At 40.5% G+C, this 72,089-nt stretch overlaps 1 protein-coding gene across 2 annotated transcripts; it reads right to left on the bottom strand.

The window, feature by feature from the left end:
* Positions 1-26,327: 26,327 nt before the first annotated feature.
* On the bottom strand, positions 26,328-60,750 carry RAB11FIP2 (RAB11 family interacting protein 2). Of its 2 annotated transcripts, XR_005122713.2 has the most exons (6): positions 60,299-60,750; positions 54,681-55,123; positions 53,507-53,975; positions 35,647-35,692; positions 32,928-33,040; positions 29,557-29,593 (listed from the first exon to the last, which is right to left on the bottom strand). XR_005122713.2 is itself a non-coding variant. In XM_037498014.2 (5 exons), exons 1-5 carry the CDS (start codon positions 60,646-60,648, stop codon positions 29,366-29,368), a joined length of 1,536 nt encoding a protein of 511 aa, XP_037353911.1. In that variant the 5' UTR covers positions 60,649-60,748; the 3' UTR covers positions 26,328-29,365. The 2 variants fall into 2 exon arrangements, 1 of the variants encoding a protein (XP_037353911.1); XM_037498014.2 differs by lacking the exon at positions 32,928-33,040 and having other exon boundaries at positions 26,328-29,593; positions 60,299-60,748.
* Positions 60,751-72,089: the final 11,339 nt, after the last annotated feature.

Raw genomic sequence — 72,089 nt, 5'->3', positions numbered from 1 at the left:
AGAGTAAAGAGAAGCATGAAGAACACAAGGCAAACCCAAAGTGCCTTGTGGGGAATTATGTACGTAAAATCCAATATTATAGGTGGCAGTTTCCCTCCACGTTTGTCAAAGATAGGAATCAAGTTTCCAGCTACAATCTGTGTGTCTTCTCCAGCTGCACACTTCCGAAGCTGAGCCAGACTCAGCAGCAAAGTCCACTGAAGTTTTTGTTCATGGAATTTGATTGTTCTCCACCATGTTTTTCTGCCTCATGACTTCCAGGAAGGGCCAACTTCATGAAGGGTGGCTGCATCTGCTTAAAGAAAACCTCTTGAGTAAGAGAAGATCATTAAACCCCATCTCAGGAACTCCAGTGGAAGGAATATATTCTGGCATTTTCTTTGGGTTACTGAGCTCAGCTGTTCCGTTGGCTTTAAAAGAAGTGCAAACTTGGATATCCAGACGTGTTACATCACAACAGAGTGGTTAAATCACACAAGTACAAAGCATACTTCTGATGACAGGATCAAGGGGGAGCTTAGGAAAGAGTTCTGGGCTTAATGTGCTTGGAGCACAATGTGGCTGACCTGGAAGGATAAACAGCAACAGAAAGGGGTATATGATCATTATCAAATGATTATGCTGCCTGTCTACCATTGTGCAATAGTGGATCTAGGATCCTGGGGGAAGACATAAGAAATTACTAGCTCATTCGCTGAAATAGACAAGAACTAGCTTAGTCTTATTAACATATTCATCCACAGAGAGAACATAGAATCCATGTGTTAAGTGTACATACATATTTTATAAATAAAAAGGGACAAATTGTTAGGGGTGGGTGCTCCCTTAAGGTGATGGAGTAAACGCAGCTGTTTATAATCTCTCCCTCCCAACTCCAATCATTAAAGAGGAGGCAAACTGGCTTCTGGAAATTAAGACGGATGCCAATCCCCTATCAAGCATTTCACATGTCTCTTTCACTTAGAGAGCACTGAAGGAGAAAGACAGGCCTAATCCTAATTCCACTTCTTGTGAGAAAGCAGCATGACCGGGAAGGAATAAGATGAACCTTAACACGTATCCATTGATATCTCCCAGTTTGAAGGTCAAGGGCTCATCCGGGGGCCAAATCCTGAGAACATGGCCCAGCTGGGTTCTTTCCAGGACAGCAGGCCCAGAGAGAAGCTGAAGTCTGAGGGCAGTGCCCCAGAGGCTGGTCCGGGAGACATCAACCCCAGGGAAGCGGAGGAAATTCCTTCCTCTAATACACATTTACTGCAAGGAAACGAGAAAATTTCATATTCGTGATGATGCAAGAAGACCCTGAATCAATAAAACTAATACACTAATCTCTAGTAATGAGCCCCAACCAGAAGAGTATTGGAATGTTTACAACATATTTCCAACATTATAAAAGTTTGACAGAAGCTGTGAATAGAAAACTCAATACTATAAAAATTCAAATCAGCATAATTAATAATTTTATAATGATTTAATCATTGTATAATAATATTTGCATGGGAACATTCCTCAAAAAATAATTTTTGTATGTAGACATTCCTCAAAAAAATATGATCCAACTATCTTATTTCTTATTGGTGTGTTAGATGAATCTTTCTTATTGGTGTGTTAGATGAATCTTTCAATTCATATGTCTGAATTGTTCAAAAGAAAATAAAAGATTAATAGAAGAGAGATTATGGAATAGAAAAATACACCTAGATGATCTGAAAGAAACTAGGAAGGGAGGAACAAAGAATAGACAGGTCATATAGGAACACAAAGTTCGGCTGTATCTGTGACTGCATGTGATATAAATGAACTAAACTGTCCAATTAAAGATTAAAAAAAAAACCTCTGGATTAAAAACACCACCACAATGGAATACTACTAGCTATTAAAAAAAAATAAAAGAGGAAACTTTGCCACTTGAGACTTGGATGGAACTGGGGTTTATGCTAAGTGAAATGAATCAGGAGAAAGACAAATAATGGGTGATTTCACTCATGTGGAATATAAAGGAACAAAACAAAGGAACAGACAAAACTAAACTAAAACAAACCCCAGAAACTTCAGAATTGAGAATACCAAAGGTTGGGGGGCAGGCAAAAAAGCAAAGTGGGGAGAGGGCCCAGTGAACTATGGTGGAGGAATGTGGTTGCTTTGGCGGTGGGTGTGGTATGGAGACAGACATCTGAAGAGGTGTGACTCTACACCCCTAAATCACACACAGTGTTGTAAACCGATGTTGTCTCAATAAAAATAGCATAGTTTTCAAAATTACATGCATTCTTATAAGGTGGCTAGATAAAATGCTTTCATCTGCAATTCAGACAGGATGAATAAAGGTGTTAAGTGACTTGTCAAAAAAAGTAAATAACAACTGTGTGATGTTTACTAGAGATACATTTTAAATATAAGGACACGCATGGACTGGAAGAAAAAGGATGAAGAATAAAACTTGACTATATGAAATTAGTTGACAATAAAATTGGAATCAACACATGCTTTAAGGTTGTCTTAGATCAGGCTAGCAAAACAAGATATTATAGATCAGAAATTAGACAGCAGAAATTATTTTCTCCCAGTTCTGGAGGCCAAGGAAAGTCAGGGTGACTTTTTCCAGTGAGGATTCACTTCCCGGGTGGTGGATGGTCCCCTTCTGTGTCCTTGCAAGGCCTTTCCACCTCGCCTGTTCACACCAGTGATCTCTCTGGTGTGTTACTAGCACCCAGTCCCATCACGGGGCCCCACCTTTATGACTTCATCTAACCCAAATAACCCCCCTCTCAGAGCCCCAACATCTGCTGCCTTTACATTGGGGGTTAGGGCTTCAACACAGGACTTCTGAGGAAACACAAACTTCAGCCCATAGCAAAGGTAAAACACAGACATACAGTGGTTGTCTTTCCGTCCCCTCAAGGGTGACATCTAACAAACCTACGTTATAATTGATATAAAACCAGAATTTTGACACACACACATAGTTGGACTTTGTTTTCCTATATGACCTGTCTATGCTTTGTTCCATTGTTCCTTCTTTCCTGGTTTCTTTTAGCTCATCAAAGGTATTTTACTATTTTATAATCTCTCTTCTATTAATCTTTTATTTTCTTATTAAAAATTTCAGTCATAAAAAGAAATTGAAAGAATATTATAAATTGAACACACCAATGGCCAGGACCTAGATTCTACATTAACAAACTGTATTTGTTTTCTCATAACTATCCACCTACTCAGCCCTCTATCCATCATCAATTCACCTTATTTCTAAGTGGAGTTAGAGTAAGTTGCAAACATCAATATACCACTTAACCATTTAACAATATGCAAAATTACTAGAATGCATTCAAAAATTATCGTTTTTAGAGAAAATGAATATTTTATCTTAATCTTTATCTTACTTTTATCAATGAGTTTTGACAAATGCATGTACCTGTGTAACCCAAATCCCTAACAAGAAGGAAAACATTATTCTCAACTAGAATGTTCGCTCCCTCATGTCAATCACCACTCTAACCTTCCTGGAGACAAACACTTGCAATTTTTGTCTACCATAGGTAAGTTCTGTGTATTCTAGGATTTCATGTAAGTGGAATTACACAATTTATACTCCTTTATACCAGTCTTCTTTTGCTCACACTCCATATAGCAGTTTTAAGATTCAACTATGTCACTGCTTCTCTCAGTAATTTGTTGTTTTTCATTGCTTAGCAATATTTCATTGTATGAGTAGACCCTCTAACAGCTTCCTAACTGTAAATATAAGTACCAATTAAAAAATACCCAGGTTCTTGCTGCCTGATCCCTTAAACTTGACCTCTGGCAGGTTGCAGTTTGGTCCCTGGTTCAGGCTTAAGTCAAGGGCAAATAGTCTCTCCCTCTAAAAATCTTTAACGACCCACAACTCCAGGAGTTGATGACCCCAGGGCAGGCACACTGGGGGCTCCACATTTCCCCAAACTGACATAACCAATGGCTGGTTTCCTTGAATTTCAGGGTGTAGGTGGCACTACCAACAGGATAACTGACTCTATTTTTTTAAAGATTTATTTATTTATACAAGCACTGGGCACAGTCAGAAGCGCGGGAGGGTGAGAGAATTCACCAGAGCCCAGCTGATTCTATTTTGATCTATGCACTAGAAGGCCAAAATAAACTGGCTTTATGGAAGGAAGATAACGTCTATGCTACAAAATTTGGCTATAAAACCACGATGTCACTCATCTCCCAGGACAAACATCTATAGGCCCAAGCAAAACACCAACGAGGACTGTTTTAGACTCGGGATCAACACGGCCATCTTCGGACTGTAGGAATTAAATAACACTGATGTTAAGGAAGTGCTGTGTGAAATGAGATGATGTAGGTGTGAGCCATTGTGAAGCTGGACATTCACACCTCCTTGTTTCAGGGGTGCTGCTTATTTCAAGGGTGGCCGTCGGGGGAGGGCTCAGAGGTGTTAATGCCTCTGACTATAAATTACTGTTCCTTCCAAGACTCACCCATCCCAGGAGCAAATGGCCCTGCTGTCCACCCAGGTTCTTTATTTTAGAAGTACTCACCCTGGAGGCTTTCACTCCTCCCTGGCTGCTTTCTGTATCCAGCACCGGAGCAAACCCAGTCAATTCTCCATGCACAATACCTATCAGATCGGCTGACTTCACCTCTACCTCCATCCCAACAGCTACCGCTTCTCGCAGGATGAGAGCAATGGCTACCTCTCTTCCCCATCTCTTCCCCTCCAATCTCCTCTCTATACTGACCCAGAACCATAATTTAATACCTAATTTGACCGCTTTCCATGCTTAAAATATTTCAAAGTCTTTGCAGCATATAATTCTGTGGGGACTATACTACACCCGAGGGGAATAGGAGGGCAGCAAACATTGCTTAAAATGAACAATGATGTAAAATATATATAAATAAAAAACTACTGAATTGCTCCAAAAAAGAAAATGGAACACATCTTGATCTAAGTTCTCTGTATAAATTATTTTTCTGATTTCTATTGACTATCAGAGTGTCATGTTTGATGGAATTACAAGATGCAATTTGTATAGGATAAGGGTAAACAGCTAGGAGCAGTTTTCTGTAGTCATCTAGTGGCTCTTAACTAGAATAAAGTGAGATTTTCATAACAAAAAATGCAGTATATTTCAAATAAAATTACCCCTTCTTCCCAGACCTGAAAAGCTCTGAGTGGGCTTGTGTTTGCCCACATCTCCAGCTAGGAACCCCATGATTGCTATTGGCCTTTTGGCTGGCTCAAGAGTAGAATCTAATCAAGTACCCCCAATGTGCTTCTCAGATGTGCCCAGCTCCCACTTATGGGGCTTTCAACTCCATGCTCTCTGCTTGGTTTTCTCCTCCTTTGGTTCCAAGTTCAATGTCACCTCTTCAGAGATGCCTTCCGGGATCACCTGGCCTGCCAGGTAAAATACAAGACACCTAGTTAAATTTGAACTTCAAATAATTCAGAAAATGCTTTTTTAGTATGTCAGTTCCAAATATCACATGGGACATACTTATTCCAAGAATACAGTTATTGTATATCTGTAATTTAAAATTATACTGGGATTCCTGTATATTTCTTTATTAAATCAGAAGCTCTATCAACCAAGATATTATCAACCACAGACACTACTGATTTCCTGCATTCACTCACCACAGGTTTTTTTTTTTTAAAGATTTTATTTTATTTATTTATACAAGCACTGGGTACAGTCAGAAGCGCGGGAGGGTGAAAGAATTCACCAGAGGCAGAGCGGGGAGCAGAACAGGCAGGCTGACGAAGTACACTGCTGAGGGGAGCAGCGGGCAGCAGGAGAGGTCTGCGCGCCATGTGGGACCCTCGCCCAGTGGCCGGGGATTGAACCGGTGTTGCAGCGCTCAACCACTGAGCCACCAGGGAGGCCCCCACTCACCACAATTTTAAAGCACATATTTTAAAATATATGTTGATATGTTTCCCTGTTAATGTCAGTGTCCCTACCTAGATCCTAAGCTCAAGTGCAGGACCCATGCTTATCTCACTCATCAACTTATACTCAGTCGTCAGCACAGTGCCTGGCATATAATAGAAACCCCATAAATACTCAACAAATGAATAAATGAATATGATTATTGCTGAAGAGTTAATATCTTCCTCCTTTTTAAAAACTTCTTGGGCCTCCATGGTGGTGCAAGGGGTTAAGTCTCAGCACTATGGAGCTGTTGGCAGCCACTGCAGCATGAGTTCGATCGCTGGCCAATCCTGTCTCCTGTCTCACTCACTGCTCCCCTCAGCAGTGTTCGTCAGTCAGTCCTCCTGTTCTGCTCCCCACTCTGTCTCTGGTGAACCTTCTCAGCAGCTCCCCCCCAACCCCCGGGCACCTTTGGCCTGCACCCTAGCTCTTATATGCATAAATAAATAATATAAATCTTTAAAAAAAAACTTCTTCCTAGGTAATATGGCAGGTTTTCGCTATACTGATAATACACTTCGCAGACCAAAGCAGTCCAGTATGTGATCATAATCCATTTAGCTCAGTAATTAGTCCTTAATGCGACTAAATTCAACTGATGGTACATTGAAAAGACTAGGTGTTGAGGGACGCTGACACTACTTTGACACCTTTCCATATGATGAAACCACTGAGAAAAATAAAATAGGAGGAAAGCAAAGATAAAGGGATGAATGAAGGAGAACACAGGAGCCGATGTTTCAAAAAGAAAGAAAAGTCGAGACCGACGCCAATGACACACAACCACAGAGTAGGCCAGGGCAGGGCGGGTATCACCAGGGAGAAGCTTCAAACACTGGAGCCCAAGCAAAGTGTAGAGAGAAACTCAGGGAAAGCAAAAGGTCCTAAGAAAAGCAAAGTCCTGCAGGGGTTCCCCATAAACGCCAATTGTCACAGCCACAGGCAAGGTCAGCGAATGAGGAAGCCAACAGAGAGGAAAGATCATCTAAGCGAGGAGTTCTGCTCTCAGAGTTGGATTTGCTTGCTTATTTTTAAATGGAAGGTGAGCACAGATGTTCGATGACATCAATTTCCCAGGCGTGGCTGGCGCCTGTTTGCATGCACACACATGAAAGTAAAGAAAACGTGCGAAATTCCTGGCCTATTTTACTGTCGCTTTTAAGACAGGGCAAAAGCTACGCTGTCCGCGAGGGAATGGCATAGAATGTGCCGTCAAGCACTGGGAGGTTGTTTCTGAAGTGTTCTTATCATTCTCTGATGGATGTGGGGTTCTTGGGGTTGTTTTTAGGCTCTAGAGATGTGTTCCCTGAACCCCTGCAGGCATCTAGCTCATGTGCACTTACATAAAGTTATTTCTAGGAAGTAATTTGCCGGGAAGGAAGGGTTCAAGATGAAAGTGGTGAAATTTGCCCCTACACCCCATGAAATGAGGTGGGCATGAGCAAACCTCATGTCTTCATGGCCTCTAATGAGGTTCTGGGGTTACTTTGTCCCATTGAAAAGCAGCCTACATCCAGGAAACAAGCCTGTTATAGGAGTGATTTTTCCACATAGGGTATTTTTTAGGAAGGGATAGAAAAAGTCACACCCCTCTGTCAGCTCTCCCCGCCAGGGTTACCAGGGGAGACACAGCTACCATCAATCAAGAATGACTATTTACGATAGGTAAAAAATTGGAAACAACCCAAATGTCCAGAAGTAGATGACTGGATCAAGAAGATGTGGTATATACACGCAATGGAATACTATTCAGCAATCAAAAAAGATAAACCCATGCCATTCGCAGCAACATGGATGGAGCCAGAAGGAATCATGCTCAGTGAAATAAGCCAGAAGGAAAATGAAAAATATCGAATGGTTTCACTTATAGGAGGAATATAGGGGAACCAAATAAGACATCAGGGGAAAAAAAAACAGTACAAAACACAGCAAAACAAAACAAAAACAAATAGACAATTATAAGCCAGAGACATCCTGCAGGGGAGGGGGCGGGAGGGAGGGGTGAGCAGGGGAGACTGTGGTGATGGTGCATGAGTGATTTGGTGGAGGAAATTCTATGGGGACTATACCTGAGGGGGGAAAAAAAAGCAAACATTTCTAAAAAATGAACAATGTTGTAAAATATATATAAATTAAGAAAATTTTAAAAAGAATGACTAACAAATGCAGCTACCAAGGCAGTCTAGGAGAGCAAGAGGGGAGTAATCTCCTTGCCAAACGGCTGCCTTTGAGTCTCCACCAATCATGAATCTCCCTTAACTAAAAGCATTGGGTGAAAAATTGGCCAAGGTCGTCTCTGCACATGCTGTTTCATGTGCCCTTCCCTGTTGCTGGGTAGTGTCTTCCCATCTTTGGATTCTGCCTGGAGGTCACCACTTTAGGGCACTCGTCGATGCCTGCCCTCAACTGGATTCCCAGATTTTACTGACCCGCAGATGTCCACATTGACAACTCATAATCAAGAGCCAAGTGGTCTGTGTGCTCCATGGCTCTTGGACTGGAAGCCACTTGAAGAACAAAGACTTTGTCCTCATCTTCATCACTGGAACTTCAGCACATCTGATGTGCTTAGTAGGTATGGTGCACATAATGGGACTAAAGACATTTGCTTCACAGATAATGGAAAAATTCCAGAAATGACTCCACTCACCAATGCATGGGCGACTCCATGAAGCATTCGCCGGGTTGACAAAGAAACTTTTAGTGAAGAACACCTTAAGGTTAAAAATAGAGTTAATTCATTCTGAAGAACATCCATTAAAGACTACGTGGGGTTCCCTGACAAGGTCTTATGGACCATGTGGGGTTCGTCATGTGCTGGCAGAAATGCTGCAGAAAGTGAGTACGATGGAAATGATACTGAGAGAAAGTCAGATCTTCAAGAAGCAGTAAAAAAGGTATAGATTTTCTCTTAATTTCCTTAAAATACGTATGACTTTAAAATGTAAGTTATAACATTGTAGAGGTATATAAGGTATATAAATGTAAAACATGAACGTTATCACATAAATGATGGCTATGGGATAGAACATGGATCAGCTTAGATGGATGCCATTTTAAGACGTAGGGATTTTTTTTTAATGTCAAAAAAAAAACAAAACATGGCGTTATCGGTGTTCTAACTAAAGAGCCAATAGATAAATTAAAGGGGAATTCCCAGACATTTAAATAACTCAAATGAAGATAGAAGAGAAACAGAAGTTTGTTTTTTTAATGGAGAGATGAGAATTAGAAAATAAAATAAAATAACAGACTATTCTCAAATCATACTGATAGTCACATGAAACTAACACGGTCAGCATTCCACTTAAAGGAGACATCATAAAAATGAATTTAAAAAATCAAAAGGAATCAAGTGTGTTGTTCTATGTGCTTCACATAGTTTTACTCCTTTAATTCTCATCACGACTTGATTGGATACTAAGAGATTCAGAAAGCTGAAATGACTTGCCCAGCTCACATGGCTACTAGCAGCAGATCCGACTTTAAACCCAGATAGTGTGACTCCAGAACCTGCAATTCTAGCACCAGTTAGAACACAAAGTCTGGACTTAACTTGAAATTATGGTATGCCTCTCTTTTGAGGATGAAGGAGGGAGCAGCAGGGAGGGAAGTCTAAGGTGAAATTGACCTCACTCTGTACAGCAGGAGACTGATAGAAAATGCCTAGCCTCATGGAGTGCACTGTAAATTTAACTGAGATAAATGACGATAAATATTAAAAGAAATAGAGTGGCCTCTTGAGAGCTAATGCAGCATTGGACACTGGACAAGGTGAGCACAGGATTATTATTTTTAATTTTTGCCTTTTAGCGAACTTTGACATTTTTTATTCTATGAAAGTACATGTTTAATGAAAATGCATTTGAGAGAAAGAAAAAACCTACACCCATGATAAAAGTCAGTAAGAAGGACCCAACTTTGAATGAGCTGTGCATAAAACAAAAGGATAATATTGCTATTGTGTGCTGTTTTAGTCAAAAATCTCCAGAGAAATAGAACCAATGGGATACTTCTATATTTATTTTGGAATTAGCTCTTGATGGAGGTGGTTATGGAGGCTGAGAAGTCCCACCATCAGCCATCTGTGAGCAGGATGCCCAGGACACAGGTACTATAGTTCCAGTGCAGCTGGAGATGAGAATCAGGAGAGCTGGGGTACAAGCCAGAGATGCGGGGCATGAGAGGATTCACCAGAGAGAGAGTGGGGAGCAGAACAGGCCAATCCACTGAAATACACTGCTGAGGGGAGCAGCAGGTGAGTCAGGAGAGGTCTGTTACGCCATGTGGGTAGCTCCCTGGCCGGCCAGGGATCAAACTCATGCTGCAGAGGTTGCGGACTGCTTCATAGTGCGGTGCTTACCCCTTGTGCCACCAGAGAGGCCCAGGAGAAATGACTTTTGACATCACTTCCAGTCTGAGCACAGACTGCAGCAGCCAGGCAGGTGAGGTTCTCTCACCTCCACCATTTTCTTCTATTCAAGTCTTTGATGGATTGGAGGAGGCCACACACTTTGGGAAAGACCATCTGGTTTAGTCCATCTGTCGACCCGGATGTTAATCTCACCCAGAAATACCCTCACCGACACTCCCAGAGTAACAGTTCATCAAACACCTCTCCCCAGAACCCCGCTCTCCTATCACCCTTTATTTAATGTCACCACCAGGCTGAAGCATCACATGGGGAAGAGGGAAGATGCTTGGTTTGCCAGCCCTGGCTTTCCCCATTGCAAGAAGGGCCAAACCTGCCCACATGCTTAATCGATGTAAAATATGTATAAATAAAGATAAAATAAAAATAGGATGTGGTAGGGGAGAGGCGGAAAGAGCAGACCTTGGGCAGTGTCAAGACCCAAGTAGCAAAGAGAACAGGAGAGTGTCAAGTACAGGTCAGTGGGTGGACCGGCCCCAGCTGGCGGACTAGGACTGTGGCCCCCAGAGCCCACACGCTGGTTTTGCATGTGGCAGCTCTAGGCCCAACGGGATGGATGCCTCAGCCTGAGCTTGGCGGGTCTTCTAAGAGTAGCTGAAGTCCTGGATTTGAAACATTGGCAACAATTTCAAGTCATTTTTATGTCTCATATGGACCAAAAAAACATAACTGAGGGCCTGATTTGGCCCATATGTCACCATCTTGCAATCCCCCATGAGTGTGTGTGTGTGTGTGTGTGTGTGTGTGTGCGCTGGTGCTGCAGCATGCACATTATATTTGGAGAAGGTCAGTAGTTGAAATGCACAGATCTGAGCTCATCATACTCAGTTCATAGAGCACGATTATCCCACACACTATTACTCCAGGCAGGCTCGCCTTTTGGTATTTTTAATGACATTGTTTATATATTCGTCATTCTCTATGCCACCACCCACCCCACCACATGCAACCACTCTCATTGACTGGTGCCTTTTGTTTGTGTGTGTTCTTGTAAAATACATACAGTTGTTTTGCGTGCAAGTGTTGTTAATTTGCACAAATGGCTGTCATAGGCAGGAAGTCCTCACTTAATGTTGTCGAAAGTTTCTTGGAAACTGTGACTTTGAATGAAACGACCTATAGCAAAACCAAATTGACCAGGCTAATTGAAACAAACAAGAGTTTCTAGTCCCATAAACATCATCAAACTTCTAAATAAAGACCCCAAATCTCCTAATAATAAACAATGATTTGTATCCAGTCACTCATTCATAGTCCAACCTCCTATTCCAGCCGAGGGCCTTGGGTGGCTGGAGCCCTCCCAGCTGGACAAGGTGCAAGGCGGGACCCAGCCCTTGGCAGGACATCCTCCCATCACAGAGACCGTCACCCCCACACCCACAGTCACTCCTACCAGCGATACACACCAATGAGCCTCACAGGCACATCTTTGGGATATGGGGGGAAAGTGGAGAGAGACCCCAGAGGCCCCACATAGACACTTGGAGGACATCCCAGCTCTGCAGACAGTGGCCCCCCCTAGGGAATTAGTTATTCTTTACCATCAATGTTAGAATGAAACAATGTTGAATGCAAGGGTGTTATTCAAGGATCCACCATGGTTCTTGTTCTGTTTTTCACTTTCCTTGTCAAGACTGTTACTTGCAAGTCAACCCACTTTGCTGTGTCCATAGCTATTGGGCTAGTTCCAACCCCTGCATGGCTTTAGGGGCACACCCCAGTCTCCCCAGTGCCTCCAAGTTCCCCACTATGAAAAACAACACAGCAGTGCACACTCTTGCACCAATGCTGTAGGATCCTGGGCAGGTACCTGCTGGAGGTATACCTGGAGAAGCAGGTGCACCTGGAGAAGCAGAGGTGCTGAGTCCTGCGGATGTGTGTGAGGGCATGTGCTGTATTTGCACATCGTGCATATGCTCATTAAACATGACACTACCTTCCAGGCTCACCAGTCACTGGGGAGAGGCCACATTCCCACTCCCAACACCCCCACTTCCTTCCTCCCAGCCTAGTGGAGAGTGGTATTTCATCACCCTGTGAAGGCCATGAATACTGCTAGACCTAACACAGTCCCTCATGGAAACCTCAGAAGACTTCAAAAAACTCTTTGCATTCACTCCCAGACCTGAAGGTGGGTGAGTCTCCCCATCTTATAACTTTCTCATTGCAATCTAAAGACAAGTACAAAGTCCTGGAGAATTACACCTCCTCCATCCTGACTTCCACCTGCTGGCAAGGAGGGAGGGACCAGGACAAACTTTCTAGCCTTTGCCTTCCTCCAAGCATCCACCTCGGTCTTCTACTGTGTGTTCTAATCATTAGGATACATTTCCTGGATGAGAATAAAATAAGAAGACTTTCTACCATGAAGGTGGCCAACCTCACCCCCTAAAAAAAAAAAAGAAAGAAAAAAAAAAAGAAAGTAGATATCCAACGCATGGCCTGTAAAATAAACCTTTACAAATGGCTTTCAAAAAATAAATAAATAAACTACAGTCCCTATTGGAGATGAAATACACTCTGGACTGTCAAGGAACAAAACGATTATCAGGTCAGAGTCTTGACTAATGTTGCCTTGTCATGACAAAAGTTATTTTCTTCCCTTTTAGGAAGGCATCATGTGTTCTCACAGTACTTAGCTACTTAAAAAAAAAAAAAAAGCTTCCCTAGAGCGGCAGGGGGTGATCACCATGAATAATAAGTACATTTGTCAGCGTTGGGGCGCCCACCCCAGCAACTTCCATCACCCGCAAGGACCCGCCCAGTCTGAGGGCCGCGCTGGTGCACCCGCTTCCAGCCAGGAGGGGCGGGTGGGCAGCGCTGGGCGTGTTTTGTTTTCTATTCTGACATTGCAAGAATATTATGGATAATTTAATATTTGCTAAAATATTGGAAATCCTCTTAATTGAATAAATTTACTGAAAAGCTTCCTAGATTTAAATAGTCTTACGAGTCATTTACTAGAAAAGATTGATTTCTTTAAGAGGATCCAGCTGTAACTTGCCTTGAGCATTGTACAAATTCTTTAGGGGGACTGGTGACTTTTTTTCTTGTCAGTCTAGTTGAAAATGATACTCAATAGTTCTATTTATCAGTGGGGAAAACTTGTTTAAACACATTCAGAATGCTGCTCCTGTTTTTATTGAATCTAATCCTTCTGTTTCCCTTGTTAAGATGGTTTAAATATAAACACAATCAAATTTGTTCTATGTGAGCTGCTAAAGCTCAACAGTAATACAACAAGGACCAAAATAGCTGTGCCATAATTCATATTAGAAATGCAAAGCTATTTATTTATAGGACAGAATAACACCCAAAGAGATCAAAGGGGGGTGATCCTGTCCACAATTAAAATGAATACAATTGAATGTCATAATCCTGGAGGGTTTGTAGCTCAGGCCAGGGACCAAGTCTAACCTCTCACAAGCTCCGTGTCTGGGAATGAGCCGGCTCCCGTGGGCAAGTGCTGATGGATTTATTGGAATTTTGGTGGCCACATTAAAACACAGTCTTTCTTCCCAACCTGACACATATGAAGTCAGACAGTTGGAGATAAAATATGTGCTTCATTAAAGATAAACTAAATTAAAAGGCATAAGGCAGAGAGTGTTTCTTACATCTTCATCCTAAATTACATGGAATTGGTCCTTCCATCCTGGGTAGCTCTGGCCAAGCAGACACAGATGCCTCAGAGTATAAGCATCCTGTGGGCAGGTTGTCTGGGATAGGGGTGCTTAGCTCCCTCCCAAATGTGCCAATCAGGTATGCCACGCTCCCTCCTGGCAGGGAAGTGCAGCGGAGAGAAGCTGGAAGAGCTCCAAAGGCAGGAATTCCAGAAGCATATGGGAATTGTTGCCTCTCTGGGAACATACAACCATGGAAGCGAATGTTTGTAAAATAAAGGGGAATGTGGTTTTGTTCGTCTATATGAGCTTCACGAGGACTAGAATTTTCTATTCTATTCTCAGTGTGGTAAGCAGAGTAAAACTGTTGGCAAATACATCCCTCCAACTAGCTTTAAAATTCATGTCATTGTTTAGATCCATCTTTGAAATCTGCCTTCTGTTTAGATTAAATTGCTATTATCAAAGGCATGACTTGATCATGCTCCTATTTATATGTTTGCGTTTTTCTTCTCTTCTCCATCATGATTCGGTGCACTCTTTTTGTAACCTGTTGCTGGGGAAACTCAGTAATTCTAAGCTTAGGCAACTATTTAAATTGGGAAACTGTTCTTTAATGACCTTAATTGGCTGGAGAAAAAAAATCCTTGTTATAGAGCTTTCCATTCTGTTTTGGGTTTTAGAATTTCCGGGTGTGTGACAAAAATTCAACAAACGATCACTTTGATTTGGGATTTCAGGCTCAGATCAAAGTTAGCCTCATCAAACACTTGGGGAGAGGTGCAGACACCAGGCCTGGCATCCAAGGGCGTCTGCTGAGAGGCTCCTCTGAGACTCAGATCAATGAGGAGGACACCTCGGTGTTGATGCGCCACAGGTGTCTCCCCCATGCGCTGCTCTTTGATTTTCACACAGTTTGTTTTCCATTATCCCAGCCTTGGGTTCAGATCAGGTTGGATTGCTCAAAACGGAGCTATAAGAATTATGAAAAAACACAAAGGTTTGTCTCAAAGTTTAAATGGAATTTTTTAAAATACTTAGAGGAAGGCTGTGAAAGGTTGAGCACCGTATTTTCTAGTCATGGAATTGTGCGGTTGAAGAGGCTTTAGAGAGCATCAAATCTACCAGCTTCCCCTCTCCCCCACCCCACACACAAGTCCTCATCACAAAACGGGGAAATGGATGCAAATAAGTTCAGGGATTTGAACAAAATTACAAAACTCTTCAGTGACTCGGTCTGGGCTCGAACTCAGTGTTTCTGATCCTCCACCTATCTTCATTGCTTCTCAAGTGTTGGAAACTCTAAGGAAGAACACCCCAGAATCTAGGGAAGAGCAGCGTGAAGGCTGCCTGGCTGTGATCTGCAGGCGGTGCTGTGGTTATTGTTGTTACCTGCGACCCACAATAAGTAATAGATGGTGGGTGTTCCCCCAAAGCAGGACTGTTCCCCAGCTCCCTCCAAGTTTCCAGCTTTCATTTCTCTTCTCAATCCATTTTTTCAAGCAACAGTATACTCCCAACTCCATCAGCCAGCTCGCACCCCAAGTCTGGGGCATCCAGGGGGGGAAGTGGCCCCTAAATTTGCTTCCTTGCTTGAATGCACCGAGAGGTAAATCATCCCAATGGCCTCAACTGTTGAAGATTTGTGTTGGGTGTTGTCTGGGGGTCCCGGGGACCTCGGGTGGGATGGCCGGGAAGGTTCTGGCATTAAATGTCAAAGTATGAAAGTGAAAAGGTCAGCCCGGGGCGAGAAGGGGTGGAACCGCCAGGGACAGGAGGCAGTGGACTCCCCAATCACACAGACTACGGAGGTGAGCACGCACCCCACCAGGCTGGCTCCAGAAAGCGGGTGACTGGTGTCGGGCCAACTAAGTAAAAGAGGCTTCTCCTCGGCCCTCCGCCCACTGGCCCCACGGTGGGCACCTGCGGCCTTGCTCGCCTCCCGTGACCACGCACACCTGACGGGGGCGTGCGTGTGCGCATGTGCAAGTTGCGCACCTGCGCTGGAAAGGGGCGTAAAAGGGCTTGAGGCCACGAGACTGTGCGGGACTTGGGGGACGCCAAAGAGGAAGGGAGAGTAAGGAGATGGGCCGGGAGGCCTGGTTGCTGGGGGCCCTACCTGGGGCGCTACCTGGGGCCCTACCTGGGGTCCTACCTGGGGCCCTACCTGGGGCCCTGCGCCAGCATTGAAAGGCCAGAAAAATCTACCGAGGGCTCCATTCTCTCCCCCGTCCATCTGCCCAAATCGATGCCCTGGGCACGCTTCCTCCAGGCTGGAAGCACCCACCGGGGCCCCGAGTTCGAATCGAGGCTGGAGCAGCCAGGGCTGGTCTCCGCTGCCCGCCCGGCGTCTGGAAGGGCCAGCGGCGATTCGCTGCGCAGCTGAGAACCGGACACCCGGGCACGGCCCAGACCCGGCTCTGGGGAAGCGGGGCGGGAAGGCCTAGAGACGCTCAGACAGCCCCCAGGGGAAGCGGGGAGACCCCCACCCCCACCCCCAGAGGCGGGAGGGGCTGTGGGTGGCAGCCAAGGCTGGGGAGGGGCAGGGCTGAAAGCAGACACCTGGGGAGCTGAGGCGAAGCGAGGGGGGGCCAAGGGTTGAGAGAAACAAGCCACCTGGGCCCTGCTGGGAACACTCTGCCCGGAGAAGGTGCGAAGGAGGCAGCGGGGCGCGGAGTCCCGCGCCGAGGCCCGCTGTCCTCGCGGAGCGCAGGTGACCGGGGCCGCGGGACAGTGGCCAGCGGGGGATGACGGAAGGAAAGGGGCCTAACCTCAAAAGTCTTTGTTCTTTCTAAGTGTCACCCCCGCCCCCCCCCCCAAGTCTCAGTTCACGGACAGTGTGATCTTGAGAGTCCAGTCAGGCGTTCTCGCCCTTGTAGTTGCAAGTTTCAAAATTACAGAAGAGCGGAGCGAAGGGAACAGCATCCCCTTCTAGAGGGACACTCCGGGTCTTGCCACTTCTCCTCGGCACCATTTGTAAATAGGTTACAAATACCAGCTCTTGGCTCCTGCACCCTTTCACGTGCGCTTGCTCCTGTGATCAGGCCATTCTGTTAGAGAACCACCCGCAGAGGTGGAAAAAAGAACTTTTACTCACTCTGTGGGGTATTGCCATGTTTCAACTGCCTCCCAAATGTCTTTTTTTTCTTTTTTGCCTGCTTGTTCTGATCCAGAATGCAATCTAGGCTATGCATTTCTCTAGGACGCATCAGGCTGTTAATTCAGAGCAGCCTTTCTTATTGTTCAAGACCTTGAAGTTTTTGCAGACACTTACTAGAATTTACCACCTTCTGGGTTATCGGATTGCTCTGTCATAATCAGATTCAAGTGAAATGTCCTGGTAGGGAAGCCTGCCTCCCTGGTTTCCATCTCTCCCACAGACCGCAAAAGTCCTCTGGAAGAGGCTGTCAAGTGCTCATTTCTTTAATGTGAAGGCTGCTCCCCCAAAAGATTTACAGCAGTGCCATGGTCACAACCAGATCATGGAAATGGTTGCTAAACACTGAGCGGGGTGCTAAGGTTCCAGGCAAAGAAAGCAATCTGATAAACTGAATTCTAGCACCTCCTATCCAGCTCTGAAAACATGTAAAAAGAAATTGCTGGACTAATTTCTTGTTGATCATAAGACACCCGTTAGGCAGCACCTGCGCAGAGGCAGAGGCACAGGCAGAGGCACAGCCATCTTCCTTCACAGCCTGGGGGGGGGGGGGTTCTGTGCTACCAGGAAGCACCGTGTGCTCTGGACACCAGATATATGAGCTGGAAAGGGGGAAGCTTCACAAATGAGGGAGCCTCACTCCGACTCTTGGCGGCCTGACCCACTCATCTCAGCTGGACGGGGTTTACTTGAGGCTCTATATTATTTTCCAAACACAATTATGACAAATTACATAAATGGCGGCTAAATTCTAAAACCAGGTAATAATCAAATATTCTTGAACTGAGCAAAAGACATCTTTTTTTCTGAAAATGAAAATGCATATAACGAAATATTGAAACAGACCAAATAGGGTTTGTGAAAAGTTAACCCATTCCTAGCAAAAACCCAGTCTAATTCTTCAGAAATAACCACCCGTCCTGGAATCTTCCAGGAATGTTCCTGCAAATACACACTTACCCAGACATACTTTAATATGCCGTTACTGAAACACTCTATCCATAGTTTTCAGTTGCTTTCTCCTTCCCCTTTAACAAAGTATCTTGGCTATTTTGACATATCTGCATATACACAGATCTTGTACTTTTTACATGCTATATAATACTCTATTAGGTCCCAAAAGTTCAAGTAGTTATGGACTTCTAGTTTTTTATCAGTCACGCTATAGTCAACGTCCTGGCCAGTGTGTGCTTGTAGATATTCCAGAATATCTGTAAGATAAATTCCTAGAATCAGTTGATAGAGCATCAGGGGTACAGATTTAAGGTATTAAATAGGGAGACAAGCTCTTTGGAGGACAATTTCACAAGTTCTACTCCAAAGGGGAGTGTCCCCACCCCCTCCGGGCAAGCCTGTGCTTTCACATCATTGAGTCATCTGGCTGGTAAAAGGCGGCCTCTTTATTTTTTCCTAACTGCAGAAGTTTATAAAGGCCTTTGGATTTCTTCTATCTCTTTGTTTTCTGAATATTTTCTGGATTGGCTTTGCTTTTATGGGCTGGTGAGGGCGCTTCTATATTAGAAAAATGAGTCCTGTTTATGACTGTTGCATTCCCCCTTATTCTGCTATTTGCCTTTATATAAATTATTCTTCATTGTTCAATTTTTTTAAAAGCTTTACAGTGTCAAATATATCTAGATTTTCCTTTGTAGCATTTAGATTTCATGATTTAACTAGTCTCTGCTCTCACTCTATTAAGAAACAAAAGAGAACAAGAACTCCTACTTTCTGATACTTATCATATTTTGTTAAAGTGTTTAATCCACACATAAATTTTGATATAATGGTAAGGTACGGATTTGAATTATTTTTCCAGATGGTATTTCATTGCCTCGAGTCCATTGGTTGATTGATTCATCTCTCCCCACAGATTCAATGTTTTTCATCCTTTGATGGTAATGATTCCCAATAAAAAGGTGAAATCAGGCATCATTAAATTGTGGGTATGAAAATGTTTTATTTAGCTTATTCAATTTAGAAGCTCTGAAAAAATACCCTTCCATATACCATCTTAACATATTCAGCAGTTTGGTACTTATTTTTCTCCAAATCAAAGAACTCTTGTGCCATGAATATTGATGAGGTTTTCTTAAATAAAATTTACACTCATCTTTCATTTCTAAGTGATAAAGTTGAATTCCAACCACAGAATAAGTTCTCTGCAGTGCAGAAGAGAATCACAGAAGTCCATTTGCATCATTACCTTTAATTATTCAGGAATCATCCCTATACTAAAGATAAGTCAGTGGTTCTTTTCAATCTTGCTTGGAAACATCTCCCACATTTTAACCATATATATATCTATATATATATATATAGATATAGATATAGATATAGATATAGATAGATATATATATAGATATAGATATATAGATATAGATATAGATAGATATATATACACACAATATATACATATATTGTCTTCAAAATTAAACCCATGGGTTAAAACAGTCATGACAAAATTGCATGTGCATTCATCATTTACGCTGTCAGGTACACAGAACGGGAACTCATGGTCTAGGACCAGCATCTGTTAGATATTCTAGGCTCACAAAAAAGATTACTCTCAAGTGCCATCAGCTGGTGCTGTGATCATGCACTCTCAAATGCTTAACTGGTTCCCTCCACTGAATAGGCTTCAAAGACTCAAATGGGGTGGAGAGGGGAATCATGGACCTCATGAGCTCTTGGGTAATGTCACTGACTGGTCATGGTGCCATTTCTGTTTGAACATCTTTATTATTAATGTTCAGAAAAGTACATTGCATGTGGCAGGTATTCAATTTGTTGAAAGGGAGGAATGGACGAAGGATGGAAAGACACAAGGAGGCAGGCAGGAGGGCAGCAAGGCAGGAGGGAAGGGGAAGGAAGGAAGCCTGAGTAAACAGGTGGATGGGGCAGCCCAGAAGAGGCTCACCAGCTTCCTGGGTGCAACAGCAACCATGCTGGATCAGCTCACATGCAAGATGGACTCTACTTACTACGCTGCACTGACTATCCAATGACAGATATGTACATTAAATAAAACACTTCCAGAAAAGCCTACCTAGCTTAGTCTTAGCAAAACGATTTATTTTGCATCATGGTCTGATGAAGAAAACTTTTTATATCTAGAATTTCCATACAACTGGTACACAAAAGCAGATCGATGTACTCCCTCTTTCAATTAGGGGCCACTCGAGGTTTCTCTTTCTTATTAATTACAAATATAAGTCAAATTAGAATGGGCGCTCCCTTCCCCGAGGACAATGGCAAGTGTTTTTATAATAACCACGGTGGCGGTATTTTAAAGTGCAGATAATTAAAATCTCAGCATGCTGCCATCCAAATCACATGCCACAAAAAGTAAAACCTTCTTACACCGCATTTCAAAGAAGCAGTCACTACACTCCTCTCTCCCCGTGCGCTTACGGAGGCCCTGGAATGTGACATGTGACCTGTAAGTGTTGGGAAGCAAAGGCGAGCAGCTATTTTGTTCTGTTCATCACACACAGAGGCGCAGGGAACATGGACAAGTAAACAAACGTCTGCAGTAGTTGTGACGAGCCCTTGGGAAAACAGCAATGAACAACCAAGCTGATGAAGCGTGCTGATCGAATGTAGGGAGGTGCCTATAATTTGAGGTGCACATTTATTTGTTCCCAGTTTACCTTGCAGTGTTTCAGTAACTATCATTTTTCCTCTCAATCCCATTGCTTCTTTAAAAAAAAAAGTCATTTTTATTCATTTTCAAAGGGCTCCCTTATAACATCACTGTTTACAATCGATATTTATAACCACCATATGGATTTAATGGAGATAATTCCATCAGTCTTTCAGCGAATCCTTCTTGTCTACCAACTGCACACCAGCCACTGAGGCAGGAGTAACGACAGCAGGGGTGGAAGTCAAGCCCGACAGAGCCCTGATGCCTCGTCCATGAAAAGACTGAAGGGAATTTACAAAGATATGTACAATTCCGGATGATGAAGTCAATGGGTCAGGACAAAGAGAAATATGGACATAAAATAATAAAGTTAGTAACGTTCAGAAATGCATCCTGGGATTCATTTAACTGCTCAGGAAGCCACACTGAAGAGTAACTTAGGGGAGGCCTGTGCGACCCGCTGATTAACCACAACCGGAAGAGCTCAGTGCAAAGGCAGCAGAAAGGCATTTCGAGAATGAGGGGCCAGTCTAGGAATAGACAGAAGGGAGAGTGCTGAATTTTTTAGGTGGATGAAACGAATGTTAGGGAGTCTATAATAATGCCGAAGAGCAGACCAGATGCCGCAATGAGATGCTAATCTCCCAAAGAAGTGGTCAAAGGCCCCAGAAAATCAGAAGTGAGACGTGCTGTGTTGCTGTGATCTGTAGCTCTGACAATGAGAGGTGCTCCGGGAGCTGCAGGGGCACCCTTGGGAGGGTGGCTCCTGCTATTCTGACACCAAAAAGCAACAGGCACTAAAAAAGAGCAGTCTAATTCCAACATGGCCTGGTTTGGCATCAAAACACAAGAGTAGAAAGCAGTAGAGTGAATGCCACGATAAAGACTTACACGCTGCCAGCCATGTCCTGGTCTAGTGGGCACTAAATTCTGTTCTGTGCATGTACAGTTCCGGCACATTCTTAGAGGAGGCACCATGACAGGTGCATCAAGAGAAGGTGACCCCGAAGTCATAAGCAGTGTCTCAGGAGAAATCTAGGGTCCTTGGATTCTCTCCTGGCTGGAAGTAGGGGGCGGGGTCTCCGAAGTGACCTGGGAAATCTCAATTTTCAATCTGTCACAACGACCCCACATGGTGCTAACTTTCCTCCAGCCTCCTCTAGTTCAGAGGCAAGAAAAAACTAAGTAGCCTCAACCCCCAGGAAGGTACAATCCTCTTCAAGGGCAGGATCCCATCACCCCAAACTCAGTATTTAGGAGACTACCAAATTCAGTCTGCTACTCCCCCAAGCCCTTCCTCCAGGATGACCCCCAAGACACCCAGCACTCCCCCTGGGCCGGCTGTTACTGTGGTTCCATCAGCTGCCGCAGTCACTCTGCAGTAACTTCTCACACTCACTGAGGAGCTACTAAAAGCATGATTCTAATGAGTATTAATTCGAGTCCTTTTATGGAAAGGCTACTCGCCAAAGTCAAAACGCCATCTTAATGCCATCTCCACACAGCATTTTGCCTGGCGTAAGAAGAATTTCATTTTTGGAAAGACGGATTCCAGAACACTTTTTCTCTTTTTAATTAAAATACATGGATTGTCTTCACAAACTCTTCCTGAATATTTCATGTGTTTTGTGTTTTATTTGCTGTACATCTCTTCACAGTGTGCACAGTATTCAAATATTCCTGACAGATGGCCGCAAGTGCTACATATTATATAGTATTAAGTAAATAGCTTGGTAAACAAATGAGTCAAGGATTAAAATATTTTACAGCTTATAAATCATGAAAGATGTTCAATAACAGTACATTAATAAAAAAATACTTTAAATGTAAACATAAAAACGGTAAATGCTGCTATTGCATCAGTCAACTGTTGATGACTAAAGAATTCTGTCTTAAAAGAGGTATTCGTGCTGTGTGGGCGCATAGCCTAGAACCTAAACGAACACGGTTGTCAGCAGGTGTAACTCGGAAGTCCTAGATTATAACCGGAAGTAAGAAGGTTGACTACCTGCCCTCTCAGCCTACTCCACCCACTCCTCTGCCACTCTCTGCCACTCTCCTCTCATTAACACCTCCCTTATTACTACAAAAGGAAGTGAATCCATAAGCCAATTTTGTTACCCTTTAAATGGTAGCAAAATTTTGCCAAAGGCAGGTTCAGGCAGAGGATTCTGAATCAGTGCCGCTGTTAGCGGGCTGAGCACCCCAGGACCTGGCCTTCCCAGGAAAGGCCAATGCTGGGATGTTGACATTTCTCATGAGAATTTGCACTGATTTAAACTTAAAACCAAAGCCCCACATCCAACAAGCTTTGCCAGTGTTAAAATGTTTCTTCATCCTTTTTATACTTTCAATGCCCTAACCATCATTCCACAGCGTAAAAACCAACACCATTCCCTCCCGTTGGATACTCTTACATACCGTCCTGAGTTGAGATTATTGAACCTCATGCATCATAGCCATGTCCTCATCATTTCAGTGTGTCTAATATTTGATGCAAGATCAGGCCAGATTTTTAAAGTTTCATTCTAGAGTTCCCTAGAAATGAGAATTTGACCCAGTTTTGACTATCAAAAAGAATGTAAGCTTTTCACACACGTTTGACAAAAATGATTGTAACTAGCAAAGTTTTGCAAAATGCCTGCTAAGTAAAACCTCTCACCTCGAGTCACAAGTTGGTTTCATTTGTTATATTAAGGTTCATTACCCAACTTCACACATTTATTCAAAACCTCATTCTAGCACACTCTATAGGTGACTGCCGCTCTCTGTCCCGTTCCTTATGTCTAGCTCAGTGGAGGCCTCAGCATAATGCATTGTCTGTCACATGACATTTCATACTTAGTCTCCAAAGTGCAAAATATTCATCCAAAGCTAAAAAGACAGGTCTCTAAATAAATTCAAGACCGGCGAGGAAAGTTACATAAAGTCTCCAAAGAGTTTTCCAGATCACATTAAAGAAAAATAAAAGGATCGTGGGGCCCTCTGTGTCAAGGTGCCTCAGATGTTCACTTGAAACACCTGGAGGAAACACTTCTTAAAAAAAAAAAAACTTCCTGGGCTTCCCCTAGTTTCTGGAAGAGGGCCTGAGAATTCACTCCTAACAAGTTCCTAGGCAATGCTGACACTGCCACGGGGGACACCCCTTGTGACCGGTGGAGGCCCCACTGTCCTTTCCTGATTGGGCCAAGTCAGAGTAGGTGAGGTTTTAGATGCTGATGTAGAAAAGCAAACACCCCTAAAAAATCCCATGAAAACACTGACTTCCTATTACTGGAAGCTGCACGCGCCCTGTGTGATTTGACCTTACCACCACGCAGTAGTGTGTTAAACTAATCTCCGAAACATTTTTTGTGCTTTTGTTCCATTTTACCAAAAGGCAAGACCATCATAAAGAAGATGCTGAAAATTCCTAACTACCACAAACAGGACATGTACCAGGTCCCCGGGCAACATTCTAATATGCTCCAAATACCAGGGCAGTCGCCCTTAGCTGTCCCTCTTCAAAGCGAGTGCATCCAGGTTCAGGGGCAGACACACGGGAGAAAGTTTTTTAATTCTGGAACATTTAAGATGCGATCTACCCTCTTATCAAAATCTTCAGGTGAGCGTGCAGTACAGCACTGGAGCCGCAGGCGCAATGCTGCACAGCAGAACTCTAGAAGTCTCCACCTCATCTTGCTCAACTGAAACTTGTACCCACTATAGGGTCTTACCCTCTTCACCTGTTCACCTTTTCTCCAGCCCATTTAGTTCTGAGCTGAGCTGGGTTCTGTCTCACATACCACACCTCACATGCCTCTCAGCCGGCTTAGGTTTTGATGAAACAATCACTTGTAGGAAGTAAACAACCGTACTCTGAATTACTGTCACCACGAGTACGACGGATGGACCATCAGAAGCAGTGACTCATTAAAGGGACTGCAAATTGGTGACGCGCCGATCTTAGTTGTTAATTTGGAAGTTACATGTCACATAAAAAAATCTGTTAATTCAATTTCTCTAGGTCTGGCTTAGCAGCCTAGGCCTTGCGCTCGCTTCCACATGGCCCCCGGAGCTGGAGCTGAACAGCTGCTGCCCTCTTTTCATGAAGGAGATGAGCCCCCTAGACTGCCACTGGCCTCAGGAATTCCTCCCCTTCTGTCCCTGGCCTGCCTCGCCACCCACGTGCCTCCCTGGCTCTGGAGACATCTCGGCCCTGCATGAAGGCGGGACGCGCAGGGGCGCCTGCTGGGAACCACCACCCTGCAGGGCACCCACACGTTGCACTGACTCCCGAGGATACAACAGAAAGAGCAGGGCATTCTGGTGGCAGTAATCTGTACTCCAATTTGTTTAAAAAAAATCATTTGCAAACTTTGGCACTCATATTAGTAACACAGTGGAGCCGATCTTACATTTGACCACAACACTTAATAACTGAGAACCTCTTATAGCAAAATTCAACTTGGTGCTTTCCCATATAAATTTTGGCTTGCGAGGCTGCCTAACAAATGTTGAAAACTTGCAGGATAACAGATGAATCCAAAAGCAATGCAATCAAAGGCAACGGAAGTATTTATTGAAAGACAAGGACTCATACAAATGCGTGTCACACTGTTTTATCCGCAGTAAGAAATTATGACAACTGAATTAAGATTCAACACTTTAATCAACTATAAGTCAATAATATATAAAAGTTCTGATTCATGCCTCCGATTACATAAATTATACAACTGTCACATTATGCAACATTTACACGTACTTTTGAATTTGTGCCTGCAAAATTGTATGCAAGGTACTAGAGCATTTGACTTAGTAAATGTAATACTTTTCAGTTATAAATAATGCTTATATCGTTCAAATACCTGCGAAATATATACATTTCTAGATCTGCAGCATTTGTTTGGTACCTCAAAGTATAAACTACCTGGAAGCTTAGAAGATAAATAGGCCTGATGTATCATTTGTTACAGACTTCAGTTCCAAAGAGTGGGTTCTCTGATGTACAAAATAAATGAAATAAAATGTCAACTCTAGTTTAATGCTTGAAGAGCTTCTACACTTATTACATACATCAGAAAACCCTTCATATGCTGATTAATTAGATAAGGTGCTACCTATTGCATATTAAATACCTCCAATGATTGCATCTGGATTATTAGTTATACATCTGTGAAAATGGGTGCTTGGAGTGTGTGCTGACAGACCCTTCCCTCTACCATCACTAACCCGCTGCACGGCGATCCTCACCTCTAACTTCAAAGAGATCAAGGGAATGAGCATGCTTTTACTTCACTTACACACACACACACACGTACACACACACGTGACACCTACCAGCTCTAAGAGACGTATGAGTACGCGGACATCAGTGTCAGCTTGATTTACAAATCCAAGGTAGGCTGCTTTTCCTAAAAAGCTACAGAAGAAAACAAAAGCTCTAGTGTAACAATTACCAGATATATTAAAGATGGCAGGTCTTTTTTTTTTTTTTTTTTTTTAAAGATTCTCCTTACTAAAGAATAAGCACCCTTCTGGGGGTGGGGGGTGGAGGCGGAGGAGCTGGGAAAGAACGGATGGGAGGAAAGCAAGTCTTCACTAATGAGTCGAGTTGTACTTAGGTTTCCCTTCATGAAACCCTTTTAAATACAAGGCAACATTTATTTTCACAGCTGGAAAACTACAATTCGATCTTCATTGACTGCTAAAAGCAATAGCTGTAGCTATGTATAATCTATGGAAAATACTACATTCATGGGGGGATGGTAAAATGAGGCTCAATGCAGAATAGAGCAGCAAAAAAGCAACCTCGACATTTCTCATGGACGGATGGCACGTTATTTTATATACAATTCTAAGACAAGGCCCTGGTTTCAAATGAACCTTGAGGCATAAGTGGGAGGGCAGAATGCTCAACTGTTTCAAAACTGAATTTTAGGACAAGGATGGGAACTAGCTGTAAAATAATACTACGAATATTTGAATTTTGTAACCAAAATAGATTAGCTTAAGCTGGGTTTGAAATAACTAGCAATTCTGTGATTTAAAAAAATCCTTTTATTGGTGGAGAAATATTTATGCATAAAAGCTAAGTAAAATCTGCTTATAAGTCTATTGTGCTGTGCATTATTTAATGAGTACATGTATTTTATTTCCATTTCTAAACAATGGTATACCAATAGAATACTTAAAAATTACATTTTGGAAAAAAATTAAGGTGATCTTTTTGCTCTTCTTCTATAATGCTAGAATTAAAACTACTGTCTGCATTTCGGCCCAAACACTGGGAATACTGCTGTTTACTTGAGAACTTACTTTTACATTTTTATCTTTCTTATGCTAACCAATTATGAAAATATGAGGTCATGAAAGAAAATTCATAAATGTCAGAACATTTTTAGACAGTGAAAAATGCAGATTCAATTTTCAATACAAATCTTGTCTCAGGTTTAAAGATAAAATTCATAACCCAGCTCTCACATATGGATAAGTATAATCCTTAACAACTTTTATATAAGCAAAGAATATCTCCTAAAAAATGAATTTGCTCATAAAACAACAGTAGTATTTCAACTATACTTTTATGAGCTCTATTTACATAGACCATACCCCCAATACGAAACTGGCATCAAGGTTCATTCTATAAAGCACAAATTTGGCCAAAGTGGTTAAAATATCTGTAGATTATCTATCATAATACTGAAAACACATGGATTTTGGCATTTCAAAAGTATCAGAGTATCAATTATACTAACAAAAAAAATAAACACTAAGAATTTTGTAATATTTAATAAATGTTAATTAAAATGGCACCATGTTATAATTCTAAAATCTCAAATGGGAAAATAAAATTCTACCCTAGATTTTGAGGTTTATTATGGAAATTTTAGAGTGGAAGAAAAGTTAATAAAAGCTATTTTTCCTTCTCCTTTCTTCACTCTAAAAGGAAGAAATTTTTTGTATTTGGAAAAATTTTCTGAATTCAAAAATGTGTGTTTCCAGAGGAAAAGTGAAAGAAACTCAGAAAGGACAACAATGGATTTTAGCTGATCAATTATGAAAATGGGCAAAACCGTTGCTCATTTAAAAACTTATTTAACATTCAGTGAAATCTTAGTAGAGAAAGTATCAGACAAAAAAGCAGTTTATTAAAAAGATAGGAATATATGTCTCCATATCCAGTGGGTTTTCATTTTAAATTCCAAAAGACACATTCAGTGTTTCAGAGCATTTTAGATTTGTAAGGTTAAAAAATAATGAGCAAATGATTAGTGACCTTTTAAACCATTGCTTTTCACTTTAGATTTCAAAATTATTTTATACAAACAGATAATTCATTTTATTTAAGTAATGAATAATCTGGGGGAACAGACTTTAAAAAAGTCAACATTTAATTTTGAGATATTCTTGAAGGGTAGATGTAGAATAGTGTATGATGTTATGCTAGCTTTTGTTCTAAAAACTCAATCCTCCTTTAGTAACTCTTATTTTGGTTCAAGACCCAAATGCAACCATCTGTTCTATTATTTACGTAACTTGAAACCCAGCCTAATTCTTCATTCCTAGAATTTGCCCATTGCTTTGGGTTATCAGTCATCAATCACCTACTTTTCTCCCCCCGAAATTATCTTCAGCTATAACTTCCTAATATTTCCCTTGCTATGATTTAAAGTCATGCAGAATCTCAAGAAATTGCATTAACTTATCTTCTGCTTATAGCTTAAACAAAACTCAAATGTTAAGGTAGAAAATAAATTCAAGAAGTTCATGCTGTTGTAAAGTTAATGAAGTTTCCTAAAACATGTCCTTCTTTAAGAAAGGACTCTGGGTCATCACTTTTGGAAAATACTCGATGCTGCGATTATATACATAAAGCAGCTCACTTGGAGACCAGGGTTCAGATTCAAGAGTGATTTGAAGCAGCTTCTCTACAGTCAATCCTAAGAGCAGCGATGATTTGTTTTGCAGCAATAGAGCACACACACATATTTTCAAATTAAGAAATCAGTACCCTAATTTTAGAGACAACCAGTAGTTCTCAAATGTTCTAAAAACACATGTGTATGTGAGGTATATGCATGTATTTTACATACAAAGATACATGAACATGTTTCATGTACACACGTATATAAAATATGAACTTTTTCTTAGTCGTAGTGTTTATGAGCGGTATTCCTGCAGCTAAATACGTCTGCAAATTGATTTCTGAGAAATCAGCCACAGTATCCATTCTACCTTATGTGAAATCTGTTCCTGAGGAATAAGTCACAAACCTCTGAAGACAGTTCTGGGCCTACAGCAGACGAGCAGGCCAGCACCAGCACCCAAGCAAATCCTAAGGAACTGCTCACTCATCGAGAATCTGGCCTGTTTTCACTTTAAAGGTTTAAATTTAGCTCACTTCAAAGATCACTCTTGAGAGCGCCTGTTAATATTTACAGGTAGGACACATTTCCACATGGAGGGGGCGTGTAATGAGACCTGACGGTGCAGTCTCGTGCAGTCACCAGTGTTTCCGCTTCCTTTCTCTCTCCACTTCTTCTTCTTTCCCCCAATTATAAATTCAGTGCAACTGGCTTATTAACTGGTGGAGAATTTGCCAGCTTTCCTGGACGGTTCATACGGCACTCGGAGAATGCTGGGCGTCTCCTCCATCACCCTGACGAGGAGGTTGTCTATGTAATCCTCCAGCTCCCGGATGTGGGTGTCCTTCCTGCGCAAGAGCTCTTTGTGTTTCACCAGCTCCTGCAGCACCTCCTCATAGGTCAGACCCCGGTACCCAGCAGCGGCGTCGAAAGGGTTGCTGTCCTGGAACAGGACAGACACCGTTACTTCAGCAAATAGCATACCAGGGACAAAGGAATCATTTCTAACTTCAACTTTTCATTTTTTTAATGCCCAATCAAATTTTTTTCTCTGTCCTTGGCTAGAACCAATGTGACAGCTCACAGCAAAGATGAGGGCAGCTGCACCAAAGGCTTGACGGTCATTCTAAATTCTCCTAAAACCCTTTCTCACAGGGAGAATAATGTCCTAATAAAAGAAACTGACCATACAATTTAAGGGCATATTAACAGAGAAAATGGGCCGCAGTAAATAAAACTAAATAGATTAAAAAAAAAAAAAAAAAACTAAGAACTCTGAAGAACTATAAGAAGCTAATGAAAATTATCATTTGGACATGAGTTTAATCCTCACGGAATTGCTTCCATGGAGCTGCGGTTTAATGTTATGCCTTCAGCTTTTTACTGAAGATGGTTCCAAGCAGCAGCAGTATCAAATTTGCTTCTCCAATTGCTATGAAATGTTCAAGGCATTCAGAATTACATCAATGAGCATCCTTGGAAGAAGCCCCCAGGGAGTAACTTCTGTTTTAATTTAGTGCAAACGGAGTTTTTTCTCCCCTGAGTAACGAGTCTCTTTCCTCCTCCTAGCACTAATACCTATATAATGTATCTTACGTCCCTTTTTGCTTTGGTCATCAGGAAACTCAGTGTTCAGTAAGGATTGCATGAACACTTAAGTTTAGCACGTCTTCATTCTCTACTTCACTTTTTTACTTATTATATTGAAATTGTTTTTACAAAAAGTGTTTAACTATGAACCACAAAGAAAACGGCACTGATTTAATGCATGTATATCACAAAGCATTCTACTATTAAAAGAAACATATTTCTTGGGAATTTAATCAGAGACACTGCAACATCATCTTCTACTTACATGAGTAATAATTAATTTTTCACTGTGCAAAATGTAATGCCCAAATACAAAATATAATGCCCAAATACAAAATATAATGCCCAAATACAAAATATAATGCCCAAATACAAATGCCTTTTTGTACAAACTTCTATCCACTAAACTCAACAACTTGAAATAATTTTCACTACTTTTTTTCAAAACATTTTCATTTGCCTTTAAAGAAATACACTAAAATATTGAGGAAATTGGTCTTACTCTTAAGAACTAACAGCATGTAATCTAGTCAGCGCAGGATGGAAAATGCAGAATGGGTGAACACAGAAAGGCATTTCCCCCTTTTATCACAGATACTAAATTTGTCTTTACTCCTTTTCAGGATCTACTTTAATTTGCGGTGTGCCAGGAGCTTTCGTCAGTAGGGCCAAGGTTTAATGACTCTCTGCCCCTTCCTCCCAGGGGGAACCATATGCCAGCCCGAGACACGCTGGACAACAGAGCCACGTGAGGCGTGGTGACTGGAGCACACCCCTCTCCAGGACAAAGGAAAACAATTCAGGAATGAGTAACTTCTCCAATCTTGCAGGCTCTCTCAGATGTGGTGGAGAAGATCGGAGTCTGCAAAGATTCTGCCAGGCAGACATGCGGGATGGGCATGGCAAGCAGTGGGCTCTGCAGGGGCGAGGGAGGAGACAAGCCTCAAGGCATGGAGGTCAAGGACAGGCTTCAGGGACGAAAGGAAGGGAGCACTGAGGCTGAAAGGGTGAGTTCCAGACAGACCATCAAGGCTGTGGAATCCTACTAGGGAAATATGCAGCCACTGAGGGTTTCTACCTAGAGGAAAGACGGGATTAAAGCTAAATTCCAGGAAGATTACAATGGCACCAGAGGGTGAGATCACTTAGGATTGAGATTAGTTACAAAATATTTAATATTGAAATACTAAAGACAAGCGTTAATAAGAGACTCCAGTAGATTAACAGAATGAAAAGAGAGGATGCCACAGGGAATGAGACTACAATACACTGGAAACAGCTTACTTCATTGCAGCCTTAGAAACTGGAAAGATATATGACCTTTAGCCCTAAAATTATTTCAGGATATTGATCTACAACAGTTAAAGGACAAGGACCACTCTGGAGACAAGTGTTGCTTGGCTTTTTCTCTTTTCCCTTGGATCAATATTTTGTAAGAGTCTTCTCTCTCCTCTGAGTCCTCTTTCCTGTCCCTCCCTCTCGCTCCCACCACCACACCCACTGATATAACTGATCATGAATTCAGAGACATTAAACTTGTTAAAATTTCTAACCAGGGGCTCCCTAGTGGTCTAGGGGTTAAGCATCATCATTGCTATGACCCGAGTTCGATCCCTGACCAGGGAGCTGACCCACATGGCGCAGCAGACCTCTCCTGTCTCACCCGCTGCTCCCCTCAGCAGTGGATTTCAGTACATCCATCTGTTCTGCTCCCCACTCTGTCCTTAGTGAATCCTCTCACACACACCCCTATACCTCTGGCCTACACCCCAGTTCTTCTACAGAAAATAAAGAAAATTTAAAGAAAAAATTCCCAACCACATTTTTATTTTTTTTTTTACATTAAGGGGTGTTTACAGAAATGATAACAGTATATATTACATAGGTAAGGATATGTTTAAAATGTTTAAAATAAAATGTTTGTAAAGGATATGTTTTAAAAAAGCTAAATTTTCTTACTATAATCTAAATAACTGTACATATTTGACACAGAAACTAAACTAGGTCTCACTTTGGTTTTCTGATAAACAGGAGGTTCTTCAAGGTCCCCTTTAACTCTAAAATTTTCTGGTCTACAAAGTGATTTTTTTCTGAACTACATTTTAAAAAGGCAATAATGTCCAAATAAGGTGATTTCATTTTACTAATAAAACATTTATTGAAAATAATTCTTGTGACAGTTGTTGGGATTAATGAAATTTAACTAAGTGGGATTCATAGCTGGTAAATGTGATTCATGACTTTTATGTTTTTTTCCTTAATTTAACATAATAACATCCATTTGAATCTCTCTAATCTAAATCAAATTATACATGTGAGCTGATTTCTTCAGACTAAGTGATGATACACTTTTAAAATCATTTATCTTGCTATATTTAACAGTACACCGGTACAACCAGATAATGTAGTTAACAAAATTTTAAAACATTTCTTTAAAGACAATGAGGATGAAAGACATGAAAAAAAAAAAATCCTATTCTGACATTACTTTAAATTAATGCCATGATATATAAGTCAATATAACATTTTTATCTCTCAAAATAATCAGTTAGTATCCTGGAATGTTGTTCAAACCTTTACCGTCCTAATCTAGAATATACAGATCCACTGCATGGCTTTTTTTTTTCCCCCATCACAATCCTCTAGTACTTATGTATAGACAGATTTCCTGGAAATACATTTCTGACCTTCTCAATAAATTTTCCACTTGTCCTCTTACGTGAAAATTTCACCCCAAATCACTGCATCAAGTTTCTAGGCAGGAAAACATCTTAGAAACACATGTACTACAAACTATATTCTGGAAAAGAATATAAAATAATTAAAAACAGTTTTATGCTTAGTTCCAGACTTTATCCCACATTTGCAATCATGTAAACCTTCTAATTTTAGGAACAAGGTTCTTAAATCGACACTAAATAAATATATTTATAGCCTTCTGTTTGCTGATATCATTCCAAATAAAATAATAAAGATTAACATTAACAAATGCAAAATGAAGATATTTTCTGGTCACAAAAATTACTTTGCTTACAGAGAAAACTCAGGCAAATTTAAAGAATGAATTTTCAAAAGATACTTTAAAGTTGTTCTTGGATAAAACAAAAATCACAAACTCTCCAAACTGGTCAAGATTCAAATAACCTATAGTAGGACTCCTACGTACTCAATCTTTTTTTATCTGTCAGTGCCACAGACAGATAGCACAGATGTTTTTAAGGTGTCTTTTTACATTGAAATTTAATGTATACTTTTCTTCTCCTTTCACAACCAATCCTTTATCATTTCTACCCAACTTTGGTTAAAAATTTCCACATGCAGATGTAAGAAAATAGGGGTTGAGAGATTAATAGAATTACATGATGTTTTCTAATCAGAATTTTAAATAACAGTTGTGAAGATTTTGAAGACTGCGAGCGACCTATTTTACTTTACACTTAGTCTAGCCTCTTAAACTAGGAAATGTATATTTTTTACAATATTTAAATTTGAACAAAAGCAAATTATCAGGACTCAAAATAACTGAAGATTTAAAGAAAGGTTGTCCTGGTAACCAAATATTGGTGGGGTACTAACTGACATCCAAGGCAGCAAGAAGGGAGAGAGAGAGATAAGATGAAGGCTTGGCATTCTCTGATCATCTCATTATTGTTCTAATGAGGAACTTTGCTCTGGGAATATCATCTCAGCTACTTTCACATCTTTTGTCCTACTCCCTTCATCTCCCTTTCAGTTCTTAATTAGGCCTTAAAGAGCTCACACTGCCCTTTCAACTGGCTACTGCTCCTGTTTAAACACTGTGCTTTCACAGACAGGTGTTGGCACTAGCATATAAGACATACAAACTTAATTACAAAATACTACGTCCAGAAGGGGAAAAAATAAGTTGGAGGATGGCTATTATTGGAGAACTTAATGTAAATTACTTCAAACATCTTACAATCTTCCACATAAAAATTGCTCAAATACTTTTCCTCAATAACGATCAGTATAAGGATGAGCTTTCTCCTCTTAATTGTATTTTGCAGTAAATTAACAACACCTAGTAATCCTTTAACTGTCATTTAGAATAGTTAGTATTCCAGAGAAAAATAATCACACATCAAGGATTCTTTTATCACCTTTAAATCCTTTAACTAAAACAATTTTCACTTTTTATTTCTTTAAAGAATTCTAAGGATGCTTTTACAGCAATAAATTACAAGATTTGGAAAAGTACATTTACAAGCACATAGAAATTGTAATTAAGGTTACTTAATAAACAATAGCTGCACATTAAATTGATTTTTTGATGTTGCATTTTGTTTGAGATTAAGTAACTGCCTGATAGAATTCAGTTTATTATCTGATCAAAGGCTGACTTCATATAGTCTGACATTTCTTGCCAGACTGCCGTATTATAAAGACTCGAGTATTTATGAAACATCAAAACTTACAAATCATTTACATAAAACAGCAAAAACACAGTACAAAGTCCTCTGCTTCTCTAATGTTTTCTACAATTTTAAAGACAAATAAGTACATTTAAAATGGTTTATACACCACCAACGGTTTCTCCGGGGCATATCACATCATAGAAAATTGTGATATGTTATTGCTTAAAAAAATTCTTATTATACATCTGGATCACACATTAAGGACAGATGGTTCAAACACAACCACCAGCCTCTTGGAATAAAGGCTCTATTTCTGTTATTCAGTGAGAATTTCATTTTCTACCAAGAACATGTGCCCCTATTTTTGTAAACTGACTTATTCTGCAGGTTTAGTACATTCTGAATAGGCCAAAGATGCAACGCAGCTCTGAACAGAGATCCCAAACTTGACATCAAATAACTATAAAATGAAGTTAAGATACTTGAATAATCCTTGCAAAATGTGTGCGTTAACTTAGCTGGTTGCTACCAACTCTGCTAATATAGCTGGTTTCATTCTAACGAGGGTGGTAAGTGTCCTACAGACTCTTTCAAATGCCGTCCTAGTAACTGGATCTCTTGCCAGGACGCTTTTCCTGTTATTGAATGTTAACAAGCAGTTTTAATTCTCAATCACTGTCACAACAAGAAGAAATGTTACTCTCCTCCACATGCTCTCGTCTCATAACCATAATGTTGACCTCGACATACAGCTTTCATAATAAGTCAGCAAACAAAATATGGATAATCTAAATTGGCTTCAATTAGAACTGTATTTGCTTGAACTCCAATCAATCGTATAGAAGTCACACTCTATCAAATATTAAAGACAAAGTGTGAATTTTGCTTTTCTTTCTCCCCAAGTTACCACCACACCAAGCTATAACCCACAGGCCACAGGGACTCAAGGGGCTGGAGACCGTAGCCCTGCCCCGCAGAGGCTGGCCCATGGCTTGTTCTTCGGTCATTCTTGAGTCCCTCAGCCACTCACCGGGATTTTCCTGAGGTCTTCACTGCTTGTCAGATTCATATGAAAACTGAGTAATAAAAGACAGAACATAAGTGTCACCACTGCATCGCAGTCCACATGAGAAGAAACATAAAAAGAACATTTTTTTCCACCAACATTAGAAATTGTCATTACAAAGTCCTCATTTGGTCATTTGAGTGAAATTTAATCTAGGATGTAGAAGGAAAACACTATTTACTCAACATCCTAAAACATCCACAATTTTAAACTTCGAAGGCAAACCCTTCAGTTATTATCAGAGCTGAAAAACTGGACCTCTAAATACATAGTTTCCAAACACCTTTAAACTTATATAAGAGATTTTAAACAGTAAAATATTTTATAAATCTGAATTTTATAACATAGCACTTGTTTTATCCAGACACTCACCTTAGGCTTTATAATATAAAACTGTGGAGAATTAAGTAAGCTTAGGTTGGAAAGACTGTAGAATAAAAGAGTTAAAGCAATCTTTAAAAAAATTCTACAAGCAATAGAAAAAATTAACTTTTAAACATTACCCTATCAATGAGAATGAATTCAGGGCTGTATGAACCGTTTCTGTCATTAGTATGATTTTAAGCATAGTCTTCGAAATTTAAATACTCAAATGGGCCTAAACAAAATAGGTTTCTTCCATGCAGAGAGTAAGAAAACCTCACAGCTGAATGCTATAATCATTTTCTTCTTTGAAACACGTCCATCAGGAAGGGGGCTGCAACCAAGAAGAAGCTAAACTTCAAAGCCTTCTGATGAGTAAATATTTCATCGTTGCCATTCATGTTTAGTTTTTGCCCAGCACTTAAGAGTATTAGTCATTAAACCTCTAGAAAGCATTACTATCTTAGCAATCTTTTTCATTTAAAACAAAAGGATATTTTTTTTCATTATTTGTGCATTATCAAATAACTGTAATTCTTTGAAAAAAATTGACTTTTAAAACTTCGTGTGCATGAAAAGTCTGAACACTGGATATAATGTCTGGAAAATGTCTATCCTACAGGTCCCTCTCCCAGGCTGTAAATCTACGGGGTAAACCTTCAGAGAATTCCCCTGACATCCAAGGTTTCATTGATTATGACTAAGACTTGTGGCACAATCTTCCAGAACCAGATGCTGGTCTATCCTAGGACTCTGGGTAATCGGGCATGTCAGTGGGCTGGACAGCACGCTAGAGATGACTAAAACATGCTTATATACTGACAACACACCGCTCACAGGCCACCTTTCCTCATTCCCTGTATTTCACCATTTTGCGGCTTACTACAAAGTCCCCAAAGCCTCAAGACCCTGATGCTTAAAAGAACCCCCCTCCCCCGCCAAAATTTATAATGATGTAATCACGCAGGACCCTCCGACCCCATGCTGTGGGAGCAGCTTCCCACCCGTCCGATGCTCAGTCCAAGGCCGTTGACGTAAGGGTCCTCTGACTAAGCGCTCCTTGCCCCATCACCCCACCGCAGGCTGCTTCCTCACAGATCAGGATACACGTCCCACTGCGCCTCTCCCCACCTGACTGCGACACCCTCAAGGACGAACGCCTTTACCGCAGGCTGGACAGTGCAGAGACATGCCTGAGGACCCCGGAGCCAGGTGGTGTGACCACAGTCCTGGTCTGGCTCTAGACTCACGGTGTGACCTTGAGTGAGTTACTAAACCCTGGCTGTGCCTGGGTTCCTGCATCCATAGAACAGGGATGGCGGCATCTATCATACAAGACCACTGTGAAGATCAGAGGAGCTAAGAAGCTGTAAAAGAGTTAGCACAGTGACTGATAGAACACATTCAAGAAATGACTTTATTGGGCCTCCCTGCTGGCGCAGGCGGTTGAGCGCCACACTGTGAAGCTGTCCACAGCCTCTGCAGTGCAGGGTCAATCCCACCCGGCAGGGGAGAAACCCACAGGGCGTGGCAGACCTCTCCTGTCTCACCCGCTGCTTCCCTCAGCAGTGTATTTCGTCAGTCTGCCTGTTCTGTTCCCCGCTCTGTCTCTGGTGAATCCTCTCACCCTCCCACACATCTGGCCTGTATCCCGGTTCTTGTATAAATCAATCTTTAAAAAAAAATGACTTCATTGAATAAACATTTACATGGCACTGGGTCTGTGCCAGACAATTTACCAGGATTCACTCACTTACTCATAACTTTTAAGGCAAGTGTGATATTCACTTTCAAAATAAGGCCACAACTCACCGAGGGCACAGATCCTTCCATGCACTCATTAGTTGGAAGTGGTGGAGGTGTCTGGCTCTAGAACCTGCCCTTGTAATTGTGACGCCGCCCTGGCCCGTGCTCTGCCTGCCACCCGCTCAGCGAGCCCTGGCTGCGTGCTGGAGCCCGACACACAGGCCACGAGGATCAATGAGAAGGGAACATCACTCACCCATTTTGAGCAAGCGCACAGTGGTAGGGGTACACTTGAGGGAGGGAGGTCGGGGAGAGCACTGTTGAGTCAAAATTTCAGACCATGTGGGGAAGAGAAACATATCACAGCAATGTCAAGGAAGGCCTAATTTAAGGGAAAAAATAGGATTTAAAATTACAGGAAGACTGTGGTCAGCAGGCCACAGAAACAGGACTCTGGAGATGTGTGGGGTGGTCTGGGGCACAAGACAGGAGTGTCCATGTGGGCCACTAAAGAGACCCGAGTGCACAGAAGCAAAGTGGAAAGGAACCCCTGAAAGGTTTGGATGCAAAGAAGGAAGACTCGGGCCTGACTCACAAGCAACAGGCCATTCTTTGACAACTCTAACCTCTCATAAACATTACATTCCGGAAGAATAACAGTGTGTGACTGCACATCTCAGTGCATGCCCCAGGAAGAAATTACGGAGCTAAGAAACAGACACTATGGCAATATATTTATTTAATGAGGGTTTTTAGAAGGAACAGGCATTTAGAACAAAGATTTTTATCAAAATTACAAAGCAAACAGTATATAATGTCCAATGGCCTTGGCCCTCAGGGCCCCAGAGTGGAACTTGGTGAAAACCTGAAAAATGAGACCCCTTAACGATGACTCAAGTGACAAAAGTCACAACTGTCGGGGGAGAGGGAGGCTGCGGAGCCCAGCCATTCGCCCGGACCTGGGCGGGAGCTGAGGGCGAGGGGGCTCTCCAGTGCCTCAGCAGATCTGAGGGGCGGCTCCCGCACCCGAATTGTCTGAACTCTAAAGGCAGCGCCCCTCCCTCATGGTCGGCTTCTATTCACACAGGGACGTGTCAAACACATGACAGACTCAGTCATTCATGGCTGCCTTTTGTGATCTGTCCTTAAGTGGGGAAAAAGAGTGAACTGAACTGGATTGAATTAGCTTGGTGAAAAATAAAATGTCTCTATTTATTGAAGTGTGGCACCAATTTGTGATATTTTTCTCTCTGGACTGCCGTCCTCATGTCAGACAAGATACTGAATAATGCAGTCTGACTGCTCAACTGAGCTGCTGACAGGTTAAGGAAAAGGGTGCTTCTGGTCAGGTGTAGGGTAAATGCAGACACACTCATGCTGAAAAAGGCTGTTAAATTTAACCTCCAGAATTTTTAAAAAAATTCATTTTAGAAATCCTTACTAAAGGAATTTGAGCGTGGCGGAGGATTTTAAAGTCACTTTTAAACTGACAAGAATACTTTAAATTCACATTTGAAGACTAATAAAATGTTTTCCTTTCAGTCTCAAGTTTTTAAGCAAACTTAAATCGTTTGCAAAAGCTTGACTAGTTTTCCTTTGTGGTATTTCCAAATATTAAAGAAGTTTTCTAAGCAAACTTTGTAATTAAAAGTTGAAATTACCAGTATTCAAATATATCTCTAAGTATCAGCAGTATCTCTCCTATAACATCAGTAGCCATTTATTTTGAAGTTGGAATAAATATTGAGTAAAGAAATAAGTGAACTGGTGAAAACCAGAAACTGCCTAGAGCCGTAGACAGGCCGGCAGGGCAGACCTGTCTTTCAGGGTGATCCCATGGACCTCAGCAGTCACTCAGGCTTGTGCAGGGGTCAGAGAGTGTTCTTTGTCCTCTTTTTTTAAACCTGTATACATCCTTCTGGGGCAAGAGTATGGAAGAAGGGAAAAGACACACTGAGAGCATAAAAAGTATGAAGTGATTGTCAAGACAAAAAGCCCACAAAAGAACAAACTCTAGTAAAAGTGACTGTTTTGTTAGCAGAAGACAGCTACACGCTGTGTAAATCCCAGGCTGCAGGTTTAGCTTTCGGGGAGAGGCCATGTGACAGTACTATCACACTATCACCACCCCCCCGCCCCCCGCAACCTCACCAAGCCCACACTATTGATAAAGCAGAGTCTGCTTTGGTCGATATCGTCACCCACTTTGTGTTTAATAAGTGAATTCAAGTTCTCTGTAAGTCCAGGAGGTGCTCCACCTCTCGGGGAGGGGACGGAGAGGGGATCGGGGGCAGGAGAGTCACTTTCACCTTGGACTCCATCCAAGTCCTTGCTGTACTTAGGACAGAAGAATAACTGAACTATCACAGAGGAACTTCTGACATGAATTATTTTCAAAGAAGAGTATCCTACAGCTCACTGAAAGTGGGCTTGGGAAGCTTTGGTAAGACATGCGGATAGCAGGGGGCTATAAACTGAGAACTATAATGAAACAGAAAACCTGTACACGAATGTTTACAACAGGTTGATTCAAAATGGACAAAACTTGAAAGCAACCAAGATGTCCTTTGGTAGGTGACTTGATAGATAAACAGTAGCACACGGGTGTAGACAATGGAATACTAGCAAGTGCTAAAAAAGGAATGAGCTACCAAGTCATGAAAAAATATGGGGGACCTTAAGCAGTTATTACTAAGTGAAAGAAGCCTATCTGAAAAGGCCACATACTGTATGGTTCCAATTACCAGACATTCCAGAAAGTACAAAATTATAGACAGTAAAAAGCCTGGTGGCTGCCAAGGGTTGCGGGAAGAAAGGGATGAACAAGCAGAACACGGGATTCTCAGGGCGCTGAAAGCACTCTGTAGGATGCTGTAGTAGTGGTGGGCACATCATTATACATTTGTCAAGACCCACAGAATATGCATCACCCAGACTGAACCCAAAAGCCAACTCTGATGAGCCGACCTAGCTCATCAATTCTAACAAACACACTGCTCTGGAGGGAGCTGCTGGTAACTGGTGGAGGTTGTCAAGCATGTGTGAGGGCAGGAGGGTACATGGGAAGTCTCTGCCCCTTCCACTCAAATTTGCTATAAAACCTACTCTTTAAAAAGTCCATTAAAGTAAATATAAAATATAATAGTAAATAAGTGGTATAAAAATTTGCAATTCAATCCCTGAATTCTCCATCCCTTACTACTATAAGCTACTTGAAGGAAGGAACCACATTTCATTAATCTTTCTGGTTCTAGCATCAGTGCTGAGGGCATGGCAGATGCTTAATAAATGTATGTTGAAAGATTGATAGCTGGTACTTAATAAAAGTTTATAAAAACTGGGCTAAGAGGTCATTGAGCCAATCAATGGTAGGTCAATACAAGTTTTAGCAACAAGATATAAAGTCCCCAAAGAACAGAGGAAATAGTTTTTCCTGAATAACAAAGATTACTTGTATCTAGAGCTGACAGTATATTAGTGAAAGGTTTTTCAGTTCCATTTTTTCAGACAGAATTATTCTAAAACCTACAATGCCAATATGAAGTAAGTTTCAAATTGATGACTTACAATAAAATCAATTCAACTGCCAGTTTACTCAATACGCTCCAGGTTTACCAATGAATGTATCTGACAATATAACAGATTAAAATGAAATTTTCCTCGTAAATCCTGAAGACATTCTTATTTGGAGATTTGTGTTAAAGAGATTTAAAGAAACATTGTCTAATGATTTTCTTCACAAAAGCTCTGAAACTGAAGTGTCCAAAGAGCTATCCCATACCTTTAGCACATTTAAATGTTTATTACGCATGCAAAGAAAGCTTAAGAGGCAAGGGACAAACTTGCCTTGGTTTTTCCTTTCTTTTTAGTATCAAATCAAATTAATGACATCATAAATTAAAATACTCCATTCTCTCTCCTGGGACTGGCCAGGCACCCGAAATACCTGGATGGAAAAACAGAACGGAAAGCATACAGGTCTATGGGGATTAACAGCAATTTACTTATTGATATTCTCACAGGGTATTTTTAAGAGATCTCACAGGCAAGACAATTAAAACCTGTGGTCAGTGACACCAAAAATCATGGACAGCAAATTCAGACCTAGTTGTTTGTCTATCATGAATGGAAAGACCTAAAACTTGAAGATTAAAGACATCTATGAAAGTAAGAATTTAATATTCATCAAGAATATAATAATCAAGTCTACCTTACTATTTTCTGCTGGTGAAGAAACAAATAATTATTTGAAAGACAGTCAATCAAACAATTCACAAATTTCTAAACACCAGCCCTATGGATTCCAAAAGTTGTCTTTTCCAATAAAACTAAGCTTCTCTTTAGAGGTACCCTTAATACATGAGAATAGATCAGCAACAAGCATAGAACTTCCTTGACATCCCCAATGGAACTTTAAAGTTCAGGTGGATTTTTGTCCATCTCTTATCAACCATTTTTCTAGAACAAATGTTTTTATTTTAGAATGTCCTTCTAATATGTACTGTCTAAAAGGTGGAAGGCACAAGAAGACATTATAAGGACCTACCATGTCTATAAGCACAAGAGACATTATTCCATAAAAATACGAAGACCCCAAAATATATTAAAATTTTGGTTACATGTTATTTTTTTCCATTAAATGTGGAATATTTATTTTTTCAAATCAGAATGATGGATCATTAGAAATACAGTTAATATTATGTCAGGCATATGAAAGAACCTTCCTTGAGTGAAGACTCCCGTTGAATTAATCCCATACTCTTGAAGAAAAACAAAGAAAAGAAGGTACTTTCACAGTCAAAAACAAATGAGCCTTAGAACCCTTAGGTAAAGACATACGGTATTCAACAAACTCAAATCCATACTCGGATTAAGTACCTACCCTATATTCCCTGAAGAACATTCCACTGCCACTATGTTCATCTTTTCATGTTACTCTGCAAAACCCTTGGATGTTAGAAGTTAATCAAATATACCTTCTGAATCAAATACTAAATTATGTTCAGTAATATTGCAATGTTTAATTTATTTGGGGCATTTTCTTTGAGAGTGAGAAAAATCTGTATGAAACAAATACATTGCACACCTCAAGTAAACAAAATATGCCATTAACCTGCACATCCTCACTCCCATCCCAGGCTCCATAACAAAGAGGTCATTATACTTAACCAGAGCTGCTGCAGGGCACTCACTAATTGGCTGCCTAGTAGCCTAAAGTGCAAACACACCCCTCAGGACCCTGCCACGCAGGAAAGACAGACATGGAGCACAGCTCCAAGATCCATCTAGAAAAGAAACGGTAAAATTAAGTACTTAGTTTGTAATAGTATATAGTCACCATTTATAAAATACTCCTTCAAAATGCATCTAACCATTTCTAAATGGCTTTCTTGCTATTTACTAAAATAACTGTCTACTTAATCACAGACTTAGAAGCTCAGGACCCATGGTCAAGAACAAGCTCAAAGGCCTCATCCTTAAAGAAGCACTTCCTGATTTCCAGCACAGTTCTTCTACCTTTCCACAGCAAACTCTGCTTAATGTGGTTCATTTTGCTTTGAATATGCCGTTGCTTACACCTCTCTGCCTAGCTGGTGTGGCTGGGAACACTTGAGTCCTCTACAAACCTTACCTTCAACCCACCCCAGTAATAAGCATTTACATACACGCCTGTTAAAACAATTTTAAAAACTGAATTTGAATTGTTTTACTCTAAGAAAGTCAAGCTAATTCATGTAACTGCAATTTAAGTGACATTAGCACTTTTATTAGGGAGATTTCTAAGTTAAAATAAGTACATGAAATATGCTGCATAAAAGCAGTTTTATTTGATATGCGACATATCTACAACAATTACGTATTACATTGTAACCTATACTTAGTACATTTACATATTATAATTATATCATTATATGTTATACTATATTATATTCAGCACGTAGATCAAATAGCAATAATTTATCCTTAGAACAAATTCAAGGAGACAAATGCCAACTGTGTGGACCTTAATATTCTCAGACGCTAATTACAAGAAAAATCATAAGAAAACCCATTTCATAAACTAATGTCTGTTGCCAGCAACTATTTAAAACACCCTAGTCACAGGTAACACGACCAACATATAGTAAGTATATAGAGCCTGTATTTCAAAAGTTAAAACTTCGTTGTTATGGGAGAAGTAATATACATCACAGAGTGACTTGATTACAGTGACCTAACAGGAAGTTCTCTACATAGAAGCAGGAAGTTTAGAAAAGTGGAACACTCAGAAGGGTCAAGTAGAAAAGAAACAAGTTATTTTCTTAGTGAAAAACTAACGAAAAGGGGGTCCAACAGAGACAAAACTTAGTAAAGCAAAAACCACTGGAGAGAAATATATATAATAACGACAATGTTAACATAAACACACTTTAAAGGCATAAATCCATAAGTAGTTACAAAAACTTGCGTTCCTACAATCAAAGCTGAAGGATGTTTAGAGATTCAAAAACAAACTCAAGAACTACAGTTACCAGCTCAGCTTGCTTTTGGTACTAGCTTGCTTGTCCTGAAACAACTTAAAACATAATTGCTAGTCTCTTTAAAAAGTATCTAAAATAAATAAGATAGTGTATCTCATTTTAAAAAAACTCAAAAAAAGTGCAGACATCAAGACAGAAATGCTAGGTTTGACTCAGATTATAGTCTTGACACTGATACAAGTTTTTACAACACTGTGTTTCATTAAATTTAAGGCACCAATGAAGAATCATCATTGGAATAATCCTCATTTCTTCTCCTTTACCAATCTATCTACCCCTACACACACACACACGGGGGGGGGGGGGATTTGCTAAGCCTTGTCTATTTTAGCCTCAAAAATACTTTTTCAGAACTGTTCCTTTATTTTCCATCCTCACCGCTATGTGACTTCCATCAACTCTCACCTCAACAATAACAACTTCCTAACTAGTTTTCCTGCCCCAAGTCCTTCCCTTCCATCTTCCGACCCCTATCCCCAACCACCAATCTCCCTGTTACGGGGCTATCTGTCTGAGATACTGCTTTCATCATATCACAGTCCAACTTAAAAATCAGTCATGATTCCCCAATGCCTGTTCAATGATCAGTCCTTAGTATGTTATTTTGACCTAATATTTATATGCCTATTTCCGTGAGCTCTGAGAGCAGGATTTTTATCTTAGTAACTTCTGATTTCCTTGCATACAGTAAGTATTCCAAAAATAACAAAGAAAAAAATATCATTTGATCGTCAGATCTTAGATCTAGAAAAAAATCATCTTGGTGGACTGGAGTAGCCACATCGAGGAAGCAATGGCATCAATTAGGAGAACTGCAAGGGTTTTACATTCTTTATCTTCAGAGAATAGGATGTTTATAATAAAGGTTTGCTAAATGTGGGAATTTTTGTTTTTTGTTTTACGATTTATTTATTTATACAAGCACTGGGGTACAGGCCAGAGGCGCAGGAAGGTGAGAGGATTCACCAGAGACAGAGTCGGGAGCAGAACAGGCAGACTGATGAAATACACTGCTGAGGGGAGCAGTGGGGAGACAGGCAAGGTCTGCTGCACCATGTGGGTAGCTCCCTGGCCGGCCGGGAATTGAACCGGCGCTGCAGAGGCTGCAGACAGCTTCACAGTGCTGCACTCAACCTGCTGCGCCACTGGGGAGGCTCCAATGTGGGAATTTTTTAATCAAAACTCCATGTCTCAACAATTTCAAATCTACATAGGAAATAACTGGGCCAAATATTCAAAATTGAGAATATCAAACAAGTATCAGACTTGAAAGCAGCACAGGAGCAAGACTGGAGGGACCTGTGCACCAGCCTGGGAAGGGCGGGCGCCTCTGGGGCTGCATCCTGATGGCATTACAGTGAATAAAGGGGCCACCGTTCATCTGGAATAGCCTATTTTACAGGTCACAGGTTAAAAAGAAACAGAGTAATAAATGTTTGAAACAATTTAGAATCATAAAATGTCTTTCCAAGGTATTTTTCTCAAAATATACGTTTATTAATGGCAATTAGTAAAGTTGTTATTCTACACATAGCAAGTTTCATTGCTGCTTGGTTTTACAAAGAAATAAACCTCTCATGTCTACCTTCAAAGTTAAATAAAAAATTTAAACATTGATTTACAGAAATTAGCGCACTGAGTCAGTGGAATATAATCTTAATACTCTCCTATCTGGACCCTCAAGAGGACTTACATACCATATCTTGTATTCGATCATATCACAACAACCTGTTCTCTTTAACTATTGGACTCGCTATGTGTTATCCTGTGTCCAGTGCCTAAGAGCTCGTTAATTACCTAAACTATATCTCCATAGGTCTTGTTAATTACCCGTCTCCTGTCTCAGAGGACCTTGTTAATAACTTGTACAGTCTCTCTAAAGAGGTCCTAACAACACATTAAAATTAAAGATGCTTTTCTTTTAGCACCTGTCAAGTGCTGTAAATTGAGAAATTTTCACATCAGTTTATTAGCCTACAGTAGTTTTTCTGGATTTTTTTTTTTTTTTTGGCTTGTTTTCTTCTCTCATAGAATCTCTGCATCTCAATCTCTAAGCTCAAAATAAAAATAACAACTTAGCAAAGTTTGTCTTTTTATTACAGAGCTTTTTTTGTTTTCAATTTTGAAGTCTATAAATATCAATTTGCATTAGTGAGTGAGCAAAAGGGTAGCATGGTTGGTATCTGCAAATTAACCCATTGGGAGATGCACCAATTAATGAGAGCTATTATAATGAGTATTAGGATGACAAAGGGTAAAAAAGTTTCAAGTAGTATCTGGGGAGTTAAGCCTAAAAGTTCTAGTTAGTGTTAAGGGAACTAATCACATTGCATACTCCATGTTCCCAGTCATTGTTCCATTGGATACATTCTGTAAATCCCTGGGCACTAATGGATTGATTAATGGCTCCAAAAATCATCTCAAGTTTTTGTTTTCTGTCTCCTAAATGAGGATACAAATTTTCAGCTGTGTAAGAGATTTATAGCCTGCCAAAATAACAGGCAAATTATCTTTAATATTAGATACATATGAACAAAAAGTAAATATTGCCATTAAAATTACCCTTACCCATATTAACATTTATTATGCCAAAGACTGAGCTTTCAACTTACGCAGGAAAAAAAAAAATGTTCAGAAGGGGCATTTAAAACTATGACTAGGACCCTTACTTTAGGATCATTTGTTTACTACAACTTTTTAAAATCAAAATGTAAGCCTACAATAAACAGTCCATTATTTTTTTATGGGCAAGGTATACAATTTCATAAGTCATATGGTTTATAGGCCTATGGTGATTTCTGATTCGTGAAAATTAGAACCACAATTAAACATTCTAGGTAACCCATTTTGTTGTAGCTTCTGAAATAGGTGTGATACAACTATAGACAAGAATTGACTGGTTAAGGAAGGAGGGAAAGAAGGAAGTAGGTCAACTTGACCCCCCAAAGTCAATGGTATACTGACACACAAAGTTATAAAATATCAGTGATTTGAATGAGGTATTGATCTTAGATACTATTTCTGTACTGCCTGAAAAACAACTACCTGGCCTGAGTTCATCAGCAGGCCAGTCCATCGGCTGTTCCACAGCAAACACTGCAAATGGAAATGTTTGCATCTGAGCGCTAACAAAATCAGTAACTCTGGAATAATGTTATAAACATACCATACCATTGAGTCATCACAGAGTAATTCAGAGTGTGCTTCACAGTACTGACAACTACAGTACGGCAGGAAAGAAGAGGAGGCATGATCTTTGTTGCAAGTCACAAATAGGATGTTCCCAAAACAAAATTCTCTGGTTAAAAATATCTCCCTAAAGCTCTTGTTTTTATGAACTGCCCCTCCCACATCAAACAACATTAGCTCATCACACAGAACACGCTTAGACAGCTGACTTCTGTGGTTTTTAATTTTAGAATAAGGCATAGACAATCAACGTTTTCCTTATTTTAATGAATTTCCTTAGTTAGGTGGACTTCTTCAGCCCACAAGTCTCTGATGGAACCTTAGAAGAGTACGTATCAGTATCTCTTCAATTTACTGGAGGATGCATACAAAAACAGTTGATTTTTCCGCTGTAGTTCATCACCACTGACGCCAAGGTTTTACCTGAATCCTGAGAAGCAATTTAGCCACAGATGCCAAATAGTCAAGACACGTCTACCTGGTCTTCAGAGTCTCAGCTGCTCCTGAGCTGTTCCGCCAAACCTCACGCTCCTACCCAAATGTTTTAGTCACACTCATCTCCTCACTGTGCCCTCTGACTTAGGGCCTGTAAGTAAATAATGTGACTCAGCTGTCTATTCAACTATGCATTTACCAGCACAACTCCTGATTCCTACTCATCAAGGACTTGCTGAACTCTTACGAAACAGATGGCAGAATTTAGATGAGCAAGTTTTAAACTTGACTAAGAATTTGTTAAAATGCTGATGTTTATTTCAGGACCTATTCACCAAAGATTTTAATTCAGGCTGTGGTGGGCCCCAACAAACTAACATTTTAAAAAATCCCCAGGAGCCCTTGATCAGCACTGGGGACAGTCACTGATCTAGGTGCTGAGGGGCACCCAAAAAAGAAGATTCGATTCAGCAGAACGGTTACGAGGCATATATAGACTTCTTAGGAGGACTAAGACCTAGACACATAAGCATTGTGTAGCCGCTGTGTTCTGAACCAGCAGAAATTCAAAGAAGGGAAACATCATGTTATTAATCAAGAAAAAATAAGAGTGTTCAGTGTCAATGAGAGGAGACTGGGGCTACTCAGAAATAAGTCAAGAGCACACTCCACGGCTGAGCCATGAAATGTGCTTGGCAATGCTTATGAGGGTAAAGAGAAGAGAAGCAGTAGGGAAATTAACTTATCTGGACAGATTGGTGAGGAACAGTAAAAGCTGAAGAATTAAGAAAATACTAGAGTATAAGCCTTGAAAATTAGAAAGAAGGAAAAAAAGCAGAAATAAGAGTCCCCATTTGGTATTGCTAATCAGTAGTTTTTAAATTTCAGGTTTTTTTTTTTTTTTAAGATTCATTTATTTATGCACACAAGAACTAGGATACAGGCAAAAGGTTAGGGGGTGAGAGGATTCACCTGAGACACAGTGGGGAGCAGAATAGGTGGACTGACAGAAATACACTGCTGAGGGGAGCAGCGGGCGAGACAGGAGAGGTCTGCTGCGCCATGTGGGTTGTTCCCTGGCCGGGGATTGAACTCATGCTGCAGAGGCTGTGGACAGCTTCATAATGCTGAGACTTAACCCCTTGCACCTAAAGTTTTGTTTTTCAACTAGGCTGTATTAAACAGAGTAAAAAGTATTATGTATATGGCCCATGTGATCTAAATGTTTAATAGCAATGCTAAGTGCTCATAACTGAATGTAGAAAGTACAGTGACACTAGTTCAATCAGTATTTGTGGTGAGGTGTTCTGCCTCATGCACTCAGAGCAAAGGCTTCTCATGCTTCTCAGGAGTCTCCACTCAGCTAAAAACGAGGTTGGTTCAGTAAACCATTTCTGTATATGGCCAAGTAATAAATATCTTTGGTTTTGCAGGCCATCCAGTCTCAACTCTACCATTATAGCACAAAAGCAGCCATTAACAAATGGATAGGCTGTGTTACAATAAAATATTATTTACAAAAATTGGCAGCAAGCTAAATTAGATCCACAAGCTGAGTTAGCCTGGTCTGGAGGAAGAGAGGCCACACAGGGGGACAGTATGGGAGGCTGTCGCTTTCAGGCCCACACCCGGAAGCGGCGTACACCTCTTCCACTAACTCTTCAGTGAGTCCAAACTTGGTCACATGTCCTCACTTAACTGAAGGCTCTAGCTGTGCATCCTGTTAAATTAAAAAGAAAAGAAAGAAAGAAAAGAAAAAGAAATCTGGATCTGGAAGCCCCTACCCCCACTTCCACTTTGCAGTGGAAAAAGTAGTCTGGTGTTACAGAAAAATTGAAAATGATCTAGAACACATCCATTATGTTTGTTTTGGAAAATTATTTACTGCTGATGTAAAAAAAGCATGACATAATATAACTTGCTAGGTTAACTATACAGCAAATGAGTTAATGATGACGGTAAATTACCTGTGATTTGTAACTGAAAAGAGTAGCAGCAAATTCAAAACACATACAACTCAATACCAAAGTGATCAAATATTTTCCTAACAATTACAACTACAGGGGGGTTGCAGCATGGCAAGGGTTAAACAATATTCTCTTGCCAGAAGCAGGGTCCATAGTATTTATATTCCCCATCCCCAGTGCAGTTTTCTCTGGGTCCTAGCTGAACCCTATTTTTTCACAGGCTGCAGAGGCTGGAACAGCACAGAGCTGGGGCAGTAATGCGATCCACCACTAGGTCTGGCACATAAGGACGGCTGGTAAGGGATCACAACTCTTTCCCTGCTGCATCATAGTGGCAGCACTGCGTGACATCACATAAGGAAGGAACCTGGCTCCCGAAGGACTGTGTGGAGTGGAGCACCACTTCTCCCCATCTCAATAAATTAGACAAGGAGCAATAAATTTTTACGTGACAAGCCACTGAGATCTGAAGCTGTTTATTACAATAGTAACTAATACAGATGTTTTAATAAAGTCCAGAAATGTGCTATTTAGGGTATAAATATTAAATGTTGTAGTTCTTTTTAAAAAAACCCACTTAGATTTTCAATAATCTCTAACTGTACATTAAAAAAATGCACACATTGACCTTTCTGGATCCGTTTTTCAGTCTTCCAGGGAGATCTTCACACTCCACGCTAGGTTTGAAGCAGGAGTCCAATGGGATGAAAGCAGCGTTTTAGGAAACTGGTCTGCTGCACTGGGCTCCTTTACTCAAACAATGTTTTTCTGACCTCCACCACCTAGCCAGCATCAAGCTGGAGACTAAGGGCAGAAAAGTGAATGAAATACCAGCCCCGCCCTCACATTGTTTATGGTCATGGGAGCGTAAAAGGAGACTGGGCCATGAGTGAGTGATGCCAGGACCACAAAAAGTAAGACTTAAGAAAATGCTGCCCAAAAGGGACCTCTCCCTGCAGGCAGAGGAACAGCTCCAAGGAGAGGGATGGGCAAGAGGAAGGAGACTGTGAAGCAGAAAGTGTGGAGAAAAGTGTTTCAGAGAGCCCTGATCTTTGTTGAAGCAACCCACAAAAACCATAACTCGTTTCCTCTACTGGTTTATGAGAGACTATGGGACCTATTCCAAGAACAGAAGCAAAATGCAGTACTTTTTATGATTTACATTTTCTTCAGGTGGACTTCATGCACATTAAAAAATTAAAACTCTTCTAAGAAAGTATTCCTTAGTACTTAGTATTTTTTGGCATAAAGACAATTCTCTAGTTTAATCACACATTCTTCACTCAGAGGGTGATAATCTGGTTCCTGTGCACCTGCAGCCCCAGGTGAGCCAGTTCACGCACAGGCAACAAAATCAGTTCCGCAGCTTACGTTCCGGCCTAGACTTTGCTTAGCATTCTCACAAACACTGGTCCCAAGAGTCCAGGACACACTGTAAAGAGATCTATTTAGCACTACTGGAAGAAAAACAATGCGCAGCACGTGTCCTAGTGATGTGAGTGCATTTTGAACGTGTATTTGGTTTGGCTGTTAATGTCAGAAATCTAAGGTGTCCCATAGAACCAAGGGAGAGAATCGGGAGAGTAGAAACACAGTGTTACAAGACTAGACAGCATCCACTATAGCCTTCCAAATTCACAAGAGAGGGCCGGTTTCCAAAAGTGTGAAGTGTACTCCCTTCCCAGATCTGCTTATATAAAATGCTTCTTTCTTTATGATAAATTAGAACTACCTCTTTACTGCAAATGTCTGACATTTACCACAAAGATGGTCTGATACACAAGAAGGGAGCATAACTTCCCAGGAATGTAAAAGTGTTTCTGTCCTTCTATTTTGTATCTCATGAATATAAAATGGGAGTCTTAAATTTAAAAGCCCATTTTTATACAATCATTACCATATATGTGTGTGTGTGTGTATCTCTCTCTCTCTCTATATATATATATATCATGAAATAGTTCTAATTTTGATAGAGCATTAATATTGAAATTACCCAAAAATAAAGGCTAAATATGGCAAAACACCGCACTCACTACCCACATAAATAACCCACATACAGTGATTAAAGACCTGAAACACTTATTTTTCATATCCTGCCACAATTTAGCAACACCATTTTCCTGCAAGTTTTCTTGCTTTTCTTTGGGTAATTTATATAGTTTAGAGTCAATCTGTAAGTTATCTCAGAAAGTGTAATCTTTGAAAAAAGATCAGTAAAAATAAATAAATTTCTACTTACCTCTGTGACCCAGGGCTTAAAAAACACAAAATGTGAAGTACACTATGTAAAATATCAAAATATTTGAAAATAGTATATCAAAACAATGGACTTTTCAATAAAATATTAACACCACGTGAAAAAAATGTATTTCTTTGGCTAAAGCCATACCAAATACCCACTATAAAACAAAACAAAAAAAAAAAATACACACTTCCCTTTGGAAAATGTAAATGCATGTTTTAACATGTCATTAGGAAATTAGAAGAGGGGGGGAGAGCACAGCTAAAGGGATAATTTGTTAATATAATCTGTTTATAGTGGGGGGAAAAACAAAGCACTGTTTTGAATAAAAGATGACATGACACTATGCAAAATATTAATAGCAGTCACCATTTATGAGTTCCCTGTCGGGGGCCAGACTGCGCACCACGTACTTCATCACTTACCGACACCCAGTCCTATCAAGTAGGTTATTATTTTCCTTGTTTCAAAGATGGATTTGCTGAGGTTTAGAGAGCCAGAAATACTAGGCCAGGATTCCCACGTCAGGTCTGTATACTATTCATTAACGCCTGGAGGAAAAACTTCCGAGTCACAAGGCAAGATTTCTACCATTTTCTTCCGTAATTCCTTGAGAGTCTAAAATATTTACATCTAATTCTTTGCTTGAGGTTTCCTTAATCAACTATCCTACCTTTCACTTCTGCAAAGTCCACAATTTTATTGAAATGCACATAGTTCCAACTTGTACTGGCGGAATAAGAAACATTCCATAGCAAAAAACTCAGATTTTCAAAAATCTAATCTTCATCATGACAGTGATTATGCCTATAAGTCATCATATAGATACTTTTTAAAGCCCTTAAAGTAGCCACAAGTCACTGAATTCCAATAAACTTTCACACAAAGACACTTCACACTTCTAAATAGTCATTTAATAAGGATAGTTATCACCTCCTATAAAAACCACTAATACTGAAGTGAAACTGGTATTTCCTAAAGCAGTCCATAGGCCGCTATTGGTGCACTGGTCTATGAACTAATCCCTGGAAAATCATATCTAGAAACACACCGTATTACCTAAACTTCTGGTTTGAATGAACACCCACTGGTGGATCACTCTCCCCACGTCTCACTGAAAATTATGCTGTTCTCTCTGTTTCTGGCTGGCCTATGTGCAGACTAGGGTAGGGATCAAGAATCTTTTATCCTTCTAAGATCAATTCCAAGGATGCATGCAATGTTGCCAAGCCCCATAATTAATTACAAAAATAAGAACTTTTCCTTTCAAGTAAAATAAAAGGAATTTAGAATAGTCAAGTATTGAAAGGCGCTATCTACTATAGTTTCCAAAATAGCGCAACTGCCGGTGTTAGGCTTACCTTGAAGATGGCATTATATTTGAAGCCCTGAATTTTGTTGTAAACGGGTTAGTTGACTCATAATCAAAATAGCCCTGACGACTTTCATTAAACGCATTAGGCGATTTCAAGTCACATGGGCTATCGGATCCCCCATTGTTAAGTTTATCAGATCTCCGGCTATCTTTTTTTCCAGTCACTCTTTCAAAGAGGCTGACTTTCTCCCTTTTCTCTCTTTTATTTTCTTTTCTTACTTCAATTGGTTTTGAAAATAAATTCATGCTGCTGTCCCATGATTCACTGCTCTCTTCAAATGGATTTTTCTTCCTTGGCAGTGTTGCAAATTTTTGGGGTAATGAAGCAGTCACATTTGTAAATGGGTCGTTTTGTCTTCCAAAAGAAGGTTCACCTTCATCCACACTGCTGTCAGGTTGGTTCATTTTAGAAGTATCAAAGCTTAATGTTCTTCTGTGTGGCGATTTGAGACTTCCTGCAAACAATTTTGTAGTTAGTACATAATCAATGACACATTACATCACACTATTTGACACATTCTGTGTGCATACTGCTGCTTTTAGAATGAGAGCAATTAGCTATTTAAAAGTATTAACCTGTAAAATAATCAAGGAAAACAATCTTAAGGTGCTAAGGTATAGGTGTCTGAAGTATGTAGGCTAATAACAATTAATATAGTGCAAGACAATTAGCAATTTATTCAGCTCATAAAGAATCACATAAGCAACTTATAATAAAACTAGAGCTTCTGCTTTGCGTGATAATGCTATAAATTCTCAAAGATATTTTTTTATCAGCAGCATTAAATTTACTTTCTTACTTCTGAACATAAAAGGTTTTTTTCTAGGAATGTTCTGATGAAATGGAATATTCATTTATGCTTCAGGCTTTCAAAAGAGAAGAAACAGCAGTTAAAAAAAAAAGGCAGCCAAGCCACAAAGAAAGACTGGGACTCGTTTTTATTATCATCTGACAATATAAATACAATTCAGAATGCAGACAAGTTCCACCTTCAATGAGCTTATCATTCTGGAATACAGAAGACAATCAAGAAATAGATGATGACTACATTTAAAAAATACTACCAGGACACAGCAATTTTTATTTCCTACCTTTACATGTCAAACTTCAAGAACTAAAAGAGCACTGACAATACAGCTAGAAAGGACATGTCACTTACCACTTTCTGGAAGTACTCCAAAGGAATCGATCTGGCGTCCCAGAAGATGCGTTTGACCAATGGTGCCAGACTTCAGTTTCTCAGAAGACATGTGGGCCCCCGTTAAATCAGACATTGAATGCGCTGAAGAGAGTCGCTGAGGACCCAAAAGGAAAGGCTTTTTTGGTTTTGATTTCATCTGTATTTCACCACTTGAAAATTCAGTATTGGCATCAGGTATATGAGAACTTGGAATGATTGCCGAAGACGTATCAGAAAATGTTCCATCATTTTTTCTGCCTTTCATCTTATCTTTTAATTTTGCAAAAGGAGATCTTGTTTTGTCCTTCATTGATAAGTCAAACATGCTTGCTGTCATATTGTTCCTCATAAACTGAATATTGACCTTTATCTCACCCCTGTTTTTGGCTCTTTTTCCTTGTTTGGATTCTAATCTAAACCACCTTAAAGAGAAGGAAAAAATGGGTTGTAACATGTAATGATGAGAGGACATTGAGCTTTGTTATACACAAACGGCTACTTAGAGAAAGCTACTACACACCAAGGCAATGCAAGACTGGATCAGAACCTGTCAGCCAGAGCACTCTGGTTTTATTCAATGCTTCATTTACAAAGCTGATTACGATCTCTGCCATGTGACACACACCGAAAGAATAGGTCTTCCACATGTAGGAAAGGTCTTTAGATAATCTTTTCTGTCATGTCTTGAAAATCAACCTCAGAAATTCTTATCAACAGCAACTACTGTATTTCCATCTGGGATAGGTCTTGTAGTGGCCTAACAACATATTTTAACATTAAATATTTCAGAGACGCTGAAAGAATTCATTAACATAATCTATTTTTGAGGTCCAGAAGAAAATGACAAATAATGACCACATTTTAATGAAATAAAAAACATTTAGTCCCTAGTCCAAAATATTTCTTCTGTGAAAAATAATTCAAAGTATTTTATTAATATTGGAGGCTAACACATGTAGTTTTCTAATCATGAAAACTGCAAGAATGTAACTGAGGTTCATATAAAAAGGATCAAAGACGTTTCCTGAATGAAACATGCAAAATCAGTAAAATGCAAGAAGATACACACAGTGATGAATAAAATGCACAAACGCTTCCTATTAGAATCTATCTGCTTCATTGACTGTTGCTACCAGACAATACCAAATAAAAAATATTCAACTGATTTTAGTCATTTCAATGTATGACATGCCCATTTTTAAAAGATGTCTAAGGCAGTAAAGTTTATTTTGGTTTTGTTTACAGTATTTTTTATCCAAGAGAAAGTCTCCAGTTGTCAGTGTGACAAGTGGTCATTCTACAGGACAACAGCCTAAACTGCAAAATCAAGTCTGGAAGAGAGTTTTAACAACATTTTCACATCACTTGACAATAAAGCATACTATTCATTCCTACTGACAGGTTATTGTTTAAAAACAGCTCTAATCAAGCATAGCAAGTTTTCTTAGCTACAGACGACTTCTGATCTAATTTTACATTAGTTATTTCTCTGGCTGTTAACAGGATGTGCCAGAAGCTTTCATTTACTATACACCAAGTAGAAGACGGTGCAAACGTCTTTCCAGGCAGGAGAGAAAACTGGCACATAATCACACACCAGCTACATCCTAGCAGGTAACACAGCGGCAGATATTTTACAAAAAGCATTAACCTAAGACCCTAAACTGAAAAAATTCCCTTACTGAGACAAATGGTGAAATCCAAAGACATGGGAACTAAAAATAGAAGTAACAATAAACTACATGGAATAGTTTATTAAATCTGTAGAGAGATAATATTAAGAGAACTGCTCATAGCCAAACTTATGTAATTATGACACTGGTGACCGAAAGGCTTGGAAATGAAACAAAGTTTCATACCAATTATTTTTAACTCAGTTTTGGAAAACAGTTACTCTCCATGGGGGAGACATGCTTCTGATGGATGGTAACTTCAAAAATTCTCTAATAGCTCAAGCTATACAGAAAATAGGCACATGCACTATGAAAAAATTATCAAACAAAACAAAACCCAAGCACACAGAATCCTATATGCATAACAAATCAAAGCAAATCTTTGGAAAAAATTAAACCAATAGCCAATTAATGGAAGGGGATGAAGATAATCAAAACTCAGAATTTTACAAGTAAAACCAAGTAAATCGTTTACTTTAACAATCTTATTTCATAGATAAGAAAAGTGAAGAACAGAGAATAAGTAAGGTCCCCAAGTCAGATTAAAGTCAATAAGGAAAACATCTCAAGTTGATGGATAACATCTGCATGAAAGTAGTCCTTTCATACTTGATGAAGCACATATGTTAATAAGGCTAAACAAGGCACAACTGGTCACACGTTACAGGACACTATTTCTCAGGAGACATGAGGGCCAAACAGGCAGTGCAGTTTTCTACTACTAGAGTACATACTCCTTGAAGGCAGTTTGCCTTGCAAGAAATAAACATTTATTAAACTTCTATTTCTAGAACTAGAGTCTTAAGACAACCAAGTTACAACTCTATCACCGTGTGTCTAGATGCCACACTATTTTGTTTTTTGGTAGGAACACTAAAGACTTAAGAAAGCTTTAAGGACTAAATGCGAGTCAGTGTGGGAATACAAACTGTAACTAGAGCATTTTTCATTCCTCTTCCCCCAAAGAAAAACTGCAAAGAACTTTAACAAATACACTAATTTAAAATACTGGCATGACGAATAACTTTCATTGCTTTATTTGAAAATGATATGGTAAGGAAGTCTTAATGAGACCATCAAGAATCATTTCAGAGATAGCACTTGTTTTCCCAGGCTTCAAAAAAGATAAAATGAAGACACAGCATTTGAGGCTTAGAGGATTAATGCTGACTTTTTTTCACCTCTGGAGTGCTGGCTTTAAACTGTATATGGCCTCTGTTCAATTTTTAGTGGGCACAGGTCCATGTTCAAAACCACCACACATGTGGGAACTATTCCCAAGCAATTGGTGCTGTGTGGTCAGAAATGGGACAAGATTGGCAGTGAGGGTGCCAGAGGCCAGGACGCAGGTGCACGCAGAGATGCACGCACAGGTCTTAAACGCTGCATGTGTTGGAGTCATACCTAACTCCAGGGACTCTGATGTTATTACTTTTCATGAGCATTTTAAAAAAAAAATCAACATCACCCACTTATGTAGTAAAAAAATCAATAGATATTACATAACAGCACGAACGATTTTACCATTCTATTATTAAACACTGTATTAGTCCCTTAAATCTCCTGCCAGAACCAACCCAGACACCCATTAAAGTGGGAGATACAGAAGTTCTCTTTCCATGCCCCACTCAAAGTGTTCTGGCCTCAGGCCCTTCCCCCCAACTCCCTAGTTAAGGGGGGTCGGGGGTAGGAGGGCGGCATAGACTTTTCATTTCAAGGGACAAACATAGGTAAAATCTTAAGTTTTAGTTGTCACACTTCTTCACCTGTCGTGACACAACTGGAAAACAAGCTGTAAATACTTGTCCTCGGTGTCAAAAGTAAAAAGAGTCACACCCAGAAGTTTCCTGGGACTCCGAAATCAGCTGGCAGCCTTCCTCGCCCATACCAGTTTTCTACAAAGCACTTGGGAATATGCTGACAAGGTGCAGCTCTGTGCAGAATATTAAATATCTTTCTTGCAATACACCGGTGGCTCAAGTCTGTCTCTTAAAGTACCACATGTACAGCTGTGCTGGAAAAGGAAACTATTAAATATATTAAAAAACCAGAAATATTACCAATAAAGCTATCTCATCAACTATGTGGTCCCCATTTATCCACAAAGAAGAAATGTTATGGATTTAATAACATTGGAAAATCACTTTAAATGCAATAACATCACCAGTCCTGTTGATAATATTTAAAAGCATTCCCCCCCAAAAAAAAGGTTTAATCAATTGTACATAGTAGCCAATAGAGACTTTCAGTAGGGAACGTACAGTATTAGCATGTTGCTTAAAGCCAAATTTATTGCAAGTGTGATGCTGCCAAAGACATGGAGTGAAACAAAAACAAACTTTACAAGCTGACTTCATCCTTAGAATCTTCGGGGTCACACTGGGGCCTACTTGCACTCAAAAAGTTTATATTTCAGAGGCCTGGAAATATCATCCACTCACATTAAACGTACTGCAGATGCAGTATGAAAATTTGAAGTTACAATATACTTCAAAGTTTACATTTAAAACACTGTAAGTATTACACAGTGTTATCCAAAATTGGCAATTTCAAATAAAATATTTGGTAATTACCAATTTCTTACTGTAAATTTTGCTGAAGAACTCCTCAGAGGAAACCAAATGTCACTTTGTAAGTACCAAACAGTTCTATTAAAATGATTGATATATATTTAACTTTGCACTTTTTTAAACCTTTTTCTCCTGTTTCATAAATATTTACATTTCCTCAATTAGCTTAAGTATTTACTATTTCTCCCCTTGCAGTCCTAGTATTTATCTCGCTACTCTTTTATCTTACATATATTAAATCTCAGGTAAAGACCTCATGAAAAAAAACCTATAAAAACAAAAACTCCAAGAGAAGTTTGTAGGAAGATATATAGAAAAGAAATTAACATTAAAGGCACTGCAGAGACTGTATGAAATTTGAAGTTACAATACACTTCAAAGTTTACGAAGTTTATAAAGTCAACTTATATTTTCTCTCATTTTTCCCATCAATTTCAGACTAGAAATAACGTTAAGTTTAAAGAAGTGAGAACATAGTATTTTTCAGCTCTGAAAACACACTCTTTCTCAACTTAAGACATAATGATCGAGTGTTAATTTACATCATGATTTTTTAAATTAGAATGTATCTATCCTAAGCATGAAAGTCATTGCAAAGGTTATATTTCTGCCGGAAATGTCATGAAATCATTTCATCACAGGAGTTTAATTGTTGTCTCTAACAACATTATGTATGGTCTAAACACACTGGTTTTGCAGAACCACTTTGAAATAATACACTGGCTCTAATACATTGGATACCCAAAGGAAAAAGTCAGTGTGTTCAAGGTTGCGGATGTTTGTACATACTTTTAAAACTTTTACACTCCTCAAGATGTACTGCCCTGAAAAAAAATGGTTGAGCTACCCTACACCCAAATTGCGTTGGTAATGCTGAAATGACACAGTGAGTTCTAAATTTGGAAATTTATCTTTGGACAGCTTCAGAGTTCAACACACATATACATGTACATGTGACATCGTGGGAGATTTACTTTTCTGGAAAGGGATCATGCTTAAAGATGGTACCAATTTACATGTATGTTATTTTGTGTGGTCAGCACTGTGATCTTGCCCTCACAGTAGGCAAAGAATGTTCATTTATGTAAAATTCAGTGCCAAATACTCAGTTATTTAACGAGTTTACCTCAAACAGAAATGAGAGAATAATGGATCACTAATGACTGCAGTTAAAAATGTTGCTTCCCAAGGGCTATTTTTACTTCAGATTCATGCAAAGATGGTGCTTAAAACTGGGTCACCTTTCAGTCCAAAAACCAATGCCCCAGGTGTACAATTATTCCCAAGAACAGAAAAACCCATAAATAAGCTATAGTTCAGTGCCCCCAAATTCGAAAGAAACGACGTAACTTACTCTGTTTTCCTTCTTTGTTTGTCCTCAAAGATGTCATTGAGGTTGATTGCCACCTGCCCTAAAAACTTATCCAGGCCCACCAGGGACCTGTGCATCACTATGAGGAAAAGAATGTATTTCTCTGGGTTGCCCTGCATGAGCAATCCAGGCAGCTCAAAAGAGGCCTCTTCCTTCCAGACAGGCTCAAGGGTTTTCTCGGCCACCGAGGTGGAGTACTTTTCCTTGCCCAGCTGAATGATAGTGTACGTGTCATTGGTGCCACTTTTGCCTTTTGCCCTAAGATCTTTGGCTTGGAGCACAGTGACCTGGACGTGGGTCGGGAACCACTTTTGGGCTTGCTCGGACAGCATCTTTCCGCCCCTGTCTCTGCCCCCAGCTCACCCGCGCAGGCGGAGCCCCTCGGGGGGCGGGGGGGTGCCGGGGGGCCGGGAGCCCAGAGCCTCAATCCTGCATCCTAGGGGCGCCCCACGGCCCGGCGCGCTCGCAGCGGCCCGACCTCCCCGGGACCAGGTCAACACGCCCCCCCGGCGCCGCCGGGCGGCACGGCCGACTGGGGGTCGCCCTCCTCCGGGGCCGCGCGGGGGCCCACCATCCCCGGCCGCGCCGTCCAGGCCTCCGGCGGCCTCCACGCCCGGCCCTCGGGGGCGGCTCCGGGCCGCGGGCAGGTGAGGCCTGGGCGGCCGGGCCCCGGGGAGGGCGGCGGAGGCGGGGGGCGCCCCCGGCCCGGCGGACTCGAGCTCGCGCGCCCCGATCCGCCGCCCCGGCCTCCCGCCGCCTCCGCCGCGCCCCCGCTTCCCCGCGCGGGCCCGGCCGGCTCCTCCTCCGACCCCGGTAATACGAACCGCCGGCGGCCCGCGCGGCCTCGCTCCCTCTCGCAACCTCTCCCTCCGCCTCCGCCTCCGCCCCTCGCCGCGCTCCTCCTCCCGGGCGGGCGGGGCGGGGCGGGGCGGGCCTGGGGTGCGGCGGGGCGGGGGGCGGGGGGTGCGGGGCGCGGGCCCGGTCTCGCCCGCCGGCGGCCCCTAGCACCGGGCGGGCGGCGGCGGCGGCACTTCCGGGTTGGCCGCCTCCATGTTGCGCGCCGAGGGGCGGGGCCGGGCGGGGCCGCGGGGTCAGAGGTCAGCGCCTCCCCGGTTGCCGAGGCGACTGGGGGCGCGCGGCCGGGGCGCAGCCGCCGGAGCTCCCCGCGCTGGGTGGGGGGCCGTGGGCTCCCGGGGCGTTTTGCGCCGGCCGCTCGCGCCTGATCCCGCGCTGGGGACGCGGGGCCTGCGCCGCGCGGGGGCTCGGGAGAGCTGGGGCCGCCCTGAGAGGAGCCAGCCCGGGCCCGGGCCCGCGCCCTCTCGGTCTTTGGAAGCTGTGTTGCTGCAGCCCGACGCCCGGCGCCTGCTCCGGTCGGGCGTTCCACAAATGGTGGTGGAAGGAGTTAGGCCTCCTCGTTGACAGAAAACACTTTTCCCTAATCCCGTAGCCACTCTGCTCCTTCCCCCCTCAAACCCCCCAACCTGTCCCCCAACCCCCCACCCCCGCCTCCCCCAGCAAGCGATGGAAGGAAGCCGAGATAAGAATCCAAAACGTACCAAGATTGATGGAGATCGCGGAGGCGCTGGCCTGGAGTCAGAAGGCCTGGTTCAGAGTCTGCCACCTTCAGTCTGTCACTCTGGTCAAGCCATGTCCCCTCTGGGAGCCTCAGCTTCTTCAGGATAGAACACATCCCCACCGTGTCTGAGGCCCCATGCCACCCAGGGCCACTCACACCTGGGGGACTGCCCAACTTCGGAAGCCAGGAAGGCAGCTCCCCGCCAGCCCTGCTCTTGTTCCTTGGACTGAAGCCACATAAGCTACTTCGCCAGGTGCGAAGGACAGTGCCTCACCTGAAGCTAAGAGAAGGTCTGATGGCCACCAGCACTGTTAGAATGGAAAGTCTTGGGAGAAGAAAATGGGATATGCAAATATGCTCTTTCCCAGACTAGGCTAATCTAGCAGGGAAAGTATGGGGAATGGCTGATGAAATGGGAGCCTTGCTTAATGCCTGCTTCTGCCAGAAATTCGGTACAGAGCTGGCAATGGGCACTTAGTTTCCTGAGACAAGGAGCTGAAATTTGGGGAGCCTCGATTGCCTTCTCCAGATATTGTACAGAAAATAGCTTTGTCCCCTCTATTTCTCAATAACAAGAAACATGGGTATCCTACCTTTATTGTGTTTATTTTGTTCATATCTTATCTCCCTAACGAAGTTCTACGCTCTTTGGATTTTCTTACAGACCAGGGGCCATGCCTTCACCGTGCTGGGCATGCACCAGGCACTCAATTTATTGAAGGACTTAATGCCTTTAGTCCCTTTTCAAGACTAATTTTGAGAGTAAAATAACTAGAGAGGTGCATACACTTCTCCAACTTCAAATAGCCATAAAAATGTAAGGTGTTGTGTTTGTTATATGCAGGCAAGATTTAAACCTTTCCATTTGAGGGGGATATTATGTTCTCCTTGTTTTCTAAGTGCCCCTCTGTTTGCAGAATATTAGCTGCAGTAATTAAAACTCTAAGAAACAAGGGCCTTATTGTTAAATACTTTTTGAAAGGAGGTATGTGAGTGTCCAATATATTTAGGTTAGAAGAGCAAGTAGAAAATGGAAAAACCTTCATGGGGTGGGAATAACATTGTACGTTATTTTACTCTTGTGGCAGGAAGACACTTCTCTGAATCTATGGGACAGCACCAGAAACCTTAAAAAACATCCAGATTCCAGCACAATCTTTCAGGATCCAGTTGACACTAAGATTTGCTTTCATTTATTGGAAATTCCAAATTTTGACATGAGTGCTAAGTGAAGTAGGCACTCCCAAAAGAGACATTACGTTAATTTACCACTAAACTCTTCAGAGTACCAAACAACAGATGAATCTTGTGTGATCATGAGCTAGATACCATGTGGAAGGAAAAGCTCTAGTATTAAGTCATTCTAATGAAAGTTTACTATAAAATGTAAGAAACCAAAATTAAAAAAAGAAGCAGAATGTTCCATCTCTAAGAAATAGTGTACAAAAATGTCTTATGTGAGAAACAGAAGAAAATCCTACTGTGTACCTGACATCTGGATCCCAGAGTGGGCAGTTGTCAACTCTAGAGAAAAATATTCTTAGGAATCTTTTTCTTATATCCAGAAAGGGGAGACCAGCTATGGTCAGGGGGGATTTGATTCTTAGGAATTTTTAGAGTGTATTGGAACAGTGTTGGAATGTCAACCAGAATCTCCAGAGAGAAATAATATGACACCTGAAACTTATAAAAAATGGCATCATGAAAAAAAAAAACTAAGTTTGGAATTTTATAGATTGCATTTTGAAAAGTCTCTATGTCTCTATTAAAGTTTATAATAAAATAAACAATAGGCAATTAATTATAATAGTGGGTATGTGTTTCTAAAGAGCTTAAATTGTTTGGTAAGCTTTATTGGTGATTATAAACTTGTTTACAAGTATCATTTCACTCATCTCTGAAATATAGCCATCTCAAGGGTGGAAGCCATGTCAGCAGTAGCTCACAGCAACATCATAACACACTCCGACACAATTCTGAGAATCCTCTAAAGACAAGTGCTGAACAAATGGAATTACTAACATCTCTTCCTCTACCAACTAAATTTCTTTTGAGTTTTCCCAAAACCTAGCTAGACCAAAATTGTTTAGTTTTACAATCTGGCAAGATCAGAAGTTATGATTTAGTGTTTATGAGAATAAGAAAATAGCATACATATTTTTGCTCCAACCAAATAAACACACAAACAACAACAAAAATAAACTAAATAGAATACAAAATTGAATTATAAAAATCATTTCCTAAAAGAAAGTGTTTTCCTTTTTGGATTGTTTATATTAAGATAGTGGAAACTTGGATCAAATATATGGTTGAATCATTGCGAAAAGACTGAAAATTGCTTAAAATTTGGAGTCAGATTGCTTCTGCAAAAATGTCTATTGCCTTACAGTTTTAAAACATTCCTTTTACAAACTTAAAAATATACATGAACAATAATTTTAAAAGGAAAGGCTTGAATGAAAAGGATATCCCAGAATTGAAGGGAATCACTTTTATGTTCTATCTTATGACTAGTGATATATCCAGAATATTTCTTGATTTAAACCATTACAATGCATGCTGCAATCAATAAGAATGATTTGACCAGAGAGTAAAAATAGTCAATATTTGTTGTCTAGTTGTGGTGGATTTCACAGATGAAAATATTTACTAATTACTGCACCTATTAAAGTGTCCTAAGGAGATCACTCTAATCATAGCATTGTGAAAGATTTTTTTTTTCCTCTCTCTTTGGGCATCAACATTTCTAAAAAAAACTCAGCTTGCAAATCATTGTAAGACAATAGATTCCATGCTCTTAGTATTTAAATAGCTTACTGGGTCAAGAGTATGACTACACTGGTATATATTATGTAACAGATATAATTTTCTAGATGGAGGTTCAGAGACATAAGGATAAGAAGCTTTTCCGAAGTATTATCACACACACACACATATGCTTCAGTTATGTAAATAACTCAAATGTGTATAAGATTTGTACACATATACATATGACCAAATTCCAGAATTATATTGGAAGGGTGTCTGTGTGTGTGTATACATATACATACATAGGTTAAAGTACATAACCCATCCAAAAATAATAAAACATATTTGTTAAGTTGATTTGAATGTATAATCACAAGAAAACAGCAGTGTTTGGGAGGTTTTGGATATTGCCTTCATCACTGGGCTGATAAATTTGTTTTCTGGCATTGGCAGTGTATGGTCTGTGTGTGTGACTGGGAGAAACAACATGTGTCTCTGTAGTATAGAAGGCTGGGTCTTAACTCCAAGTGTGCTTTTCACTAGCTACATTTCTCTAGGGAAGAAATTTTTCTTCTTTGAACCTCTGTTTCTTCATCTGTAAAATGAGAGTCTATAATAGGAACCATTAAAGCATTCCCTAACATTTAATAATTCTAAGTAGTTATCCACAGCAAAAAGAGGCAAATTGTGCTATAATTATCTCATTGAATTTGGTCACTATATTAAAACAGATTCCCTTTTTATGTAATTTATTAATGAAAGACCATTTAAGAGAAAAAAAATCTTCAAGATGTCCTGAAATCCCTCTCTCCCAAATGAAAATGATCATCCCAGAAAGGAAGTGTATATAACTCCTACTAGTGGACTCTGCACGAGGAAATTGACACTAACAGCTCAAGATTAGGAAGAAATTACTTATTAGCACAAGTGTTTTGAAAAGCCTTAAACTTTTCACTTGTAGTAATAAGCATAACTCTTATTCATATTATTTGTTGCTTCTTCAAACTCTGAAGGCATGCTAGGGAGGATAAGAATTTATAGAGCAGAATACATATTTGCACTTAAGAATGTTCTGGTGGATGCCTTTTAATTTCTCCTTGGTGGTATTATGCCATTGTGTCATGCCATTGTTGTTCCCTCAATAAAGACAACCTATGTTCATGCATAGAACCTGAATTGATTAACTGCTCCTCGGTTTTGGGTCAGATGAGTAAGTTCATTTGATTTTTTCTCCTTCCGAAGGAACCTTAAATCGTTTCCAATGTTGCATTCTCATCAGCATTGCCTCCAAGATCTCCAGGTCAATCTCCTCTGCACATGTGCAGGACATTTGAGGGGGGGGGGGAATAATCATGCCTCTTTTTGACAACAGCAATGAAATTATTTGAAGCTTGTGAATGATAGGAAAAATCTTGGGCTAACAAATCAGAAGACCTGAGTTCTTATCCTGACTTGAATTGTTGAAAACCTGGCAAATCATAGTCTTTTTGGGTTTCTGAGTTTCCTTCTACCTTCAGAATTCTCAAAGTCTTTTATATCTATAACATATAACATATATTATGTGTGTAATGAACATAATGGTATACTATACTAATTTATATTATACTAATATAAATTATACTAATTTATATTATACTAATATAGTATTTATATACTAATATACTATATTATACTAATTATACTAATTTATATTATAAAATAAATATAATAGATAACACTGAATAAAAGATGATAATATATATTTAACATGATTTATATTGAAATATATATAAAGTGAACAATTTTATATTTATACAATTACTGAAAAGCAGAGATTTTGTCATTGGAAGATTTGCAAATACTTAGGTTATTATCTTTAAGTGCCATTGTCTCAGCATCGTGAGTCTTCCTGGAATCTTCCAGAACTTTGCTACTTGTGTGGATTTATGTAACAGTTAACCAAGATTGAACAATTTTGATTATAGCTGAAAGAAATGTTTATCAGTGTTACATAAATTTGTCATCCTTATTCTTTGTTAACAACTTAATATTTTTTCATGTTCAGTTAAAAACCCAAGATGGAAATTTTTTTTAACATATAATGAGGGATAGAATGACAATATTTCTGGAAGTAATATATATGTTTATTTAAGAGCATCAAGTGGTGGCAGCACACTTGGTGGCTGCGTCTTTTCCCTACATAAGTTCTTGCTTCCACCCCTCTCCCTCAGGCCTACTTATGTAATCTTTGCTAAATAAAGGAAAGGACTGCTAAAGTGCATGTTCAAAATAAAGGCCAGAGGGAGAAATGGCATTTTGAGGCATAAGCCCAGCTCTTGTTCCACGGCCAGATTTTAAGCATTTTTTTCTAGCAGTTTCCCACTAGTCTTAACAATGTTTTAGTCCATCTGAATATTGGATAATAAAACTACTTTAGCCTTAGAACTGGGTGCTTATATTTTACACATCTGAATTAGATAGCCTTGAAGGCATTTATAGGTTTTGATATAGGGAGGACTATTGCAAATCTGTATTATAACTATTTTATAGTTATTAGAATACTCACTGATGAGCTACAGAGCCAAACTTAACCACAGGACATAGCTTGACAACATAAACTTAAAGAAATACCTGCTTCCAAGAACATAAGTAGCATATTGCAGCATTAAGATAAGAGATGTCTCTGGATAAGCCAACTAATGGCGTGTGTATGACCTTGAGCAACGTAAATTCTTCCTTGATAAAATAGCACTTTGTCAATGTCTTCTGTCTCCAAGTTTGTACCTCAGGTTATCCAGAATGGTTTCCCAGTGATCAACAGTGTTTCACTCTGGCTGTTGAAGCAACTGCAAGTGTGATGTTGGGCAAATCTCATAAATTCTCTAATTTTCACTTTGTTCATCTGAAAAATAGACTGAATGGAAGATTACATGAGGGGTCAGGGGAAGTTCTGGGGCGGAAGGCAGTGTTCAAAGGTATTTCTTGTTGTTGGGTTGATGGTGCAATTCCACTTCTATGTTTCCTCACACTCTTTTCCTCATGCCTCAAGGCAAAAAGGCTAGACTGCACATTTCTTCTGATTGTTTCTCCCCAAGGATCTGGGGTGCAGCAGGGCATTCTCTCTCCAGCAGGGGAGAGCCAGCAAAAGGAGAGACTCTGAACAATTTTTGTTTCAAGTCAAACTCAACATTATTAGACATTTTTCTAAACAATAATAAAAGTGAAAATAACCCCTTAGTAGAATTTCAACCCTTTTTTATAAATTTTAAGATTTATTTATTTATTTATTTATTTATTTATTTATACAAGCACTGGGTACAGTCAGAAGTGTGGGAGGGTAAGAGAATTCACCAAAGCCAGAGGGGAGAGCAGAGCAGGCAGACTGATGACGTACACTGCTGAGGGGAGCAGCGGGCAGCAGGAAAGGTCTGCGCGCCATGTGGGACCCTCGCTGGGCAGCCGGGGATCAAACCGGTGCTGCAGAGGTTGCGGGCAGCTTCGCAACCCAGTGCTCAACTGCTGCGCCACCGGGGAGGCCCCCGTTTTTTTTAATTTTAATAATGACTTTTTAAGAGATAATTTAACAACTTTATAATAATTAGCTTCTTGAATGTTACTGAAAAATGACTCTAAATTATGTACCTTTCATTGCTAAAGGAAGCTGAATTAGAAACTTAATGGATTGTATCTCAATAATATTTCAAGATATTGGATTTTCACTTAGCAGAGAATCATGATGAATTCAACAACAAACTAGGACATTCTCTGGTACAATTCATAATATAAACATTCAGTGCCTAATCCGTGTTTTCTAACTCCCAAGAACCACTGTCCTTTGAAGCATGTAATCTTCATTTTCATAATAATAACAGCTACTTTTTCCTGAGTGCTCAAACTGTGCTAAATTCTTTAACACCAGGATCTCATTTAATTTGTAGGTGATAAAACTATAGCACACAGACATCACCAGTGTTTTTCCTATCCCATCACAAGGAACGAAGAGGGTTTGTGTGGTAAACTCTCCCTAGTAGGAGATGTTTGCATCAGCATGTAGCAGGAAACTTGGAAATCAAATCCTTCCTATCTTTTGAACAACTCCTGTACTGAAAATGGCTTTAGGCATTATCACTGCATCCTTGACACAATCCTGGAGCCTAACACTGCTTTAGGGAGGGCGGAGAGAGAGGAAATTGATGCTGATCTACTTTGGACTCAGGCATACTCAGCGATGCAACGGACTGCGCAGTGGAGCTCAGCACCCATCAATTGCAGAGGGTCTAAAACATTTTCATGAACCTGGTACATTGCAAAAATACCTTTTAACCTCATTGAATTTTTCTGCTCTCCTAACCAAAGGATGAAATGCTAATCATCTGTCTCTTGTGGGAAAATGTGGTGTTTCATTCAGGAGACCAAGGCTCACACCACTTCAACCTGTCAATTATGTCTATTAGACATTTGCTAGAGAGAGAAATACAATAACATATATATATATATATACAAACATTTTGTAAACCTGTCAATTATGTCTATTAGACATTTGCTAGAGAGGAAAATACAATAACATAAATATATATACACAAACATTTTGTAAACTATAAATAATTCTATAAATATGAGATCTTACCGTGGTTTTTTAGACTTGTATCTATTAAATATATACCAAATTAACTTTCACATTTCTCCCTCTAGCACCAATGGTGGCTAAAAATGATAAATTAAGCAGATTAAGAGCACTAAAATTCTAAGTTTACCATCGTCATTCAAACTATGTTAAATCTACCTTTATAAGTTAATCAATACATAAGAATTTTATTGCTAAGTAGAAAAATACATGTGAGTCAAATCTGGCTATTGCAGAACAAACGGAATATACTGTATTAAGACAGACTAAGTTTAAATCTATTGTGGAATGGAAAACCCAGTATACACCTTAATAAGCTCATGTGGTCAGGAGGTTGATAATATGTTGATAATAATTTAAATATTTCTCTTTCCTAGTAATCTCCCGTCCCTTTGTGACCTTCCTCCTAGATTCAGGCAGCAAAGAGAGCCAGCCTTGCTGCTCCAGGGTCCATTCTCAGCTTTGCCTCTTCAATGTGGTCAGCAGGAGTTCACAAATGCCAAGGTTTATGCAATAAGTAAAGACTTTGGGGGGAAATGTAATTGACAAAAAAGCTAGATTTTACCAGGACTTCACTGATCAAGGAGAGAGAGAGACAAGCATTCTGGTAGGATGAAGGTGGATGGTTACTTTTAATGTCTCCATGACCGGACCTCCCTGGTGGCACAGGGGTTAAAGCCTCAGTGTTATTAAGCGATTGCCAGCCACTGTGGCATGAGTTCCATCCCTGGTTAGGGAGCTACCCACATGGTGCATCAGACCTCTCCTATCTGCCTGCTGCTCCCTTCAGCAGTGTATTTCAGTAGATCCACCCCACTCTGGTGAATCCTCTCAGCCCCCACCCCCCTTTACCTCTGGGGGGGGGTGTTCTTGTGTGTGTAAATAAATACACAGTTCTTGCATGTGTAAACAAATAAATTAAATCTTTATAAAGACCAAATTTTTTGCCTCATTGAGCATGGGAATTGGACAAATTGTTGATAACACCTCCAAGTCAATGTAGATATCCAGACACAGATATCACTTGTGTTTTATTTCCCACAAGGACGTTGAGAGTGAGCAAGGTACTTTCCAACCCCATGCACCATGCCAGCTGAAAGCAGCAATAGCGGCCAGAGACTAGCAGGGTGGGGAACTCCAGGCCGGCTGAGGTCTGAGATAACCCTTGACCCGCCTCCATTGGAGGCAACAGAAAAGCTCTGAGAACGTCCTCTCCTGAAAGGTGTGAAAGTGACTAAGAAACTACTGCTAGACCTACATGACCCTCTGCGTCAAGACTGGGAAGATCTGGAGGGCAGACACCTATTGTACTGACCGTGACCGTGTGTACTTCTGTGCGCAAGGAATTGCTCATTGGCACAGAGGCAGACAGCCATGTGCCCACCCTGGCTTCTCTCCTGCGGTCCTAACTTCAGTTCAACCCTTAAAAATTCAGTTCTGTCTCTGGGAGAAGGACAGGTAGGAGGTGGAAATTCATACCTACATGAAGGTAAACCAGGTTGCCCCGATGTATCCAGTTATGCTGTTTGGTGAATGATTTTTGACAGGATAGAAATAAGGGAATAAAATTGTAGATTAGATTGAATAAGAGGAAAATAGAGCTATGTTTCTGCTTGCAGTGGTATAAATACTACACTTGCTATAGGAATAATACACTGTAAGCAAACTGGGGGGATTGCAGAATCTGTGGGTCCCCTTTCCTTCACTTATGGTTATACATTAGGACAAAGTGTTAAAATGTATTCATACATGTAATATATTACAAGTGCATTGACCTGGATTGATGACTATAGTGACCTTGGTCCTAAATGTCACCTGCATGAGGAGCGAATAACCTGCCAATTTTTTTGCATGAAAGGGAAAAGATTGGGAGGCTTGGTTGATCCAACTGCTATGGAAATTCAAACAGTGGTGTGGCTTCTTGCAAAGTTAATGCAAATTTGGGGTGCACCCATGGAAATGTACTTGGAAAAGTGCCCAGCTACTCTTCTTCCCTCTCTGCCTGTTACGCCGAATCACCTGAATCACCTGCTTCCATCTGAGAACAATTAACAATTCCTATGCAGAGGTAATGGGACTCACCCTTTGCTTCTGCAAACTCTCAAGAGTTGCAGCTGCCATTATCCCTCCCCTCTCCTGTATTCTCAGTTGTCTTCTTCTCTACAGGATCAACTCTTTCCCCATCTCAGTATTCTCCAAAATTGCTCATATTACAGAAAGCAACAGCAACAATTCATTGGATCCCACACTTCCTGTGGCTACCACCCTACTTCTCTGTTTTGTTTTGGAGAAAAACTTCTTGAAAGTCTTGTCCATACTTGTTCTTTCTACCATTTTCTCTTGAACATATTCCAATCAGATTGTTGTTTTGGCCACTCTACAACTAACATACCAACAGGGTCAATTTTCAGTCTTTGTCTTGTTTGGCCAATGAGTTAATCTCTTACATCTTTCATTTATTAGGCAAAATTAATGTTCATGTTTATAAAGCAGACATCTTAAAAAGAGCCCCAAGGTTCAGGGCGGTGGCCCAAGTTATTGTAGTCTTTACTGCCATTGTGATAAATAGTTTGAGAGTATTGAAAATGCAATCCAAGAGCCAATTAACTCTACTCATTCAGGGTACTTTTAAAACTGTTTTAAAAATACATCTTATATGTAGGGTAAAGAAAATGTCAGGCTTTTCTGCCCTCCTGCCATCAGGATAGATGATGGATCCTTGAGGTCCTGAATGCATGCCTGATGGCAGGCACCTGGAGTAGGGTGTAGGCAGATGTAGATGGGATTCACCTGGGCTAAGACTGTGCTTTTAAGGGCAGCATCATGGGGACGCCAGCAGCAGCAGC

The sequence above is a fragment of the Talpa occidentalis genome, unplaced genomic scaffold, assembly GCF_014898055.3.
Source record: "Talpa occidentalis isolate TD23 unplaced genomic scaffold, MPIMG_talOcc4v2.1 talOcc4.8, whole genome shotgun sequence".
In the NCBI taxonomy this organism is placed as follows: domain Eukaryota; kingdom Metazoa; phylum Chordata; class Mammalia; order Eulipotyphla; family Talpidae; genus Talpa; species Talpa occidentalis.
Note: the sequence above shows the minus strand (reverse complement) of the source record. Positions and strands in the feature narration are given on the sequence as shown.

What these genes read in the sequence shown, in the direction of transcription:
- RAB11FIP2 (XM_037498014.2), bottom strand. Translation starts at nt 60,648, where the DNA reads ATGCTGTCCGAGCAAGCCCAAAAGTGGTTCCCGACCCACGTCCAGGTC. An exon ending in AATATAATGCCATCTTCAAG is followed by an intron (nt 35,693 to 53,506) that starts GTAAGCCTAACA and finishes TTTATTACTCAG; the next exon opens with TTTTCATATGAATCTGACAA. An exon ending in AAGACCTCAGGAAAATCCCG is followed by an intron (nt 29,594 to 35,646) that starts GTGAGTGGCTGA and finishes GTCCTGTTCCAG; the next exon opens with GACAGCAACCCTTTCGACGC.